This window comes from Ceratotherium simum, chromosome 35, assembly GCF_057802395.1.
Source record: "Ceratotherium simum simum isolate JZ-2026a chromosome 35, ASM5780239v1, whole genome shotgun sequence".
In the NCBI taxonomy this organism is placed as follows: Eukaryota; Metazoa; Chordata; class Mammalia; order Perissodactyla; family Rhinocerotidae; genus Ceratotherium; species Ceratotherium simum.
Genome location: NC_141934.1, coordinates 30,242,262 through 30,313,700, shown reverse-complemented (window position 1 = coordinate 30,313,700; position 71,439 = coordinate 30,242,262). Strand labels below are relative to the sequence as shown.

The window sequence follows — 71,439 nt, the reverse complement described above, 5'->3', positions numbered from 1 at the left end:
CGACATAAAAAGCCAGACTCTTGATTTGGATCTCGAGGTCGGGCCTGGGCCCCACACATGCCTGCCTTCACCTGCACAAATGTCTTTCCCTTGGGGCTGGCTTCTTATTAATAAGAGGGAAAAGTCCTAAAATGAAGGTGACAGTCCCACTATTTCACACCCGACTCAATTTCTGTACAGTGAAAATAAAAGAACAAAACTGGAGAAAGATCTACAAATTTCACAATAGACTGATTTCTACATTACATAAAAATGGTAGAAACTGTGCTGAGCCCTCTCTGCACACACACCCAGATTCACACACACACACTCACACCCAGATTCACACACACACACACAGATTCACACACACACACACACTCACACCCAGATTCACACACACACACACCCGGTTCACACACACACACTCTCACACCCAGATTCACACACACACACACCCAGATTCACACACACACCCAGATTCACACACACACACACACCCCCAGATTCACACACACACACTCTCTCACACCCAGATTCACACACACACACCTAGATTCACACACACACACAAACACACACCCAGATTCACACACACACACTCACACCCAGATACACACACACAGATTCACACACACACACTCACACCCAGATTCACACACACACACACCCGATTCACACACACACACTCTCACACCCAGATTCTCACACACACACACCCAGATTCACACACACACACACACACACCCGGATTCACACACACTCTCACACCCAGATTGACACACACACACAAACACACACCCAGATTCATACACACACTCACACCCAGATTCACACAAACACACACAAACACACACCCAGATTCACACACACACCCAGATTCACACACACACACTAACACACAGATACACACACACTCACACCCAGATTCACACACACACACACCCGATTCACACACACACACTCTCACACCCAGATTCTCACACACACACACACACCCAGATTCACACACACACACACCCAGATTCAGACACACACACACACACCCAGATTCACACATACACACAGATTCACACACACACACACACTCACACCCAGATTCACACACACACACACCCAGATTCACACACACACTCACACACAGATACACACACACACACTCACACCCAGATTCACACACACACACACACCCGATTCACACACACACACTCTCACACCCAGATTCTCACACACACACACACACCCAGATTCACACACACACACACCCAGATTCACACACACACACACACCCAGATTCTCACACACACACAAACACACACCCAGATTCACACACACACTCACACCCAGATTCACACACACACACGCACACCCAGATTCACACATACACACAGATTCACACACACACACACACTCACACCCAGATTCACACACACACACCCGATTCACACACACACACTCTCACACCCAGATTCACACACACACACACCCAGATTCACACACACACTCTCACACCCAGATTCACACACACACACACCCAGATTCACACACACACAAACACACACGCAGATTCACACACACACCCGATTCACACACACACTCACACCCAGATTCACACACACACACACACACACCCAGATTCACACACACACACACCCAGATTCACACACACACCCAGATTCACACACACACACACACTCTCACACATATACGCACACTCATGCATATACACACTCACACTCCCAAATGGAAGTACAATTAGAGCAGAAACATTTTCTATCTCATTCACAGGTAAGGAACATTTTAAACCATGAAGTACAACTTATAACAAGAATTCACAAGTTCAAATGTCTGCACACTGAGGCCTGGGCCGGGTGTAAACAAATATGCATAAATTTGTCAGAAGCAGGAATTGCGACAACCTGGAGAGCCCACCCCACCCACGTGGGGATGGGGTATCCCCAGATCTTTTCATTTCTCAAGAGAAAAACGGAAAACTAAATTTTTATGTCAAACTTTTAAAGATGTATAACTTTTTAAAAATTACTGTGGCCAAAACAGAATAGATTGCCAGTGGGAATGAAAATCAATACGATGCCTAAAGGGAAGAATTTGGCTATTTCTAGCAACGTTGACTATGTCTTCACCCTCTGAGCCACAGCCCCACTTCTAGTTACATACTGCAGAGATGCTCCAGCACAACTCGACGAAATTACATCCGCACAGGACTCTCACTCTAAAGACTGGAAACAACCCTCATGTCCATCAGAGGGGCTGTTGAATCTATGTGGAGTGTTATACAACATAATATACACTCATGCAGCTGTGAAATGAAGGCAAAACATCTTACATTGCTATGCAGGGAGTCCGGAATTTATTATTTAAAGTTCAGAAGAGTACATATAGTATGAAAACTTCTGTGGAAGGAAGGGAGAATATAAATAAATATCGCATACACTCAAATACAAGCACACACACGTGCTTACATTTTCAAAATATATAAAAATGTGCATTTTTTCCCCAAAAGAAACAGTGGAAGGATAAACCAAAAACTAATAAACTAGTTACCTAGGAGGAGGGGGAAGCAACGGAAATAAAATCTTGACCCCTCTAATGGAACTCATTGTCTGGTTTTGGCTTTAGAATCATTTTTCTCCCCTTTTTGTAAAAAAGTAAATAAAAAACAACAAGACCCCTTAAAAAAAATGAAATAAATAAACCTAACTTTGTACCATGTTAATAGTATAACCACAGAGAAGAATTATTTCAAGTGATTTTAAAACATTATATTTTGACAGCATACCATTGGTGGGAAAGAAAAAACATACACACAGAGAAATCTCAAATCACATTCAGTGGTATTGTCATAGTGGTAACATTGGTATTGTTATTCTAAACCTATGATATGTAGTAGGATAAAGCAATTAAGTAATTATATTATAGGATGACCACAGGATATCTGTCGGGCCTGCAAGCTAAAATGTGATTAAGAGAAGAGTCCCATCAAAATGACACAGGAATTAACTTGATGGGGTCCCCACTAGCCAAAGATAGCACAATTTGACCATCAAAAAAGAAAACAATGACTGCAATATGTAGAAGCATACCAGGGCCGGCCCCGTGGCTTAGTGGTTAAGTGCTCGTGCTCCGCTGCTGGCGGCCCGGGTTCGGATCCTGGGTGTGCACCGACGCACCGCTTCTCCAGCCATGCTGAGGCCGCGTCCCACATACAGCAACTAGAAGGATGTGCAACTGTGACATACAACTATCTAGTGGGGCTTTGGGGGAAAAATAAATAAATAAAATTAAAAAAAAAAAAAAAAGCATACCAAATATATAAAAATGTATGAGTACGGGGCCAGCCCCATAGCACAGTGGTTAAGTTCGGCACGCTCTGCTTCGATGGCCCAGGTTTGTGGTTCAGGTCCCAGTACAGACCTATACCACTCGTCAAGCCATGCTGTGGCAGGAACCCACATGCAAAGTAGAGGAAGATTGGTAGGGGTGTTAGCTCAGGACTCATCTTTCTCAGCAAAAATAAAAAACAAAAAAAGGCAGAGAAACTAGGGTAACAAAAACAAAAAATTACAACATCTCAAAAAAAAATAAAACCACCCAGGGACAAACCATTGATACCTGGGAGATCTGTATCATACCAGCATCTTTGTAGGGAAAGGAGAAAGAGAGGCCACAGAGCGTCTGTGGGATCTGAAAGCAGAATCCCAAATTTGTTAACGAGCTCTTCACCGGTGAGGAAAAGTGGCCCCCATGAGAATCACAGCAGCGAGTGGGCACTTGCACGTCAGAAGGTGGTTGCTGCAAGGAGTTCACGGAGGTTCTCCAGCGATTTGTGGACACAGGAAACGAACAAACTGCAGGACTGGGCATTCGTGTCCCTCAAAATCCGTACGTTGAAGCCCTAACCCCAGGGTGGCTGTTTTTGGAGCTGGGGCCTGTAGGGAGAATTAGGGTTTAATGAGGCCATAGGGCGAGGCCCTACTGGGATAGGATTGGAGGCCCTATAAGAAGAGGATGAGAGAGAGCTCTCCCCGTCCAGGAGAGCACCTGGGGAGAGGCCGTGCCAGGACAAAGGGCCACCTGCCAGAACCGAACCTCCATCTTGGACTCCTAACCGTCAGAACCGTGAGAAAATAAATGTCGGGTGCTGAAGCCACCCAGTCTGCGTTGTTCTGTTACAGCAGCCAAGCAGGCACAGCCAGAGGCCCCCTAGGACACGCCCCACACTGAGGAGAACCTTGCAGGAACAGATCCCAGAGTAGGCGGGACAGAGACAGTAGAAACAAAGGAAAACAGGGTCCAAATAAAAGTAGACAAGGGTAAGAACCAGCAACTCGCACAGTGTGGAGATAGTTCTCAAACATCACGAATGCCACAGAAAAGAAAGGCTACCCTGGTCCATCCCTCCCTCTGAAAGCTCAGGGAAACTGAGTTCCAAGAATAAGCGACAGAAACGGAGGATGGTGGGATCGCACAAAGGACAACATTCGAGAGAGAGAGAAAATAGGTGAAATAACAAACGGACAATCAAATGATGCCCAAAAGATGCATCCTCTAAAACAGATTAAAACTATAGCCTTAATATTTCAAAATGAGCTAAAAGAAATGATGAAAATAATCAAATAAATCAGGTCCACAAAGAGTAGTTTGACACCTTTTAAAACACAATGATTTTCATAAACACTGACCAAATAATCTGATTCCTATTTCTGAGGGAAAAAACGTTCAAACCATATATACAAAAATGTTCTTTGCAGTTATGTAAAAAATGTGGTTAATTGGTTATTAACAATCACTTAAAAAATACATCATCATTTTTAACACATTGTGTGACAGTTGAATGATCACCCCCCAAACCATCCCCACCTCATCCTCGCTCCCATGCAGGTGGGACCCCAGGTTTGTAAGGGGTAACAGTGTGCCCAGGCACAGAGAGAAATCATCACGGGTCCAGAGTCAGGCCCGTCCATTTCCAGGGACTCACTTTTGTCACTTCCACAACGAGGGTGACAGGGTCTGAGGAGACTCTGCCTCTGGGTTGCATCAACCCAGGCTTGAATCAGAAGTTAGTCATAAAGAGGCGGCATTCCTGATCCTGGCAGGGGTGGGGTGGCGACGCTGCTTCTGGAATCCAGACATCAGGGCAGAGGGTCTGGATGTGAGCCCCCAGGGCTCGGGGGAAGTGATGATTGACTTGCGAACCAGAGCTTTGAGTCATCAATTCATTAACAGCTCTGTGTTACGATAAACTTTACTTTCTTACACAGCCCCGTAACTGCAGGGACTCCAATAACCAACATCAGGTAACAAGACTCCTCACTCATCCTCTTCCATCTGTCCTGATAGGACTCAATAGACAAAACCACCTAAAGTTGTCTCAGAAAGGAAGAGGCAATGGTCGCTCCACCTCTTAGTACCTGGCAACCGTTCATAGAACAAAAGGTACGTACACACCCTAAGTGGTAAAATTGCTGATCAGAGAAACTCCTTAGCTCTCTTATGTTAATGTGTCTCGAGTATTCGGACCTTCGGGATCTGGGCCCTTACTGGCTTCTTTTGCAACTGAAGTTCTCAGTCTCCTGTTCTTCACAGAGGCTTTCTTCGCTGAGCTCTACCATCCTCCCAGATTCCCTCCCTATAATCCAATCCCAACATCGCCAGCTAACCTTTTCTGAGCTCCAAACTGGAGCATAACACAACATGAATCCTTGAAAAATGGGTGAGGGTGTACACCTCACTTGGATTCTCTCTGAAAACACAAAATGTGAATTTATAGAATAAGTGGCAGCAAGGGAGCTATTTAATAAAATGCGTTTAATTCAGCACATACTAGGATCCTTGCATCTCGCACTATGTCAGATGTTGGGGATAGAAAGTTCAAGATAACCTGGCAAACACACACACACAGAGAGATTTTTAAAATAATCTTGGTTTTCCATCTATTAGGATTTGATAAAGCAGTGCACATCTTCCAAAGGTAAAATTTAACAACGTGACAGTTTGAGAAGCACACAGAGGTGAAAGAAGACAGAAGTTCTAAGCACTTGGAAATAAATTTCCCTTGAAGAGCTAAACCCACTCTGAAAGCTGCACAAAGAGGAGCAGAACACAGAAACAACCAGACAAAATGAAAGAATTTGTCAGACGACGTGACAGCCCATCCATACTATGGATCACCAGGTAATTACTGAAAGTAGTGTAAAACCATCTAACACAGGAAAGTAATAAAGAGTGAAAAATGATTATGAAATAGCATAATCCATTTTTTAAGAAATCATTTGAAAAGATATATGACAAAATGTCAACAACGGTTTCCTCTAAATGGTAGGAAAATGTGGGGACTGTGTATGTTTTAACTGTTCAAATCCCAAAACTTTTAATATATAAAGTATATGATTTTTTCACTTTGGGGAAAAAAATGGTCAGACATGTCAGGGAAAAAAAATCAAAAAGCAAATGTTACCCAAAAATTGCTCATCAGTTCACTCTGCCAGGCTGGCTTCAGTGTCTGGAATGAACGGTATTCTTCCTAATAATTTGGTTTCCCATTTTCCATGCCCAGAGGATGACCAACATGCCCATCTCACCTGACCGAGAGTTCTGTCTATAAACTGGCGGTGAATTCCTATCAGTCACTTTAAACAGGCAACACAGCTCAAGTCTCGTCCCCACTACTTGGGAAGCTCCTTAATCTTTTACCCTCATCTAAGAAGCAAACTTATTTACAACAGCCAAGACATGGAATCAACCTCAGTGTTCATCAACAGATGAACAGATAAGGAAAATATAGTATCTGTACACAATGGAATATTATCCAGCCTTTAAAAAGAAGGAACTCCTGTCATTTATGACAACATAGATGAAGCTTGAGGACATCATGGTAAGTGAAACAAGCCAGCCACAGAAAGACAAACAGCATATGGCAGCAGTTATATGTGGAATCTAAAAAAGTTGAATTCACAGAAAGAGAGAGTAGAGGGGCGATTGCCAGGGGATGGGGAAGTGGGAAGAGGGGGGTCAGGGCACAAAGTTTCAGTGATGCAGGATGAAGGAGTTCTGAAGATCTAATGTGCAGCATGGTGAATACATTTAATACTATACTTGAAATTTGTTGAGAGTAGATCTTAAATGCTTTTATACACAGACAAAAATAACTGAGGTGATGGACATGCTGAATAGCTTGATTGTGGTAATCATTTTGCAATGTATATCAAAACATCACATTGTATACAATACATACCATTTTTTCTTATCAATTATAACTCAATGAAGGTGGGGGAAACATGAGTTTGGTGGTTAAAAAGAGATGGTGCCTGGCATTCATAGTGGATATTCATTCGTTTTCACTGTCGGATGAACAGAGCTTTGTCATAACCACGGTGTCACCCTCTCTTTTCTGGAATATTGCAGCATGGAGAATGGACTTGAGTGGGGCAAGGCTCAATCGTCACTGGTCCCTGGCCTCCCACTCCTGCTGCCCAATCAATCCTGAAAATGCTACTCTGAGCCAGCAGTGGCTTCCCACTGTGCTCTGAGAGCAAATGTTTGGCTTTAACACACCCTGCCTCCACTTCCCACTCTCCAGTCCCCTTCTCTCCTCAGGGTCTCTGCCACGGTCATGTGTTCCCTTTGCCTCAAACTCTTCCCGCATACCTTCAGATCACCGCCTGCCATCCACCCACCCACAGGCCTCTCAGAGACCCGCTTCCTTTCATGCTTTTAAAGCTGTCACATTTCCATCTTCGCACTTCTAGTCATCACACTCATTGCTGCATTACCTGCCCGCCTGTCTCCCAAGACGAAAGCTTCATGGGCAGAGCTATTGCTCATCATTACATCCCTGAGCACAGAGCTCAGAATTTATGGAACGAATGGTCCACATTATAAAAGGAGTAGTTATCTGGAATGGTTTATATTGTGCTTCTTAAAGGCAGGGAACTGAAAACCAACTAAATTCAAGGTTCCTCTACCACTCCCGATGGATGGCTGAACCTAAGGCATCATAGACCCAGTATCTACTAACAGCATCATCTTAATTCAGAGAATCAAAGCTGGCAAGCTTCCTGATTGTCCACACTCCTCTACTCTCTAAAGAAAATACTCCATAATAAATAGGTTAAGATAGTACAAACAGGAAACTCCAGAGGGTAACACCACTTCAAAATAAGCCAAGACTGAAGGCTGCAATAAAATTTTCCCTGCCCCTCTGCATCTCATCCACCCCATCCCATCTCATCCAGCCAACCACATCCCCCCGTCCCATCCCCCCATTCCACTCCATTCCCCCCACCCCATCCCATCCAGACCCCCTCAGCCCTCCAGCCCACCCCATCCCATCCCCCCCACCCCACGATACCCAGTCCACCTCTACCTCTAATCTCCACTTCTTTTCCTCCTCAGGGTTCCCACAGAAGATATAATAAAACACCAGGGACATGAGGGAGCAAAAGGACAAGATTCTTGCCCCCACAGCAAGACTAGTAAGGGACACAAGCACAAATGCAGCCTTCCCATTCTGACTAGGGCTGAGGGGATTCAGTGACAGTCTACAGGAGGGACCTCTGACCCAGTTTAAAAACCAATTCCTGAGGTCTAAAGGAGCTCAAGCACTTAACTAGCGGGATTCTCTTCAATGAAGAGGGAAAGGGGCACTCTGAAAAGAAACACGTGTGGAGCTGCAGCGACAGGCACCCCACCTCTGAGGGACAAAGTCATGCTTTCCAGGCCTCCTGACCAATGGGGAGGGAGCGAGGGACAGACAGATCGGATCTGCTTCCTGAATAGGACTCCAAGCGCTTAAAGGCGAGGTTTACCATGTTAGGCACACCTTTTACCTCCCCAACACGGCTTCAAGGTTGAAAGCTAAAAGCGGGGGCAGGACTGAGATCAATGTCACTGCCAGCAGTGCCTGCCTGACCTGTTATCTCATCAGCCAGCATACCCACAGCCCAACGCGGCCCAAGGGATGGTCAAAACACCAAGGAGTCGTGTCAACTCCAGTAGGTCAAACCAATCATAACCTTCAGCCCATTTGTTCAACACATAAGTTATGCGTTTTTACAAAAGAAACCAAAAATTACTAGTTTGAGTTACTTCAGGCACACACCATCAAATAGGTCCTCCCAAGTTTAACGTATTTTTGGAAATCTCTGCCCTTTCCTAGATACTTTTGAGATAGGACCAAGAACCCCTTCTGTAGGGTTTTTAGAAAACTGGCCATGGCACATCATGAAACTGCTCCTCACCCTCACCCTTGCTAATCTTGCCAGTGCTCCATCTTACTTCCGCTTTATTATGAAATATTCCAGCAAACAATAGGATGAATACCCCTATCTACCAGCTGGATCAAGAAACCAATGCTTCCTATTTCATCAACTATGCTTACTGATTTTGTTTGAATAAACCATTACTAGTTTGTAGCAACTGAACAATATGCAAGGCTTTCAGTTTAAGGCTTCCCCCATGAGACAGATTTCAAAAAATCAAGAGAAAAACTTCCCATTTGTATAAACTGGATAGAAATGTATCCCCCACAAGATAGTAATCTATGCTAACTACTCACTTATTTCCCATAGTGAATACTACAGATGATTCAGAAATGCCAGGCAAAGTAGAAGCAATATATTTGGCAGCAATTTTTCTTCCAATGAATGATTTGTAAATTCTCTCCCACCCCATATTAAACAAGTCAGTCAAGTAGCTTCCAAAAGTTAACTGTTACACTTAAGATTCAGAGTATTTACGTCATATTTGCATATTGTACATAAGGTTACAAACACATACCCCTTATGTTAAATTAGGTATCTGAATGAAAGATTTCATCCCAATTATGAGAAAGACTTTTCACATTTGACTGTTATATTCTGGTTCTAAACTGAATATAGCACAGCATATAAAGCAACTCCAACCTGTAAGTGAACCTACTGGTACCAGTTTCTTCAGTACCTTAATCGACTTCTATTCAGTTCTACACTTTGTTTCATTTCACCACATACTTAAGTGATCCTTTGCCACTTTCTTTGTAGGTAGGAAGGTAACCATTTAAGGATAATTGGACATCTAAAGAACTTTAGTAAACTGAACTATAGCAGTATCTCTACGAGCAAAATAGCTCTTATTTTTAAGATTCCTAATTGCTACAGTATAGTGTCAATGGGATCAAATTCAGGCAAGACAGACCCAATTCATTTTTAAACGTAGAAACCATACAAAAATAAATGGTTAATCTAAATAAAAGTTTTGTTCTGTTTCACAATACCAAGAAAGCATTTTAAGCTCTACTTTTCTGTTGCAGTATTATCTGGTTATTGTGTCCTTGCACTGCCCACACAAATCCTTCAAAAAAAAAAAAATCATCCAAGTTGTGATTTGTCCAATTTAAATCCTTAATCTTTGACATCTTTAAAGCTTGGCAGTACTTAAAAGCAGCAGATAAACATGGAACATATTCCTAGAATACCAACTTTACATTAAAATGTTACATTAAAACAAAAAAGCAAATAAATGCATAATTTATATTCATTTTTAACAGATGAGACTTCCTGAAGTTCCTACAATCATTTGTATGATTTCATCTGATTTTGAATATCTCTACATTAGAACATGGTTACTTTTGCCATCAACTTAAAGCAAGTCTAATTCTTAAAATATCTATTTGAAATGTCTAAAACACGTACCACGTTTATTCTGACAGGTCACAAATCCTGAACAAGCTCTTCCCCAGGAGACACTACTCAGCCAAAAGGCAGGTGGGGTAGATATTTTAGCTTAAATGCATTGACAATATTTACACCTCTTAAAAACTTACCAAATAGGATACTGTCGACCTGTCCTATCATTTATATCAAACGATTCAAATGTACAAAAAATAAAACACAGAATTTAACCTAAGAGACTTCAAGTTAAGTGGTAATAGCAAAGGCAACTTAAGTATTAACATGGCACAACTTTCCCTATTAGTGGTTTTAAAATGCTCATTAAACAAGGGATGAATTCACTTGCTTAGATATTTGAAATACAACTTTATTCTGATTCTAAACGAAAAGGAATGGGAATGACAGTAACAAGATTTCACCACTGAATATTGTGATGTGACTGTAGCAGTCTTATATTTGAAACTCAAGAAGGAAACAATTGCGTTCCAAAACAGCTAAATATGCAGGTCCAAAAAATGAAGGTATTTTTTTAACTGCCACATTCACTCCGAAGCCCATTCATCTCCTTCAGCATCCCAAAGATTAAGCACATGTTCTGCTTAGCTATATAATAAAGTGGCAAACACGCTGCACCACTGACATCACAGGACAGTTGCCTATAAAACTAGACTTCTGACGCTGGGCTCCAGCTTCATTTTCTCACAGGTCATCGTCCTCATCCGGGAGAGCAGTTGTTTGAGCAACCTAGAGAAAGAGATGAAAAAATTTTAACACTCTAGACTAAAGCCACTAGGAATGTGATATGCCAAATCCCACAGCACCCACTGAGACTGAAACATCATACCTCTAGATCATGCTCGTACTGTGCTGCCAAAGCTGGGTCCATGACAACCTCTGGTGGGGCAAGAGCAGGCATGGCGACAAACTCCAAGTTAGGGTCTCCAATGAGTTTTCTAGCAAGCCAGAGGAAGGGCTTTTCAAAGTTGTAGTTACTTTTGGCAGAAATGTCATAGTACTGTTTAAAAGAGAAGTAAAATTAATTTTAAAAACTCCATTACTCAAACAATGATCATCCTGGGGGACACTGCAAGCTAAAGATAAAATTACTTCAATCCACATATCACAGATGTTTATCAACCACTTTAATGGACCCATATATAATTTTATCTAAGGGCCCTAATCCAGTAAATGGAAGCTGTAAGAAACATACCTGAAGATTCTTCTTTCGGTGGAAGACAATAGATTTTGCCTTAACTTTCCTGTCCTTAATGTCCACTTTGTTGCCACACAACACAATGGGGATGTTTTCACATACTCGTACCAGATCTCGATGCCAGTTAGGCACATTCTTGTAAGTAACTCTCGATGTTACATCAAACATTATAATGGCACACTGGGCTGAAGGAAAAATTTACAGAAATTAGTACACACCTAGCAACTACATGGATGAGAAATGCTAAGAACTATGGACTAGCACTCAGTCCCAGACTTAACTCTAGGTCATCCAGATTTGCCTAATCAATTTCAAAGTCTCTTCCAATTCTAAAAATCTTAAATCACTGTAACACACAATACCGTTTATATGAAAGCATGAAAGACCAATTTACCTTATCAAATCTCTCTCCCTATAGTCCTTCATCACTAATTCTACCTCATCCCAAAAAAGTACCTAAAGTAGATTAATGATAAATCAACATTCCAGAAAACTCACCTCCCATATTCTGAGGGTCTAGGAATCTATGCTTTACAATGTCCTTAAACGGCTGAATACACCATAACATGCCTCTATTTAACAATACTCAAGTAGGTCACTATGTTGACCTGTAGGGATAGGCACCTCTCAAAGCTAATGAAGAAACAAACCAAGAGTATGCACAGTATAATACAGTTTAAGTAAAGAATTTTTTTGGGAAAAATCCCTGTATTTGTACACACTCAAGGAAAAGCAAATAGCATGGAAGGATTCCCAACAACTTTTCAGCGAGAGTAAGATTCCAGGTTATGAGTATTTTCTTTATTCATCTTTTCGTTTGGCACAACAGTAAGCATTTATTTTCTTTGCAATTTTTAAATCAAGCATTCGGAAAAAAAATTCTGCAAAACTCAGCACAATTAAAAAGAAAACAGCTGGTCTTTTACAACATTTGTAAGCTAGAGAACCTAGCTCTTCTGGTCCAGTATCTGGTCAAACTGTTTACTATCTTCTCAATGGAATGGACAAGAAATCATCATTGATGACCACCAAAATATACACCCAGAAGTAAGTTTTCAAATGAGGCTGAAGCTGCAGCAACTGCTTGTCTGTTGCTTACTACTGTTTTTAAATTATAAGCCTCAATATAAAATCAAGTAGTTTTTTCAAAACATTGCCTATTATGACACAGCATGCAACCAAATGGCACAAGACAACTTCCATAAAATTTTCTCCCCCTCCAATGATGGTCAGCTCCCTGGAGGCAATGTCTTTTTAATCAACCTGAATTACACAACTCCTAGTACGGTCCGGATTAAGCATGTGTTCACTGGAACAGATCTGATCATCACTGAACACCCTAGGGGACCAAACTACAATTTCTCAAAAAGTGTTCAAGTTACAGACGAGACACGCACCTTGGATGTAATAGCCATCTCTCAGTCCACCGAATTTCTCCTGGCCGGCTGTGTCCCACACGTTGAACTTGATGGGCCCTCTGTTGGTGTGGAACACGAGGGGATGGACCTCGACGCCCAAGGTGGCTGAAACACACACCCCACATCAGTCCGGGAATTCGTCCGTTTCACCCCACTTTCGCCGACGGTTTTCCCCCACGTACCTACATACTTCTTCTCGAATTCCCCCGTCAGATGGCGTTTCACGAACGTAGTTTTCCCAGTGCCACCGTCCCCAACCAATACGAGCTGTTGGACAACACGTTTTCGAAATAAACCCCAAACCCGTAACATCGCAGGACCCCGGAGTCACGCAGCCGCGAGGCTTGCCGGACGCCCACCTCCACCGGGGGGACAGAACCTCAACACCACGTCAGGTCCCCCCACACAAAGGACCCCGACCGAGCGGCCCCGCCATCGCTTCGGCGACTTCGGCGGCCGAAACGTGCGCCCGCGGCCACGCGGGGCCCGTCCCCGAGAGCCCCCGCGCCCCGCCGCGCCGGCCCACGCGGACACCTACTTTGAACTGGACCTGCGGCTCTCCCTGGGCGGCCATCGTGATGTTCCTGCGGAGAGAGAGCGGGGCCCGCGGGGGCCGGGACACATGGCCGGCCGCCCCACGTGCCGGCCCACAAAGGCGGCCCCCAGCCCGACCCCGCGCGGGCGGCGGGCGGGGCGCGGCGCCATGGCGGCCGGGCGGCGGCTCCCGCGGCCCATTCACCGGGCCGGCGGCGCCCGCGCGGACAGGAACCGGCGGGGAGGCCGCGCGGGGAGGCCCGGAGGCCGGGCCCCGAAAGCGCCTGGTCACGGCCGGCCCGCCCGGGCCCCTCCGTCCGCGCCCGGCCCGCCGCCCCGCCGCCCGCCCGCCCGGCCCGCGCTCGGGTCCGGCCCGGCCCGGCCCGCGGCCTCCACGGGGAAGAGGGCCCGCCGCCCCGGGCCCGGCCCGCCGCCTCCCGCGGCCGCCGCCGCCCTCGCCCTGGCCCTGGCCCCGGCCCCGGCCCCGGCCCGCGGCCCCGGCCCCCGCCCCGGGCCGGCCTCCCCTCCGCTACCTTCCAGAAGCGTCTCCGGGCCCGGCTGACTGAGGGCTGGAAAGATGGCGGAAGCGCAATTCAAATGCCCGGAGACGCAGCCGACGCCGGCGCGCGCCGAGGGAGGGCGGGGCAACGGCGCGGCGCCTCTCCCACGTGGCCTGGCGCGCGCGCGCACGCACGCCGCGGCTCCGCCGGCCGCACTCGTTGGCCGGGCGCGCAGGGAGAGGCTCGCGGCGCGGCGGGAGCGGGAGGCCGTGCGGGCGCGCGCACGCCCGCCTGCCCGCGGGGCCACGTGCGCCGGCCGGGAGGACGGGTTCCCGCGCGCGCATGCGCCGACGGCGACGCGGCGCGCCCTGCTGCCGCCCGGGTAACAGAAGCGGGAGGGCAGGGCCGCGGCCTGTTGGGCGGGAAACTCGCGGGGAGCGGCCACACAAAGCCCCGGTCGTGGCCGGCGGCCTCCCGCACAAGCACGGGCACGCCGGTCCCCGGGGGCGCCATGCTGGGGGTGCGGGCCCCTTCCCTGCCCCCTCCCCAGCCCTCGGCCTCAATCAGGGCCCTCCGAGGGGAAGGGAAGCAGAGACCGATGCTTTCTCCCCCCGAAAAGCCAGCCCCCTGCCTCCTACGGCGTGTAATCGGTCAGCAGCCTCCGTGAGCGTATTCTGCCGACAGGATGCTGACATGTGGTGTTCGCAACCGTGGCAGGTCGTCTCCTGTTACAGACATGGGTGCAGTCATGAGTGTCCAGGTTCCAGACTCGGGAGGGGATAGGCCGTCAGGAGTCCGGACGAGCGCCGTGCGCGCACGCTCCTGGAGACGCCCCCTCACAGGGTCAGCGTGGGTGGAGAAGGAGGACCCGCAGGCTCACGAGTACTGGTTATCGTCATCCGTTCATTCGCTTTTAGCAGAGGTGTGGGCGGAATGGAGTCCTCGCACCTCGTACCCTAAATCTGAGGCCAGTTTTTGGCGTTTATATGGACAACCACAGATTCTTTAACTGATGTCTGGGTCCCCCCTGGCCAAGCAAGCATCCATGACTGGCAGCAAGAGCAGGCAGCGAATGGCCCCATCAGAATAAAGTTCCTCAGAAAAGATTCCACCACGGGGACTGTTCCCCGAGCAAAGAACCCAAATGACCAAGGAGTTAGCCACGGAGTCCTGAGTGCACTTGCAAGCAGGTCTGTTGGGAACTCCAGTGACGCAAACTGGGCACAACACATCTGAGAATGTGCCTGCTGGGAACTCAAGTCCGAGTGCCCCAAAGGACCCTCAGGAAGACACCAAGCAGATCTCCATGCTGCTGGTGGGAGTGTAAATTGGTTCCGCCTCTTGAGAGAGAGAAACTAATAAAACATAAATGTCCATAGCTCACGACCCTGAATTGCCCTGTATTTCCATTTCTCGGGAGATGCATTAGCGTTCACCTCACACATGTGCATAAGGAGACAGGTTCACAATGCTCAGTGTGACATTATTTACAATAACAAAAAGTGGAACTTACGTAAATGTCCATCAATAGGGAAATGTATAAATATGCTGTGTTTATACGATGGATTACTGTACAGCATTTAAAAAGAATGAAGTTCAGCTATGTCAACAGAGTTAGATCTCAAAAGGATAATGTGGAGAAAAGAAGCAAGTTCAAGAAATATGTGGTAATACCTTTATATAGTCTACACTATATATAATTTATAGAGATTATATGTAGTATAAGACCACTTATGTAAGTTTTTTACAAACACACATAAAACCATATTAGTTCTTGGATGTATGTATGTAAATTTTTAAGTTGACTACAAGGATATAGACTAAATTCTGCTGACTGTTGCTTTGAGAGAGGAGAAAGGAGTGTGATGAAATTGGGAAGAGCAGTCAAAGAAGTCTTGATCTGCAGTGTCCTCTTTCTTTTTTTAAAAAGGTAATCGTTGTATAATTCTGGGTGATGAAAACACCAGTGTTTAGACCTTTTGGCATTTAAAAAAAATTTCTTCCCACAAAAAAAAGCCAAGGGCAGTATGTCAAACCAAGAGTATTAGCTTCTCTCGCACCCATCCTTCTAAAAGGAGCTCCTGGGTCGGCCCCGTGGCTTAGCGGTTGAGGGCTCGCGTTCCGCTACTGGCGGCCCGAGTTCAGATCCTGGGCGCGCACCGACGCACCGCTTCTCCAGCCATGCTGAGGCCGCGTCCCACATACAGCAACTAGAAGGATGTGCAACTATGACATACAACTATCTACTGGGGCTTCCGGGGAAAAAAAAGGAGGAGGATTGGCAATAGATGTTAGCTCAGAGCCGGTCTTCCTCAGCAAAAAGAGGAGGATTAGCATGGACGTTAGCTCAGGGCTGATCTTCTTCACAAAAAAGAAAAAAAAGGAGCTCCTGGATGGTCTGTTCTTGGCTGCTAATGTCATTAACCGGCCCAATCCCAGAACTTCTAAACATCATCATCTTATGGAGAGTGAAAAGGGGGAAAATATACTCAAGCCAGCAGAAATAATGCTTTTCCTCAATAGAACTGTCCAAGCTCGTCCATTTGTTAATGGCTTTGCAGTTTACAGAGGTACTTAACTTGTCTCGGCCACCCAACACAGATTGCAAACCCATGCTTAACCTGTAGTTTAAAAAATTACAGCCATATACACAAAGAAATATGAGAATTACAAAAAAGTTGCAAAAGTAGTACAAGGAATTTCAGCACCCTTTACTTCTAGTTTCCTCAAATGTTAACATTAATCATTCTTTTTTTTTTTTTTTTTTTTTAAGATTTTATTTATTTTTATTTTTTCCCCCCAAAGCCCCAGTGGATAGTTGTATGTCGTAGCTGCACATCCTTCTAGTTGCTGTATGCGGGACTCGGCCTCAGGATGAACGGAGAAGTGGTGCCTCGATGCGCACCCGGGATCCGAACCCGGGCCACCAGCATCGCAGCGCGCGCACTTAACCACCAAGCCACAGGGCCGGCCCTAATCATTCTTGATCCTTCTCTCCTCTCAATAAAAACATCATATATATATGATTTTAAAAATATGTCAATATATATGTGATTTTTTTCCTCTGAGATGTTTGAGTAAGAAGCAAACAGCATGCCCCTCAGTGTGTATTTCTTAAAACCAAGGACATTCTGTTACGTAACCACTGTACACTTACCAAAGTCAGGAAATGAACATTGTTGCAATTGTTATCTTATCTACAGAACTTAATTGCCAATTGTCTCACGCCTGTCCTTTATCTTCTGCAGGATCCATCTAGGATTACACATTACGTTTAGCTGTGCTGTCTCTTGACTGTCTTTCAATGTGGAATGCTGCATTCATCTCAGGCTTTCACGTCCTTGACATTTTTGCAGAGTATTTTGCGGGCCAGTTATTTGTAGACTGGCCCTCCATTTGGATTTCTCTGATATTTCCTTAGGATTAGAGTCAGGTTACGCAGCGTGGGTTGGGATACCACAGAAATGACGTATGTCCTTCTCAGTGCATCTTATCAGGAGGCACAGAGCGATCTTCTTAAAACATGTCAGACCAACCTTCTCCCCTCTTAAACCCTGCAACGGTTATCTATCTATCTCACTTGGATACATGAAATCCTCAGCCGGCCGGGTCCTATATGAGCTAGCTTGTGCCTACCTCTCCTGCCCCACCTCGGGCCTCTTTCCCAGTAACTCTTCTGTGGCCACACAAGCCTTTCTGAATCTTACCTTGGCCAAGTTTGTTCCCAAATCAGGGCCTTTGCACTTACTGGTCCCTCTGCCTAAAACGTTCTTTCTCCACATCTTTGCCTGAGTGGCTCCTTTTCACTCTTCAGGTCACAGCTGAATGTCACCTCCTCAGGAAGGCCCACTCAGACCACACCCTTTCTAACATGTTATCACCACTCCAGCCCTTCCTCATCTCAGCAACCATTTTATTTTCTCCAAAGCACTTACCACTAACTGAAAATATCTTGCTTAATTATTTACACGCTTCCTTTTTTTATCTCTCTTTCCCTCATTAGAATAAACTAAGCACCTTATTTATCATGATATTTGAGGTATCGAGCACAGTGCCTCGGCCATAATGGGAGCTCAGTAAATATTTGTTGAATTATTGAGTGAATTGCTCTTCACCTGAGCTCTTCACCTGTATTCATCTGAATACAGAAAGAATAATCAGAAACAGCAGCGATATATTCTAATAAAAATAATAATGATTTACATATACCAGCTTATTAGAATTTTAATAATGCTATTTCATATCAAAGACTAATCATTAAGCAAATAACTTAAACATTTACCAAATATAGGGCCAAGCTTTTCTATTTGTATGGTTTCCATCAACTTTGTTGACTTTGCAAACCAATAAGGAAGCTAATCTTAAAGATTTCATTATCTAATTCATTCATCAGTCCAGCTGACGCATGTCAGTAACTTACCAAATGAGATCTTTTCTTTATCCGACACTCAATGTTCCATATAGGGAGCACATCGATGCACAGAGTACATGCTACTTCTTAGCATTAGCACAGAAGTTATCGTCTTAAAAGCAAATGGAGAGACTTGTCATATATTCACACCATATAGTCACTCATCTCTTTCATCTAAAGATAAGGACAGTGCAGAGGGTGCACCTTCGTGGCCCATGAACTAAATCCAACCTTCAAAGGTGTTCTTTGTCCTGCACTGAGGTGGCTCACAAGTGCTTTATATCTGAACTAGCGTTTTAAAATGGGATGGTTTTTAAAAAGTCCACGTTTGATACTGCTCTCTCTGAAAGTTGAGCCTCCTCCTCCTCTCCTTGAGTGTGAGCTGGACTTAGTGACTCACTTCTGACAAAGGGAATATGTCAGAATGGACAGTGTGACTGCTGAGACTAAGTCACAGAGGCTCTGTGGCCTCCTCCTCGCTCCCTTGGGTCACTGTGGGGGAAGCCAGTCACCGTATGGTGGGGACAAGCACAGCCACGTGGACAGGTTCATGTGACGAGGAGCCGAGGCCCCCTGCAGAGCCCGCAGGAACTTGGAAGTGGGTCTTCCGGCCCTAGTCAAGCCTTTGATGGCTGCAGCCCCTGCCTACATCTTACCTGCAGTTTCACAACACCTTGAGTCAGAACCACCTGGTTAAGCCACTCCTGAATCTCTGGCTCACAGAAACGGTGTGAGATAATACTGTTTATTGTTGTTTCAAGCCATTAACTTTTGATGTCATTTTCTATGCAGTAATAGATAACTAATACAAAAAAGGATATATTACATAAAAATCCAAATATTTTGTTTCTTTTGAAGATCAAGATTGGGAAGCATTGGGCCTGACTTCTCGCATGGCCACGACCATCTAAAGGTAAAGGGCCACTGCCCCCCACAGATGGGGCAAACACTGCCATTCGCCTCAGGCCCCATCCCAGATGAAGGCCCAGTGCCATTTACCCCGTGTGCTCTGCACTCAGCCTGCTCTGCTCACTTACTTATCTGCTGGAGCCCTGAACTGTTCCAGTTCACAACCTCTAGTTTAGTGAGTCTAAGACACTGAGACGAAAAAACACACAGATTCATTCATTCGTTCAGCTAATATTTATTGGGCACCTACTGTATACCAGGCACTCCCTAAGGACGGGGGCAGTGAACAAAACAGGTCCCACAGGTCCTGGTCTCATGGAGCTTTCGTTCGAGAAGGAAGGAACTGGACATAGACTTGGTAAGCAAGTGAAATACACAAGATGGCGACGATTGCTAGGGTGAGAAATACAGCAGTTAGAGAAGACGTGGAATGTCAGAGGAGGGGGTGATGGTAGGGAGGTGACCAACAGGCCTTTCCCAAGATAGTGACATGTGAGCGAAGGCTGCAGAAGGGGAGAGGAGGAGCCACACAGATATTTGAGGGAAGAGCATTCCAGGGAGAGGGAATGGCAGGTGCAAAGGCCCTGGGGTGGTAGCCTGACGAGTCAGGGACAGCAAGGAGGCATGTGGCTGGAGCAGATGGGCCAGAGAGCAGGAGGGACTCACATTTGGACAGTGTTTCTGTGTAAGCTCAGGGTCTTAGGATGAGTGCAAGAGGCCTCTTGTATTAGGAACAACGGTTGCTTCTTTTCAGCAAAGGAACTTTAAAAGCTGACTGTTGGCAGTTCACGGTAGGACAGAACGCTCTCTGTGAAAGAAACTTTCATTCTGTGATCAGTGTCACTTTAGGAGGGTCTAGTCTAAGAAAAGAGGAGAGAAAATGCCATAAAAAAACGGGACATAGAGGACTTCTCAGAGGGTGAGATGGGCCTGGGACACTTTAGATCGATCCACTGATCTATCTAGATATTTATATTTACCTCCAGATACATATAGAGAGAAAGATAGAAATCTAGTATCTATATAACATGTATAGTATAGTATCTATATAGTATCTTTTTCTATATAAATATAATACCTATATCTAATATATAGATATATATGAATATATAGATATATAATTTTTAATGTATATATATGAAAAATTCCAGTATATATATTTTCCAGTATATATTTAAAAGCATGTATATTTAAATTTTCAGTATATATTTTTTCAGGGTTTCAAAAATTGTGGTACATTTTAAACCTTGCTTTGAACAAGCTGCCTCTTATAAGACACAGTAATCACCAATGCACCATAACTGTGCTATTTATAAGATAATTACGGGGTGTACTGGCTTCCTAGGGCTGCCATAACAAAATACCACAAACTGGGTACCTTAAAATAACAGAAATTTAGTCTCTCACAGTTCTAGAAGCCTGAAAGCAAGGTGTTGGCAGGGTCATGCTCTCTGAAGTCTCTGGGGGAGAATTTGTTCCAGGCTTTTCTCTTAACTTCTGGTACTGCTGGCAATCTTTGGCATTCCCTGACTTGCAGATACTTCACTCCAGTGTCTTCCTCTGACATCACATAGCCTTGTCCCTGTGTCTCTTCACGTCGTCTTCCCTCTGTGTGTGCCTGTGTCCTAATTTCCTCTTCTGATAAGAACACCAGCCACCCTAATGAACACATCTTAATATGATCATCTGCAAAAACCCTCTTTCCAAGTAAGGTCACATTCACAGGTACAGGGGTTAGGACGTCAGCATATCTTTCTGGGGGACACACTTCAACCCATAACACAGGGTTTATAAACCAGATGAATTTGTAGTATGCTTGTTAGAATGGCTCAGAACTGGGGCACAAGCTTAAGGTTGTGTGATGACTGTTTTCACCTATCAGTCCTGACAGCGTGTCTCAGAACCGCCTGGACCCACAACCTCGCTCAGATGGAGGCTGGGGAAACGGCAGGACTGCGTGTCTCCCTCCATTACTGTCTGCCTTACACAATGGTCACTACATTGGTGAATCCTAAGATATTCAAACCTGCCACTACCAGTAGACATGCGGCGTTTTTTAGCTCTTTTCCCCACTAAACAACACAGCAGTTAATATCTTTAGCATGTGTATTTGTATCCTGGCCTCTTATTGTTATGGCACTTTAGATTCCTCAAGAAGAAATGCTAAGTCAAAGGGATATATATTTTCTTTCTGTTTTCTGTAGAAGTTGGGAAAATAGTGTTGCACTGTAGTTTTACCTTGCTTTTCGTGATTATCAGGAATATGTTTATCTTTTCATCCCCATGTGCCATTTCAGCCTGTAGCTCAAAAAGTGGCTCCTCAGAAGTCACCTGATTGAAGCATTTCAAGTATTTTTTCTCTTGGATAACTACAGGGCTACAACAAAAGTCATGAGTCATGATCTGTGAAGTATTTCATCCTGTTTCCCTTCCATTCACATAAACAAATACATCAAATAATTCTCTGAAAAATAAGCCAAGGGTATGAGTAGTAGGCAGAATAATGGCTGCCAGAGATGTCCATGCTCTAGTCCCCGGAACCTGAGACTATGTTGCCTTCCATGCAAAAGAGACTTTGCAGGTGTGATTAACGGTATGAACCTTGAGATGAAGAGATTATCCAGGTCGGCCCTGTCCAATCACATGAGTCCTTCAACGTGGAGAACTGGCTGTGGTCAGAGTCAAAGATGGAAGAAGGGTCAGAGCGATGCTACATTGCTGGTTTTGAAGATGGAGGAAGGGGCCATGAACCAAAGAATGTGGGTGCCTCTAGGAGCCGTTACTCTGTGCATCACAATGACTGAGTGGCATTTCCCTGTCCCTTTTCTCTCTCTTCCTTCCCTCCTTTCGAAGAAGGCCTCCTTCAGGAGAGGACAACTTTTCAGTGCTTGTCTAAGTCCAACTCACAACGACCCCTCTCTTTGAGAACTACCTCCATCCATCACGGGGGTAGTTAACAGCTGAGTAATCAGATTCTCCTTCTTGGGAATGTGGATTTCTTTCAATCTTGATGTGTAGCTGTTACTATAGTGTTTTGAACCCATTACTGTGATCTATGTTTTGACCCCAAAGACATCTTGACTGCAAATGTATGTATATAATAGCGACAAAAATCACAAATTGTGTCTCAGTATTCACACCCTCATTCTTTCCCTGGCAGGATAAGAACGTTCTGGTAGACAGCTCAATTCAACTGCTCCCCCATTTTACGTGTTTTAGAATAATCAGTTGGGGGAGGGGGAGAAAGCAGGTTTGGGCCAATACTTATTGGAGAGAGAGGTTAACAATGATGGTGGCTGAGGGAAGGAAAAAGGGCTGAGGGAGAAGTGCTGGACCAATTCAAGTGTCACGAGAAGGCCTTTGTGGTGGGGAGGTGGCAGGGAAGTTCAGGGCGTGGTGTGGACAGAAAGAGGGTATTTGGGGAGCTATAGGGTGTAAGACATATGGAACACTAGAAAACTGTAGGAAGAAGATTTTAAGAGTGATCCTGTGGGTTATAACACAAGAATTTGGGAAACCGTAATAAAGACTGGAATAACTTGAACTGCTTTTGAGTGTGGGACTCCATTTCTCTGAGTGAGACACCACAGAGATCGGACGTTTAAATGCCATATTCATGATCCAGGGAACATTTATGACCAAATATATTTAATCAAAATTAAACTGACATCAATAAGTTTTCATTAAGAAAGTATTTTCAGAGGAAACTTTGTTAGGGTAATTATTGTCCTAATTAGTGTTCTGCACAGTGCAATGAAAAGATCCCAGTGTCTTCCTTTTTCATTTCTTTGCTATGAGCTTATTGTCACTGGGATGGAGGTGGCATGGTGTGGTTGTTTAGCCACCCAGAATCCCTTCTTTCTTTTCTAGGTATCACCCAGTTCGTTTCCCACATGGTACCCATCCTCCCTCCACCATTGCTTTCAAGTCATAGAATTTGGGCCAGGCACTTCCGGGCCGGGGGTGGTCACATGACCAGGATTGACCCATCACAGCTGCATAGCTCCTTGACCTGTGATTGGTTGGGCAGGAGGCAAATAACTCCAGTTGATCCAAGAAGAGTGAAGTTCGGGGATCTGCCGTTGCAGCTCGGAAGAGGCGCTGTCTGTCTTCTCCCTGGGCCTGAACCTGGCCAGGGGCAGAGCCTGAGGCCAGTGCCGAGGAGTCCGCCTGGCAGATGAGGTCTGAGTCCCAGTGGCCCGTCTGAGTAACTGGATCAGGCCGGCTTGTCACTAGCTGAGAGAGGAATAAGTTGCTTCCCAAGTACATTTCATTGCCAAGATTGTGTTCATTAATCTGTTCATCAACACAAAATATTTATTCATTGTAGCTTCTGGCATTGGTCTGTGTGCCCGTGACCATGTGCAGATAGGTGTGTGTGAGTTATTTTTACTTACTGCGATTCCTCCAGACCTTATTTGCACATCTAATATTTGTAAGAGTTGATGCTTTCATCAATTTTTTTTTTTTTTTGGTGAGGAAGATCAGCCCTGAGCTAACATCCATGTCAATCCTCCTCTTTTTGTTGAGGAAGACTGGCCCTGGGCTAACATCTGTGCCTATCATCCTCCACTTTATATGGTTCGCCGCCACAGCATGGCTTGACAACCGGTGCATTGGTGGGCGCCCAGGATCGGAACCAGGACGCCGACAGCAGAGGTTACCTGCTACACTAGGGGGCCGGCCCCATCATCAATTTTTAAATTAAGAGTAAATTTTGCAGTATGCATTTTTAGGCTGTTTATTTTATGTTATTGATTTTTTTCTCCCAAGAAAATTCTTTTGCTCTTTTTGCTGTTAATAACCAGATATAACCTTTCAATCCGTTTTTAAAATTTGCAACAAATTTTACAGTGTGGTTTAGATGATTTTTTTTGCATGTTAATTATTTCTAAGAATAATAAGCATAAATTGATTAAACATTCATGATTCGTATTTATTGTTTGCAATTAAGATGGCAAATGAGTACGGTGAATCACGGTCCCTGGAGGCATGGTGGGGTTGAAATGAGAACGTCACAGCCCTTCAACTTGCAGGCCTTATCATCATCACTTTACAGGTAGGGAAACTGAGGCTTAGAGAAATTAATCTCTTTGAAAGTTACACAGAGAGTAAATAGCAGAACTGGGATTCAAAGCCAGGTCTGGACATTTATTCTTTCATTCTACAAAGATGTCCTGAGTGTCTACAATGTTCCAGAAACCTTGTAGGCATCTGAGACCCAACCATGAACAAAACAGACCCAAATCCCTGTTTCCCTGGACGTTACATTTTAGAAGTGGCCTACCTCCTAGTCTGTAATCTGTGATGTTGTCTATTTTAATTCTCGTAGCAATGTTTCAGGGCTTCTTCGTTCTGAGTGAAAAAACCAAAAAGGAAATTCATTGCCTCATAAAAGTCCTGGGGTGTATTGGTTTCAATTTTACTTCCTTTATATTATCTCCATTCTCAGACAAGCTCTGTACGATTGCCCCCCGGAATCCCCCAACAACTCATTTGTGGCTTAGCCAAAATGGAGAATTTTTGTTCAACCTACATCCATCAAATATTGATTTTGATTTAGATTATGAAAAACATGTCAAAGTCATAAATTAAGAAGAGAAAAGTATGCCCGTAGTCCACCGAGGTCCGAGCGGCTATCTTTGGTCTCCTGGTCTGTCTAGTCTTTCTGCTCCCCCAGCTCCTCTGCTAAAAACCAAGAATCAAATCACTGTTCTCAAATAGATTTCTTATGGCTGCCGTCCTCACCTCAGATCATAGCTCAAGAGCCGCCTCTTCAAGGAGGTAGTAAAGAATTTAACTTGGTCCAAAAAGAAGTCTGTCCTTTGCTCTCTACTCCTGGAAGGTAATCTTTGCCTGGAGGCCTTGGGCTAGTCAGATAGTGACAATGTGATTTAGGATGGGGGTTTTGGGTTACATGGGCTCCACTCAACCTCAGACTTAGATCAACCACCAGGGCAATCAATCATGCCTATGCGATGGTGCCTCAAGAAAAACTCAGAATGCGGTGGCTCGAGTGAACTTCCCTGGTTGGCAACACTTCATGTGTATTGCCATATATCAATGCTGTGACAGAAATGCTTCCTGACTACACAGGAGAAGACAACAGAGGCCGAACATTGGTCCTCCCCCGGACTCTTCCCTTTGCTGATGTTAATCTGGATCTTTTCCCTGTGAGAAAGCCTAACTGAGAGTACAGACCTTCCTCGACGTAAGATGGGGTTATGTCCTGATAAACCCATTGTAAACTGAAAATATTGTAAGTCGAAAATGCATTTAATACTCCTAATTTACTGAGCATCATAGCTTAGCCTAGCCTACCTTAAACGTGCTCAGAACACTTGCATTAGCCTACAGTTAGGCAAAATCATCTAACACAAAGGCCATCTTACAATAGTGTTGAATATCTCATGTAATTTATTGAATATTGTACTCACAGTGAAAAACAGCATGATTGTGTGGGTGCAGAATGGTTGTAAGTGTATCGGTTGTTTACCCCCGTGATCGTGTGGCTGACTGGGAGTTGCAGCTGCCGATGCCCAGTATCATACCGCATAGCGATAGCCGGGAAAAGATCAAGATTCAAAATTCCAAGTACGATTTCTACTGAGAATGTGTATCGCTTTCGCCTCATCTTAAAGTTGAAAAATCCTAAATCAAACCACTGTAAGTCAGGGACCGTCTGTATTAGAGTTTTCAGTGAATTCTGTGAGTCTTAGCAAATTATTAAACTCAGGGAGGTTTTGGGGACCTCCAGAACTTGCGGTTGGTGTCAGAAGTGACGGTGGTCTTGGGGACTGTTCCCTCTTGTTGTCTGCCTAGACTCTTGCACCCTGGACGAGCGCCTGTCCGATGTAGCCACCCCCCTCTCAGCTCTCCTCTATGCCCATGCACCTATTTTCTTTTCTTGTTTGTTTGTCTGCTTCTGTGTTTTCTGTTTCTTCCACTAGAACTGCATCCCAAGGCCTGGGTCTCTGCATATTACCACCCTGTGCCATTTTGAGTTCTATTCCCTAACTGTAAGTTATGTTTCTTAAGCATTATGCGCATCGCTTTATCTCTTCTCCTTTATTCACACAAAAGGCTGCTGTGGCTGCTTGAAGAGAAGGCCTGTTCCGGATACGTATATCCAAAGCCGCACCCAGCTCATTTCCATAGCCTTGCTAAATTTGTCACTACATTTTTCACGACTTTTAAAATAAATAAAATGAGTGTGAATGCACAAAAACAAAGACAAATCAAGAAAGGACAAATGGCATATCCCGCTGACCTGAGACGAGGTGGCCGGAGTACCACTCGGCCCGGCCCCGCGCCCCCCGGCCGCGCCGCAAAGGCCATGACCCTGCCCTCCTCCGCCAGGCCCCGCCTCCTCGCCTCCCTGGCAGGCCCCTTCCCTCCCCGGAAGGCCCCGCCCCGCCCCAGCCGGCCCCTCCCCCCCCGCGAGGCCCCGCCCCTCCCCGGAAGGCCCCGCCCCTCGGGCCGCGGCATTCCCGCAGGAAGGCTCCCGCAGACTGCGTGGGCCGGCGCGCGGCGCGGGCCGGGCATGCGCAGAGCGCGCGGGCGCGGTTGCCGTGGCAGCGCCGGCCCGAGGGGAGGGCGGCGGCGGGCGCGGAGCCGGGCGGCCGGCGCGGCGACGGGAGGCGTGAGCGGCGGGGCGCGGCGCCCGGCCCGCGGGGATGCGGGACCGGCTGCCGGACCTCGCGGCGGTGAGCGCGGGCGGACAGCGGTTCGTGCGGGCGGGCAGGCAGTGGCGCCCGTGCAGGGCGGGAGCGGGGAGCAGGCTGTCCCCCCGGGCGGGTGCTGGCCGCCGTCCCGCGGACGCCCCGACGGCCGGAGGCAGGACTGTCACCGCCCTCGCCTCCTGGACGGGGAACTGAGCGACCAGGGCAGGGGCCGGGCCGGGCCTTGACCCCTGTCTGAGCCCGGCTCTGCGCGTCCCCAGGCTGATCCCCGAGGTCCCCGCATCCCGGCGCCCTCTGCAGTCTTTGCGCAGCGCGTACCGCGGCAGAAGTCACTGCTGCGGGGTGGTCGGTCCGCCCCGCTGCGCGTCGGCTCCCGGGGGGGGCGCTTGTCCCCTCGTGCCTGCCTCGTCCCCGCGCTCTGACGCGGGACCCTGCGGGCGGCGGCTCGGTAGAGGAGTGTGGGATAAGTGCACACGGTGCCACAGGAACGGGGGCGCCCGGCGGCGCGGGGTGCGGGGTGCTCGGTGCTCGGTGCTGGGCGCGGGGTGCTGGGTGTTCGGTGCTGGGCGGGGGGTGCTGGGTGCTCGGTGCTCGATGCTGGGCGCGGAGCCCGCGCCTGTGTTTCCGCGGGAGAACTGGGGCTGTGCGTTGACTCTTGTTCGCCGCCCAGCACACCCAGCTGGTGGAGCGCACAGGTCTCAGCGAGTGACCACAGCGGATCGCCGGTGACCGGGGTGGGAGGGAAGCAGCGCGCTTGGCATTTGTGCGTGTTTCAGATGACGACACTGTGAACGAGACGGTGACAGTCAGACTGTAGCGGATGTTAATAGACTGTGGAAGACCTGAAACATTTCAGGTCAACAGAAGTCATTATGACTTTTTTCTTGAAAAATACGGGTAGTGATTAAGCTGAATGTTGACGTGTTTGTTTCCCAGTCCACAGAGAGAGCCTCTGCCCTCTGAAGCCTGGCAGCCTCAGAACAGGGTGCTAGGCCTCCTGGCCTAAGGCATGCATTGCATGTAATGAAGTAACTTCTCTCCTTTGCTTCTAGAATGCGGCTAGTTATGTACCATGCTTAGGAGAGTAGAGAGAATCGTCTCTCAAATCATTGTCTGTGTTCTGGGGGTCAGATGAGGAACCCTGGTTCAGAAAGACAGTGAATTATTCATCCTTAGGATCATGGAAGTTACACTTTACACTCATTCTGAGAAAGTTTCTTCATAGTGATTTTTCTTTCCTTCCCTTTTTATTAATGGTTAAATGTTTGACTTCTGCAGTTCGCAGATCAACATCATGTTAAACATAGCAAATTACTGTTGCGTTATCTCACTCTACAGAATCTTTCCAAGCCACAAGTAGCAACTCAAATATTTGTTCAGTGAAGAAATGCTGAATGTATCTGAGCATAAGAGCTGTAACTGTTTTAGCAAAAGATAGCCTCATTTATGTAATATTGTTGGAGAATAGTAAAAAGATCTGTCAGTGGAATATATAAGCAGCTTTTCTTGGCTTGATTAGCAAAAAATAAGCAAGGCAGTTATTTATTACTCTTCAAGTTTGTGTATATTCCAGTTCTTACTGCAGCAATGTCAGGAAGAACGTGTAAACCTGTTTTGATCTAGAATTTTAGGGCCAGAAGTAACCTTCTCTAGTCCAGTATCATCCTGCTCTACATGAAGAGATTGAGCAGTTTTAGAGCAAATTAGTGGAAGTTTCTGCTTCTGTAGTTGTCTAATCTTGGGCAAATAATTTTTAAAACTCTCAAAACTTCAATTTTCCTGTATATAAAAAGGGGGTAATGGTATCTCTTTTGTCTACTCAGAGAGGGAGTTGTAAAATATAAAATTATCTCCTAGGTGCGACACTCGGGGAGAAGGGGGGAGAGAGAAAATGCTATGTAATTATAAGTGCTATTAATATTTATTAGTTTTTTAATGTTTTCAGAAAGTTATAAAAAGCAACGTTCTCTCTAGGATAAAATATTAAGTTAAAATTGAATTTGACATACTTAAAGTTTAATAACTTTATAGTATTTAAAAACTCTTCTGAAAGTTATCAGATATAAAAGTTAAACTTTTTTTTTACCCCAGGAAATGTATCCTTTCCAAGCAGTTCTTGGAGTAGTTTAATGTGTGTTCACAACCATGTTTCTAAATGGTTGGTGTTTTTTTCTAGGTAAAGCTTAATTGGGTAATTAAAATGCCTCATCAACAATGTGCACACTGACAAAATATTTGTGATGCCTCTAAAAAGTTTCCTTTAGTGGCTGTTGATGCTTCCTCCTGAGAAACAGATTACCACTGGTAACTACTTGGAAAGGACTTCAAAACTAGTTTGCCCAATACAATCTGTCAAATACAAATTTAGCTGCTTCTAACCAATGGTTTCTCTTTTTGAGCAACCCATTCATTTGGGCACAGAAAGTTTAAGTGACTTGCCCAAGATCTCCTAGACTCTAAATCTAGAAAGATGATGTTTGTGATTTACAACAAGTAAAAGAACTACCGGTCCAGCAGACACTTGAGTGCCAAGTCCCTATGAAGTAATGTGCTGGGTGCAGAGACACAAAAATGAATTGGGTGCATGCTGTGGATGCACACAGCCTGGGGAGGGAAGAGGGAAGAAGGCACAGTGAAATACATTTCAGGATGTAAGGAAATCAAAATGGAATAGCTATTCTACAAGATAATGGCTCAATTATATTTTGATTACCTTTTTATTTTTTAAAGTTTATGTATGCAAATGGATATATTTATTACAGTTAAGAATACAGAAACTATAGATTTCAACTGTGGCAATTGTTCGCAGGATAATCAACATAAACACAAAGTAGCTATGTGGTATTCATTAGTAGACCTATGAGAAATGAGAATTTACTATTTTTAATCCCTGGATTCAAGGTGATGAATTGCAAATATAATTTTTTAAAGGGCAGGAAAAACTGCCTAAATATTTTTTTTCTTTTTGAGGAAGATTGGCCCTGAGCTAACATCTATTGCCAATCTTCATCCTTTTTTTCCTTTTTTCTCCCCAGCGCCCCAGTAGATAGTTGTATGTCATAGTTGTACATCCTTCCAGTTGCTCTATGTGGGACACTGCCTCAGCATGGCTTGATGAGTGGTGCGTAGGTCCAGGCCCAGGATCCGAACCAGTGAACCCCAAGCCACCGAAGCGGAGCATGTGAACTTAACTGCTACACCACCAGGCAGGACCCTGCCCAGATATTTTTAAAGTTGTTTTTTGACAGCTCAGATTGCTCATTTAGTGCAGAATGTTATATAGTAAGGATTCAGATTCAGTTTATAAAATGAAACACTTTTTTCTAAATACTTCACTGACACTTAAAATACTAAGAATTTTATAATATAGTTATAATTTTATATATGCATATGTTTATAGTTTAGAATTTCATAGTTTATTCGGTCCTGCCAACTTTTAATATTGTATCATATAAACAATTCCCACAGTGGAACCTATAGTTTCTCTATTTTTAACTATAATGAATATATCCATTTGTATACATAATGTGTCCTGTTTTTAAGATAGCAAAACCTCTACATTTCCACAGATTAACACTTCTTGTTTTTAACTGCAAGTCTATTCTGAATTTAAGGAATGGAAAACCTAAGAGAGAGCCAATTCATAAAAAGCTTTCCTCTTTAGCACCCTCACTTCCCACCAGAGCTCCTTGGTCCAGTCGTAAGATACTGTTTGCTGGGCCTGACATGGCCTCCCTCTTCTGTGCCTTTGTGCCCACTGCTCCCTGGGTCTAAAACCACTGGATGTGCCTCTCTCTCTCCCCCTTTCTCTGCCTGCCTGACACCTTCTGTTGGTCTCAGCTCGGGCATCGCCACCAGGAAGTCTTCCCGCCCTCTTTCTCTCTTGTGTCCCCAGAGATGGCCATCTTCCTGTCTCTGAGCAAAGATGCAGTCCTGTTTCTTCCTGCACCCTTCCCCCAGACTCTTCACCCTTTCCAGGGCGGACTTGGTGCTGTCAGTTTTGCTCTGAAGCCTCAGTATTCAGTATTCAGAGCATCCGCTAGGTGTTGATGGAATTGGTGTGTTTCCGTTTGAAAATGCCCATGGTAAGAAAAACGCAGATGACTGTGGGATCTGTTGTCTTCACGGCTCTTTTGGTTGCAAGGGACAGAAACCCATTAGCTAAAACAGAAAAGAGAGAGTTATTAAAAGGGAGAATGGGGCCTTAGACTTCGAGGGCAGAATGTGCCGTCAGACCTCGTGAGGTCCAGGGGCCAGGGCGCAGCCAAGAGCCTCTCTGCCCTTTGTGTCTTGTCCATTTCGCACCTGCTTCGTGTCAGCCGTGTCTCTGTCTTTGTTTCTTCTCTCTGTTCTTCTGGATGTGCTTTCTCTCCTCTCCACCCCGCATCTCAATCCTATCTCTCTGCTCTTCATTCATGCCTTCAGCTGATCTTTACTGAATGGTGCTACGTGCCAGACAGTTTTAGGCAGGATGCGTGAGTTGGAAAAAACGGTGAAGTCCCTGCTCCCGTGCAACTTGCAGTGGGGAGTGGGCAAGAAGCAGCGAAGTAACGGCAGGAAAAGGGCTTTTGCGGTGAGGGCCAGGAAGGACGTGAGAGCGGGTGCCTGCGGGTGGGGGCCCCCGGGAAAGGCAGGCCGGGGGTCTCTGAGCTGAGATCTGAGTGAGAGGGAGGAGCCAGCATGGACAGCTCTGGGCCGAAGACACAGCAAGTCCGCAGGCTCTGAGGTGGGGCAAGGTGATGTGAGGGGCAGACGGATGACTGGTTTGTCAGGAGTGAGCAAAAGTGAGAGAGAAAGAAACCTTTAGCTGTGGCATTGAGAGGAAAAAAATATCAAATTGCAGAAGCATTTATGAAGTACAACACTATTTATGTGAAGTCTAAGTACCTGCAAACAGTATTTATATAATATTAACGGAGACAAATGTAGTAAAATATAAAAACATGAAACAATGTAACATTTTACCATAGAGCATGAAACTATAACTAATTATATAGAAATATGAGAAAAGCTTGTCACATAAAGCACCATAATTACAAACTGGCCAATAGTCATCTTTTACCTATATTTAATTATGAGTATTCTTTACTTTTTTTACTCAAGCGATTTAATTTTGAAAAAGAAATTCGTGTATTCTAGCAGTAAAGGCACTACAACCATTGTACATATCTCAGGATAATTTAATTTATTCGGCACCATTATTATTTGTGTGCAAGGCCCTAGTGTAGTGTATGTGAAGAACGTGGAGAAAACAGCCAGTGTTGCATCCAGCTTTGGATTCTACACTTGGTGATAATTCAGCTTCTGTTGAAATCCAAACAGTGAGCATTCCGGGGACGTTGATTCACCTCTGTTAAATAGTCTCTAAACATGGGAGCTGCTTGCTGTCTATTCCTGACAATAGTTTTCACATAGGGAGAACTGTATTTTTAATATAACGCTACTTTTAAGGAGAATTCTTTTAAAATTTAGCAGAAGCAGAATGTTGATATTTGAACATTTATCTTGCACTTTGGAAATCAAGTGTCATATTGGTGAGTGTTCCCATTGCTTTTAGTAAACGCTGTGCCACAAATCATTTTGTTATTTACGATAAGTCAACTGTCGTAGACGACAGGTATTGCACTGTCTCAGCTTGAAAGATTGAAGGGCACTTGGTGAAGGAGGGGCAGTAGTGGTTTTAGTAGTCGTCGTCTTTGTTTCTTTTTTTATGGATGGAAAAGCTAAGACTATTATTAGGTCTGTTTCCTAATATCTAATAGTTTTGAGAATTCCAGGTAAAAATAAGAAATACAAGTAAAACTTTAAAAATAAGAATAAAAAAGAAGACAGTAGAGAAAATATATTCCTAGTAATCCAGCTCTCTCCTGGTCTACAGGTGGAGAACAAATGACTTTCCAGCTAGTGAATGACTGTGAGTCAAGATCAGGCAGACACGTGGGTTTCAGAGAGCCAAGGAGCACTTGAGTTTCTTTAGTAATTGTGTATTCAGAGCCTGCCGTATGGGGTGGGGTTGGGATATGATGTGGAAAGTGCAATAGTGGAAACGACTGACTTTCCTTAGGGAGAGTGTTATGTTGGAGAACTCTCTCCTGAGCGCTGGGACAGGTGGCAGCCTCTCTCCTGGAGGGGCAGGTGAAGTCCTTAGCTTGAGTTTTTGGCTGTGTGGTACACACAACAGACATCTTTTGTGTGGGATTTGTCTCAGGGTAATCTAGTGCGGTGGGGGTGGGGGGAGGGGGTGCAAGGTGAAACAAGGCAGGCTGTGGATTGGTCGTCGTTGGACCCATGTGATGGGCACATCAAGGGCTCATTATAGTATTCCTTCTACTTTTGTATATGTTTGTAATTTTCCACAACAAAAGGTAAAACAAACACAAACTCGGCATCTGTGAACCTAGAGTTATGTTCAGAGTGGTGAGATGTGAGGCACCCTGTGAGTCACGTGGGGGCAGATGCTCTCTCATCGCTTGTGCTCTGGGCCACAAGGAAAATCGCCAGTGCTACCAAATCACGTCCACGTTCATTCTCTCCCCTCCCCTGGCTTATTTGGTTGGAGTCACAGTAAGTTAACTGCTGATATGATGGTGTTTCACCCTGTTGTTCCCGGCCCTGAGCCGTACAAGACACAGTCATTTTCTTCTGAGACCCCACAACTGGGAAGAGAAGACGACCCCAGGGAAATCATGGAATACAGACCCATTAGGATGTTTCCATACCCCCGAGTGGGGTATGAAATACGTTTTTGCAAAGGTGAGGGGTGAGGCCACCACGGGGAGCTGGAGGAGGGCCTGGTGGCCGAGCTTTGTCTGGAGTGGCAGAATTGGAGACTTTAGTGGAGCCCCGTCCTCTGCGGGGAGGCGGATGGTGCCTTTTGAGGAGCCGGGGCGTTTGGAGTCAGATGGACAGGCAGTCCCCTCTCTCCTCCGTGTGACAGCTGCCTCCTGGCAAGATGGGGACAGTAGAATTAGTGGGAACATGTATGCAGAGTGTTGTAAGTTGCCCGACAGTTGTGGGCTGGGGTCAAGGACAGCTCTTAGTGGTTTAAAGTCAGCCTAGGAATCGTTAAGGCGGTGAGTTCAGTCAAGTCAAACAGACCTGGATTCAGATCCCAGCTCTGCCGCTTCGTAGCTCCGAGACTCTGGGCACGTTGCCAGCCATTTAGCGTGTGTTCTGACGCATGAAGTGGCGATGGTGACACGTGCCTGAGACGGTGGTGTTAGAGGAGTCAGTGGGACAGCGCCCACAGAGCGCTGCCCGCAGCCCTGGGGCACCGGCACCCGGTCCCGGAGCAGCTCTGCTTTCTCTTCCAGTGCTGCGGGACCCTGGAGAAGACGGGCGGGGTGTTTGTGGCTTTGCCTTCACATTAGTTTCTGTTGCCTGTTAGCTGATTGCTGCTGTAAGTGCTGCTTTGCTGAGAACTAAGGGCATGGACTGGAAGTGATTTTAGATGCCTTTTTTGGTTTATGTGCCCCTGTGAGAATCAAGCCCCTCATGAAACACGCACAGGCAGTTATCCTTAGAGCCCCATCTCTGAAGGAGGTGGGACAAGTGTCGTCTCCCTTCCCAGACCGGGAGACAGATCCAGAGAAGTTAATGGACTGTTGGTAAGCAGGTTAGAATCCAGATCTTTGATCCCGATACAGCGTTCTTCCTTCCAGATGACACTTTTCATGCTGAATGAGTTCAAGGATAAACGGCCTGATTCATCAGCACAGTTGATTAGAGAAAGGATAGTGCCAGTGTGCTTCGGTTCTCACTGGTGCACTAGTGTCCTCAGGCTGTGGTAGCAAAGCACCACACACCGGGCGGTGTGAAACAGCAGGAGTGTGCTGAGGTCAGAAGTCCGAAATCCAGGGGCCGGCAGGGCTGCTCCCTCTGAGGCCTGCCGGGCGAGTCCTTCCCGCCTCTCTGTCCTCTAGTGGTGGCTGGCATGGCCGGCAGTCCTTGGTGTCCCTGGGCTCGTGGATGCATCATTGCAGTCTCTGCCTCTGCCCTCCCCCGTCACACAGCCATCTTCCTCGTGTGTTCTCTCTTATAAGGGCATGCGTCATGTTGGGTTAAGGGCCCACCCTGCTCCAGCATGGCCTCATCTTAACTAATTATGTCTGCACAGACTCTTCCCAAATATGGCTCACATGCGGAGGTACTGGGGGTTAGGCCTTTAACGTCTGTTTTTGGGGGACACAGTTCAACCCATAATACTTGTCCTGTTAACATAGCGCAAATAAAACGTTCTCAGTAGCAGTGCTGCAGAATTCCAGGCCTTCTTCTCAACAGCTGGTGTCATGTGAGAGCAGGGTGGTGGCACTGCTGGGAAAATCACTCAGCACGGTGCCCTGGGAGTCAGTGTGGAGAGCGTGCAATGCACATCCCTGGGGAGTGCGGTCCCTCCCTGCCTTCAGCTCCACAGGGGCCTCCAGTAATCCTGAGGGAGATTACAGGGTGCTGGTGGATGAAGGAGTCGGTGCATCCTTCTCACAGAAGCCCCTACGTAAGGAGGCTCCTCCTTCCCTAGCCTACACAAACATGATTCTTCCCCCTTCACTCTAACTGAAGGGTCTTATCTGTGCCCAGAAGAGGCCCCCCCGCCCTGAGGTGACGTTGAGAGACTTCCTTAGGGTGGGGAGAGATTATTAATTTTTAGGCCACATCACTTTGCTTTAGTGAGGGCCCTGGATGGTACAGAGGGAGCGTTGTGTATTCTTAACACATTTATTAAATTTTGCAGATTTTTGTTAGCTAAATTTTAGTAGAATTTTGTTTTCAAATTATTCCTGGCTTGTAGATCAGTAAAGCTACACTTCAGACTCTCAGAGGGTGAAGACTTCGATTTTCCTCAGGGTTATGAGAATTCCTGAATTCATTGCCCCCTCAGTGTGGCAGGGTGGGGGTTGAGCTGACTCATCCCTGTGTCCTTAGGGAGACGGTTCAGAACAGTTCCCTGCACTGTGCGTTCCTGCAGGTTTTCTGCTCTTTTTCTCTCGAATCCCACAGACCTGTCTAACGGATGCTGCATCACCCGTCTTTTTTTTTTTTTTTCCGAGGAAGATGGGCCCTGAGCTAACATCTGCCAATCCTCCTCTTTTTTTGCTGAGGAAGACTGGCCCTGGGCTAACATCCGTGCCCATCTTCCTCCACTTTATGTGGGACGCTGCCACAGCATGGCCTGACAAGCAGTGCGTTGATGCACACTCAGGATCCCGAACCGGCGAACCCCGGGCCGCCGCAGCGGAGCGTGCGCACTTAACTGCTTGCGCCACCAGGCCGGCCCCCGCATCACCCGTCTTTGATAAACATCACTTATTCAGATGTTGGTTCCCTGGGTCTGATGTCACTGTCTCCTCTCCCTAGTAGCTGCAGACAGAAGTCACATTCTTCCTAATATCCGATTTCACTGCTGGATTATTCTGCCTGCCTAGGAGGGTGGTTCTTCAAGTCGGTTGCTGGACCAGCAGCACCTGGAACTTGTTAGCATGTAGCAACATTCTAGAATGTTCAAGAATGCGTAGAATGCCCCACCCCAGACCTGGTGAGTCAGAGACCCAGCCCTCCAGATGATTCTGATGAAACTCAAGGTTGAGAACCATTGCCTGGAATATCTCCTAATTTATTCTTTGATGTTATTTTAAACTGAAGTACCTGATTTCTAAACTGTACTGTCATTCTGGCTCTTCCCAGTGATCATCGTAGTTGCTCTCTTCCTCAGTTTTACTCACTAAGATCTTCTTTACCAAGGCTTTCCTTATTAAAGCGTTTATTGATGATTAGTGTGGCCATGACCAGGAGTTATTCACTTAGGAAAAATGACGAACGCCGGCTCATACATGTGAAAGTTCCTTGAAAATTATTACGCACTCTAGAAAAGTTAATTCGTGGTGTCAGTATCTCTAATCTTTGTAGAAAATATGCAATACAAGCAGTTTCACTTCTCGAAGATAAAACCAGCTGGTGTTATATTGACTGACTGGGTGAAAATGAATGCTTCTATAGTGCTCGGTTCTGAGAAATCCAGCGTTGTTTCTGAAGAAGTGGCTCACCCTCCCCAGGCCCTCCCGCTTCCCCGCCCTGCTGTAACTGTCGACTGTCACGTTGACAATGTTGCAAATTGAATGTCACCCTCTCTGGGTGCCCTGCTGACTTGTGACAGTTGGTGCTCTAGTGACCTGAGATCTTGTAGGTTCCTGAATTGCTTTTTTCATTCAAGTCATTGTTTATGCCTACGTGAAAATTTTTTAAATCTGAATTTTACATTTTATATTTTCCATTTTAGTGTAGGAAAAACGATGATGGGGACACAACTGTTGTTGTTGAAAAGGACCATTTTATGGATGATTTCTTCCATCAGGTAAGATGGAACCCAGTTGGACTTTTTTCTTTAAACACAGTTATATTAATGGATTTGTCATATTTGAAATAATATTAAAACTAATATTTTAGAAAGTTGCTTTTTGAATTAAGTTCTTTAGAATTTTTAGTGCTATTAAATATTCATTAATATTGAGCCATCCTTCCCGATAGACTTGGGGGGGCTGGGTGAGAATGGTGGAACGTGGATATGGAGGAGACACGTGCACTCGGGTTGGGTGGCACGTGGCAGGGCGGTTCTGCCTGCTCAGGCGCTCAGACTGCTCTCAGTGACTTTCGCCTGGGTATGTAGATGCACTTCCTCCCAGGTGCCGGTCACTCTGGGACCTCCTGCCCCCTCTGGTAGATTTTGTAAACGTTCTGCCCCCACGACCAGTGGTGTTCTCCAGCTGAGGGCGGCGTGGTCCTCGGGAGGGTGGAGGTCCTGGTGGCTGTGGTGCCCCAGCAGATGGGTCTGCTGAGTCAGGTGTGCACAGCACACGCACGCCCACGCTTCTCGTGCTTCACCTCCACGGCCCAGGACTGAGTCCCCAGGTATCGGTCACATATCTCAAAGGGCTCATGTTGTAGATTTTCTCAAATCTCTGATTGAAGTTTTCCGCATTTCAGACTCTCAGGCTCTAGGTCCCGAGGGGCTCTTCTCTGGGCAGTCTTAGACACAAGCAGATGGGTAATGGGGGAAGCTCTGCTTTGCCGGCCTGCCGGTCAGTTGGGCCTTCCTCTGGGGTCTCAGCACAGGGGCCGCCGCCTCTGGGCCTGTGCCCCTTGGCTCTGACCCTGTACCTTGTCCATTCCCTCAGGCTGCCCCACAAGGCCTCCCCTCTCTCTCTTAGCTCCCAAAGAGAGTTTTAGGCTTACCCCATGTTTAAATTCTTAAACCTAAGTAATATTTGATCAAATTTTGCATAATTTTAAATTTTTGAAATTGTTACAGAACAAATATTTTGACTTTGTTAACCTGAAGAAAAGAAACATGTGTCCAGGGTAATTTTTTAATGGTGCAAACCTCATGTGCAGGATTTTATTTTGATTGTGCTGAATCTAGGCTAGTAGTTTCAGCTGGCCCTTAAATCCATTGACAGTCTAAACAGGTCCATCAATGCATGGATTTGGAAATATGTAATATGTTAATGAAATATATTACAAGTTACAGTTTTCCAAATTCAGCCAGAATTTATTGAATACCTAGTCAGTGGGTTTCAAGTATTTATGTTAGATCCTAGTTTTATGTATTGGAAAAGACATGAAATTAAATTGTAAGATACAGGAACTTGCTTTCAGGTACAAAGGAGTTAGGATACTAGATTTCCTGATTTCACTTTGGAAATGAGACTCTTTTTGTTGTCTTTAGCTTACTTACCCACTTTGTAAAATCCTTATTTTTCTGATTTTATCTCCTTTACCTGGATGTTTAATTCTTCCATATCAGTTCTTTGTAAAAATATATTTCTTATTTTAAAGAATTTCCTAGCGTTAAATGTTGTTGTTATACTTGATAGAGGAATTACGTAGAACACATCACTGAATGTCTGAAGCTGTGGTCTTTGTTAACCTGGTACTAATCCATTTCAGCTGTGGGTCCCTTGGAGATGCATGCAAAAACAGGTGACTCGTGCTGGGACGGTTTGAGAGCAATTGATTCTCAAGTTTGGGTTTTCCTTAGTTATAGTTAATGTCTGTGAAATGACTTTTTAGACAAATAGAGAAGCAAATGATGATTGTTAACACAAACTCAGTTTTAGAAAATGACATTCAGACCTTAAATACCACGAAGAACATCGCAGAAGATAGGAATTTTGCAGGTGACCAGTGTCTGGTCAAGACTAAGAGACTGCTCTAACGGTGGCCGGGGCTCTCCTCTTGGTGAGGATGATGTGTAAGGGACAGAGAGACCCTGTATCGTGTCATTCACAGGCCTAAATGGGAGTGGCACCACTGTGACCACGGCACTTCCCTCCTGGTACCGAGTGGGGGCCTAACAGTTTCCTTTGCTTTTGGGGCCACACTGGGGCTTCTGCTACAGAGATATTGGTGGTATACATTGTTGAATCTGCAAGAGTTAAAACAATATCTTTTCTAGTTTGTGACAGATGTGTATTGCTGAAGTTACTTCAGCAACGGTACTTTAAAGATGGCTAATTGAAATGTAGATCTGTGCACTGAAACCAAAATGTCCAGACTTGAGTTCAAGCCTTCATAATAAAATAGCAAAAATTTTAAAAGAATCAGTTTTTCTTTTATGTGTTGTTTTTACACGATTAATAAAATTAAATTATAAGTGTGTGAAGTGTGTGAAGTTGTATAGAAACTGTATGTAAATGGAAATAGCAGCCAGGCCTCAGGAAAGAGCTGTTCACTGCTCTGTGCAAGCAGAGTTCTGCATTAGCCTCTCCTCTGATGCTGCGGTTTTCAAAATGTGGTCTGGGGCTTGGACCCGGGGTCCCTCGGGTCCCTGAGACCCGTTCAAGGAGTTCATGTGGTCAAAACTGTTTTCATAACAGTTCCAAGATGTGGCTTGCCTTTTTCCTCTCTTTCTCTCATAATGTCCAATGGTGGATTTCCAGAGGCTACATGAAGTGTGTGATATGGCAACAGACCACACACGGAAGCAGGTGTCAGAATCAAGCTGCCTTCCATTAAGGTAGAAATTAGATTTGCAGAAAGATGTAAATCACAGCTCTTATTTTCACTGATTTTTTGGAAAATATTGTTTTTTCCATAAAAATGTGTTATTTATGTTAACATGTGTATTAGTTTCCTACTGCTGCTGTAACAAATTACTACAAAGCTCATGATGTAACATATCACGCCTTTCTCATCTTATGGTCCCAGAGCTCAGCAGTTTGAAAGGGCCGTGCAGGCTCCTGTCACGGTGAGGGCAGGGCTGGCTCCTTCTGGAGGCTCCAGGGAGAACCGTGTCCCCACCTTTTCCAGCTGCTAGAGGTGCCTTCAGTCTTGGCTCACAGCCCCTTCCTCTACCTTGAAGCACATCACTTCAGCCTCTGCTTCTGTTATCATATCTCCTTTTTCTAAATTTGGTCCTCTTGCCTCTGTTTTATAAGGACTCTTGTGGTTACATTGGAGCAACCCAGATAATCCAGGGTAATCTCCTATCTCAAGATTCTTAATCAAATCTGTAAAGTCTCCTTTGCCACGTAAGGTAACATTCACAGGATTAGAATGTGAACATCTACCACAACGTGTAGTGAATTTGTAATTACTGTTTTAAAGTGAATTAATAAATATTTAAGCAATTTCTCCAACACAGTAATTATAGCTAGCTATACCCCACGTGAACCAAAGTTCTTTGGGGTTGTCAATAACTTTCAAGAATCAAAGAGATCCTGAGACCCAGAAATTTGAGAGCTGCTGCTCTAGGACATGGGGTTCTTGACTCGTAACGTTTTTATCTATTTCTTGACTAGGGCATACGTTCACGTTTTTCAGAAATCAAAGTGATACGAAAGCTGTGCAGACACTGAGAAGCCTTGCTCCCACTGCTGTTTTCATCTGCCCTCTTCTCTCACCTCTCCCACTCGATGGTGACTTCTCTTTTTAGTTTCTTGTTAGACATTCCGGTGTTTCTTGCAAGATCAGATGAGATCGGCTGTGTTCAGGACAGAATGGCTGTAGACTCCAGCGTTTCTTTTTTTTTTTTTTGTGAGGAAGATCAGCCCTGAGCTAACATCCACGCTAATCCTCCTTTTTTTGCTGAGGAAGACTGGCTCTGAGCTAACATCTGTTGCCAATTCTCCTCCTTTTTTTTTTTCCCCCCAAAGCCCCAGTAGATAGTTGTAGGTCATAGCTGCACATCCTTCTAGTTGCTGTATGTGGGACGCGGCCTCAGCATGGCCGGAGAAGTGGTGCATTGGTGTGCGCCTGGGATCCGAACCCGGGCCGCCAGTAGTGGAGCGCGCGCACTTAACCGCTAAGCCACGGGGCAGGCCCCAGCGTCTACATTAAGTAGACGTTAATGTCTGTGCTTATTTTGACCTCTTTCTCACATCGTTGTTAACATGCTCTATACATTGTTCTCTGTGTGTGTGTGTGTGTTTTTTTTTGATTATTTGCTTTTACCCTAATATATCTGAGATCTTTTTGTGTCTTTTGTTATAGTTCCGTAACGTTCCGTCGTGTGGTCGTTCTGTTGTTTTCACCACATGTGAGAAGTAGAACAAGTCCCCTGTGACGGGCTGTGGGGTTTCCCTAACCTTGAAATAGAGAAGTTGTGCTAGTTTCCCAGGGCTGCTGTAACAAGTTACCACAAACTTAGTGGCTTAAATTAGCACAGATTTATTCTCTCAGAGTTTTGGAGGCCGAAGTCCAAATTGGTTTCTCTGGGATGAAGCCAGGGTGTCGGAGGGTCACACCCCCAGAGGCTCTAGGGGAGAGTCCTTGTCCCTGCCGGGTCCAGTCCTAGAGCTGCCCTCCTGGGCTCGGGGCTCTGTCCTCCATCTTCAAAGCCAGCTGTGTGGCATCTTGCATCAGTGGTCATGTTGCCCTCCTCTGTAGCCACATCTCCATCTGCTTCTCTCTGTAAGTACACTTGTGATTATGTTGAGGGCCCACCTGGAGTATCAGGATAATCCCGCATCTCAAGAGGCTTTGTTGAGTCACATCTGCAGTTTCCTTTCACCATAAAGGAACATTCATAGCTTCCAGGGATAGGAACCTGGCCATCGTTGGGGGACATTATTCAGCCTCCCACAGAGGTTGTTTTTTTTTTTTTGGTGAGGAAGATCAGCCCTGAGCTAACATCCATGGCAATCCTCCTCTTTTTACTGAGGAAGACCGGTGCGAAGCTAACATCTATTGCCAATCCTCCTCCTTTTCTTCCCTTTTTCTCCCCAAAGCCCCCGTAGATAGTTGCATGTCATAGTTGCACATCCTGCTAGTTGCTGTTTGTGGGACGCGGCCTCAGCATGGTCGCACAAGCGGTGCGTTGGTGCGCACCCGGGATCCAAACCCAGGACGCCAGTAGTGGAGCACGCGCACTTAACTGCTAAGCCACGGGGCCAGCCCCCACAGAGGTTTTTGAAGATGATGTTATGAATCTATCTGGACAAATCTTCCTAATGAGTAAATTACATTTTGAAACAAGTATTGAATAGTTTAGACCATTACAGGTAAAAAATGGTGACTCGGAAGGCTTGGCCTTATCAACTGAAAACACCTCCCCCTACGAGAATGTTATTGTCAACGTGTTCTTCAGGGTGAGTTTTTGTGACTGCATGGAGTGCTGGTGTCAGTAGCATGTGCTTCTCGTGGGGATTGTCTGTGGTAATACTTGGGTCTCAATTGTAAATAAATAAATAATAGGTTTTGCTGGTGAGTGTTGACTGAAATTGCCTTAGTCAGAGAACTATATATCTTAATGTGTTACATTTCTCTTTATTGTTTAAATTGAATGATTCTCAGTGTGAGAACAGGAAAAGGTTTTTGTTTCTTTATGTGGTGATTATTCAGTTATTTCCCTCTTTTATCCTTCCCTGTTTAGGTGATGAAAAGTGATAGCAAGTTTGAGTTTACCACACTGGTGATGACTTTTTATGTTTCTCCTAGGTTGAGGAGATCAGAAACAGTATAGCTAAAATAGCTCAGTATGTTGAAGACGTAAAGAAAAACCACAGCATCATTCTCTCTGCACCAAACCCAGAAGGAAGTAAGTGTGTCTGTCTGTCTGTGTGTGTGCCTCTCTCCTGCTGTCTGTAACTCAGGCCTCAGCCCTGGCTGCACAGGAGATCGCGCTGGGAGCTTGTGCAAAACACTGGAAGCTGGCGTGCCGCACCCCGGGGTTCCGGTGCATTTGGTCATGGGAGCCACGGCGTCCGTGTGGTTCTTTACAGCTCCAGTGTGATGCTGGTGCTCAGCCAGCGTGGGGACCACTGACGATCAGGTCCAAAAGAACGCCGAAGAGTGGCTTTGCAGAGCTTTGGGGCCATATCAGCGACTGGACCTTAGATCATGTTGTGTCCACAGTTCAACAGGAATGGTGGAATTTTGTGTTTAGATGAAAGTGAAGAAGAGATTGATTTGGAAAACAATACTTGTTTGAGCAGCTTTAAAGATGAACAGACTGAGAGGCGATTTTCAATCTTAAGCAAAAGCGTTTGTGTGGAACGTGCTCTTCTCGATGTCTGTCGAGGGCAACGTGTAAGCAAGTGATTGTAAATAACCCAAGTGTCAGGGCCTTGGTAGTTATAAGGAATGCTTCCCTGATCTGGAGTGGTAAGTTCTGAAAACTTTAAAGGTGAGATGGGTCTGGGTAAGCCAGAGATTGCAAATTGGAATCCAGACATCATTTTGGAGGAGAATTGATATCTTTACAATATTGAGGTTTTTAATCTATGAAAATGTTCTTTCCCTTTTCTACTTTAGATTTTCTTTGGTTTCTCTCAGTCATGTTCCGTAGGTTCAGTGTAGAGGTCTCACATATCTTTCATTATATTTATTACTAGGTAATTGATGTTTCTGCTGCTAATGTAAATAGTGTCTGCTGTAGATTTTTTCTGTTTGTTTATACGTCTAGAAATACAATGGATTTTTGTGTGTTGACTTTGTATCCCACTATCTTGCCTAGTTACTTATTCTAGTAATTTCTCCATAGATTCTTTTGGATTGTCTCTGCACCCAGTTATGTCGTCTTGAGTAATGACGGTTTTCCCTTTGTTCTTATGCTTTCTATTTGTAGTTGACTTATTTCGCTGACCTCCAGTACAGTGTTGAATAGAAGTGGTGATGGGCACGCTCTTATTCTCCATCTCGGAGGAAAGTGAAAGCAACTTTTTGTTAGAGGATTATTTGATATAGCCTTATATTGAAAAAATAATAACTTGGTATTAAATTGAAAAAAAACACATTTTTAATTTTAAGATTTTTGCATGTCTTGTAAAATCATGGTTTGAGCCTTTGTAGATGCCCTACCTTAGGATTTACAAGAGTGTGTCCCAAGATGTGTCCTGGGCACGGATCTCGTCAGTTGTCCTGTGAAACAAGAGCTGTGTGGCGTAGCCACATGCACTTAGGAGCCTCTTTACACCATGTGGCCCTCTTGGAAAGTCACAGTGTGCTTAGGGTAACGAAGGCTCTGAGAAGGCCTGCAGTAAAGAAGCCTGTTCAACTCCGCTTAGTGTAGCACCTCACAAATTCACTTGCCCACAGAACTTTCTATGTAACACTTGCTAACACGGTGCTTCATTCTTGGGGAAATTAAATTTGAGTAAATATTAATTTAAAAAATTTCTTTTAAGTAATTTACCTCCAGAAAACTTTTGCTGCCCAGTAACAGCAGATACAACTGTTGTTTGAATAAGTTGAGAACTCTCAGTGCTTCCCAGTAGCGCTTTGGGCTCTCAGTGAAACCATCGCATTCTGTCTTCTGTTTGTTTCACCACAGTGTGAACCAAAATGTAGGAAGCAGTATCCACCTGCTTACTTAGTTGGTCTTTAAAAAGAAAAACACAGTTACTCCTGCCCCGCGATCCTGGGCCCAGGGTGCTGCCTGTGGGTGGGCTGCTGTCCCCTCCCAGCCCTTCGCGCTGGCCGGTGGGGGTGGAGGGAGAAGGATGGGCAGGGTCGGCTCTCCGGCCCCCTGTGCCCTCCCCACCCAGGCTCCTGGCTGGGCGTGCAGAGAGGTTCCAGAGGACAGGGAGGTCCCTGGGACTGCTGCTGTCCCAGAAGCCCCCGCCAGCCTCAGGGCCCGAGGTGGGCCCCCGGCCCCCCGCCCCTGTGCCCCCAGGTGGTGCCAGTCTGCAGCCTGGCCCTGGCTGGGTTTGCATCTGGCAGCTCACCAGAGGGTGGGGCTGGCCGGCCGGCCTATTGGTCATTTCACTGGCCTTCAGTAACAAGCTCTGGAGGAAGGTTTGCTGAGAAGCTAACGAAGCCTCTTTTCCTTGCACTTTGCTTTATTCCCTTTCTACTTTCGTATCTTTTTTTTAAGAGGGCCCTTGTAAAATGTGTAAGTTTCAGGCCCTCCAAAATGTAGATCCACCCCTGCAGGAGCCTGAAAGGTCCGTGACTCAACTTGTTGGATCCCAGTGACAGCATATGGCTGGCATTTACCATCGTGGAGCAGGGGGGTTTTATTCATGAATAACAGGGTTTGTAGTTCCTCTTAATCCGGAGTCATAGCCCTGCTTCTCGTCCCACTTTTTGGATATGGTTCATCCTAAATAGTTCCACCTGTTGCTAACTTATATCTGCCCTTCTTTTCCGTTCCGTTGTCCTGCTCCTTGGTCCGCTTCGCCCTCCCGTCTGTCTGAGCTGGAGCCGTTGCGTCCTCACTGCTCCCTCTCTAACTCCTCTTCCTCCTGTGTGTTTTGCGCTCTCCTCCTGGAGGGGGCCGTCATCAGCGTTCCACACTCTCTCGAGAACCCCTTGCTCGCCGTTGATTACCTTAGTAATTGGTTCCCTTACTGTCTGTAGTGTAGGAAGCCTCTTCTAGGGGAGCTGTGGCCTTGGACAAATTACTTAACGTTCCGTGTCTCAGTTTCCACATCTGTCAAATGAGTTAAACTATTAACTACCTTGTAGTGTTGTTATGAGTGTTAAACGAGTCGGCGCTGTGAAAGTGTCCAGGACGGTCGTGACACCAAATACACAGTAAATGTTGACTGTTGTCGGCGTTGTGTCTTATTCTCGTCTGCTGTGTCCACCTGGTCCCTCCTTGTGTCTTGGAGTGAGAAGTGTGTGTCTCCTTCTTAAGCATGAGCTCTGGCTGTGTCTCCAGTGGGTTTTCTGCCACTTGCTCTCCTCATCTTGGCGTCTGCCCCTGAAAGCGTTTCCCTGTCCTTACAGCAGCGTCTCTCCCGCAGCCCGGCCTCACCCCTCCAGCAGCTGGTTCCTCCTTTGACAGCGTGCTCTTCCGGGCTCCCTCCCGCCATCGTCCCACTGCCGTTTCTACCCACGCTCAGCCCTCATCCGTCTTCCTCCCTTCTTAGCATCTGACCCTACTGACCAGCCCCTGCTCCCCCCTCCCCTTCATCCCCTCCTCCTCCTCCTCACCTTTGTCCTCTTCATCTTTTAAAGGTAGCCTGTTTTATGTTATCAAAGTTAATACATGCTTAATTTTATTTATTTATTTATTTTTCCCCAGAGCCCCAGTAGATAGTTGTATGTCATAGCTGCACATCCTTCTAGTTGCTGTATGTGAGACGCGGCCTCAGCATGGCGGGAGAAGCGGTTTGTCGGTGCGCGCCTGGGATCCGAACCCGGACCGCCAGTAGCGGAGCGCGAGCACTTAACCGCTAAGCCACGGGGCCTGTGCTGAGGCCCATGCTTTCATTCGGTCTGTCTGAGAGCTGAGAATATCGAGACTTAGAAAGGTTGAGCAGCTGGTCCAGAGTCTCACGAGCCCTGATTTTTCAGTACTTTTGAGACCGTCTTGATTCTGGAGCCAGCTCTTTCATCCACTCTGCTCTTCTGAGATAGTGCCAGTAAAGCACTGAACTGGTCCCGCGTGCACACTGAGGTTCAGATTTTCACGACTAGAAGCTATTCCGCACGGCCGTCATTGTGTGCTTGTCACCTTAGCCCTTTGGCCAGAATTCCTAGGAATGTACGTGCTAAATCAGAGGACTCGTACTGTGAAACTTTCTTTTCAGATGTTTAGTTTGAGAGTTTTCAAAGCTATGGAAAGGTTGCAATTATGGTACAGTAAAAACTCCTGTTTCCTTCACCTAGATTCACCAGTTGTTAACATTTTGCCACATTTGATTTTTCTCTCTTTGTATATATGTTTATATGCACACACACACACACTTTATAGAGATATGCACGTTACCGGTATTTTTGCTGAATCACTGTAGAGTGCATGGTAGCCTCATGACCATGCACCCCAACTGCTCCAGTATTAACCTCCTAAGAAGGATATTCTCCTACATACTGACCGTACAATTATCTAATTCAGAACATTTAGCATTGATAAAATACTGTTGTCTGCTCCACATCCACACTCTCATTATAGGAATTGTGCCAATGCTGTCCTGTTTAGCTCTCTGTTTTCCCCTCTTTCTGGGGTCCACTCCAGACACGTATGCAGATAAAGCCTGGAAACATTTGCCATTAGGATTGTAATACCTCTGTGTGAGTTGACCCTTTTATCGTGGCGAGTGTCCCTCTTATCTCAGTGGTGCCCGTGCCTTCGTGTCCCCCTGGCCTGATAGTAACGAAGCTGTGCCAGTGTTCTTTGACTACTGGTGTGTGTGCATGGTGTGTACCTTCCGTCATTTTCTTTTAATCTTCCTATGTCCTTATATTTTACGTGTTTCTCCTATCTCTTGCAAATAAAATATAGTTTGGTTTTGTCTTTTTATCCAGTTTGATCATTTTTTTTGTCTTTAATTAGGGCTTTTAATCTATTTACTGGAATTATTTGTATATTAGGACTAATAGTCAGGACTAACAGTCATTATCTTCCTTGCTTTTTGTTTTCCTTGCTTGTTCTTGTTAATTCTGTCTTTTTCATGCTTTGGATTGGTTTTCAAGAGTTTGATCCCCTGCCCCATTAGCTGGGGTGTGTGTACTAGCTACTGTTGTTTCAGTGGCTGTCCTGTAGATTACAGTGTGTGTTCTTGACTTGTGCAAGTCGAACATAAACCCGTGTTTTTACTGCTTGCAAGTGATAGGAGGACCTTGGGCAGCCTTCACCCCGTCCTTTCTCGCGTGCTGTTATTGTCATGTGTGGAACAGGTGGAAATGATATAGGCTTGCATTTTATGTTGTCTTACAGTTAATGTACATGGGATCCACCCACATGCTCACCTGTACCAATGCTTCTCATTTTTCCTTGTCTCCAAACTTCTATCTGAGATCATTTTTTTTCTTTCTAAAAAATACTGTGTATTACTTCTTTTAGCTGGAGTATGCTATTGTCTGAAATTATCCTTATTTATCTTCCTCCTTGAAGGATATTTTCACTGAGTACAGGAGTCTAGTTTGAAAGTTGTTTTCTTTTACCATCTTGAAGATATCCTTCTGGAGTCCTTTTTTTGTTTGTTTTTTAAGTCAGCTGTCTAATGGTAGCTTTTAAGATGCTTGACTTTTGGTCTCTGGGTTTGGCAATTTTACTTTGTTGTTTCCAGATGTGGTTTTCTTTTTATTTATCCTGCTTTTTATAAGGCTTCTTGAATCTTTGGGTTGATATTTTCACTGGCAGTTTTGGAAAAATCTTGGCCGTTTTTCCTTCATAAATCATCTTTGCTCCATTTTCCGTCATTTCCTTTTTGAGACTTGATTGTCTGTGCTTTAGACCCGTTTGCTGTATCCTTGATTGTCCTCTGCTCTCTATTTTTCATCATTTTGTCTCACTGTCTTCTATTTGAAGCCTTCTTTTTGGTCTCAGACCTCTCCTCAGCTGTTATCTTTCCAGTCAGGGGATCTCTCTTCACCTATTGTCTTATTTTTGATTAGCATATTTTTCAGTCCTAGAGTTTCTTTTTTGTTCCTTTTTATACTGTCCTATTTCCTGACAAAATTCTTAGTCTTGTATTTCACGCCATGGAACATCATTATTTGAACGTCTGTGTCTGATAACTCCACCAGCTCGTGCCCTGTGGATCTGTTTTTGTCGGCTGTTGTTTTTCTTGGGTTTGATTCCTGTTCTGTGTTCTCTTTTTTGCCTGATTATTTTCGATTGAGTACTGGGCTTTGTACATGAAAACTTGTGGCAATAATTTGAGTCCTGGGATAGTATTTTCTTTCTTAAGAGGTGATTTTTAAAAATTTCTGACAGCTGGCTGGGGCGCCAGCAGTGGGCGATCTTGTTTCAGAGAGTGAGATGGCTCAGAGCGAGTCTTCGCGACGGTGGGGGGGTGGGGGCAGGCTTCTCCCGGGACCCCGACTGCTGGGCCCTGGCCTTCAGCCTCAGCACAGGTTTTCTGGCTGCTTGGCTGCACTCGGTGAAGGCAACTCCCGTCGCTGGGCTCTCCTCCCGGGATTTCCTTCTCCTGGATCCTCTTTCCTGCCTTTTTAGCTTTATGGTGCCTTTAAGCAGATTTAAAAAAGTATGTTGTACAGCTTTTCTGACTGTTCTCAGCAGGAGGGCTGATCTGAATTACCCAGTCCACTGGAAGGGGAGGTTCCCAGTCTCCCACTCTTGTCTCCGTGATTTGAAGTACCACCGTCATCAAGTGTAACTTTATGACCTGCTCAGTAGCTTAAAGGGTCAAATGTGGTAACGCTCTTCTGTTTCTCTAGTTAACGCCTGAGACCCTGTGCCTGTGTTAGCGGGGAGTCCAGTGTCTCCGTCTGAAGGGTCCCCCATCCTGTTGTACAGCAGCCGGGGGGCTGTCTTATCCTGAGAGCAGCGTCCTCCTTTGGATGCCGGCTGAAGAGCGGGACCCAGTCCACTGGCAGGCTCAGTCCTCAGTCCTGGTTGCTCTCAGCTGCGCCCTGGTTCCGCCTGTCCCTGGAGCCTGGGGCACGTGTCCTCACTCAGCTGTGGTTAGGTGCTGGCTGGGCCAGGTCCCTGCACACATCCTCCTGCTCCAGGTGCATTTTCAGCTGGGTCCCTGCGCCCGGCTCTCCTTCCCCAGACCTGCTGGCTGGTCCCCAGGGGTGTTAGCATCGGCCTCCCACAGTGCAGGAACCACACTCCCGCCGGGAAGCTGTGCTGAGTAGACGGTGGATAGCAGAAAAGAAATCAAACACACGGGAGACTTTTTTTTCCAGAATATGATTAAATTTCTGCTTTCCTTTATCAGGGCTAGGTGTTAGCAATGGATTCGGTGAATATTTCATCAGTTAATGGGTATAAACCACTATTCTCCAGCTTAGGTGGGCCCCAGAAACACCCGGAGGGCTTAAGTCAGATTGCTGCCCCACCCAGCAAAGTTTCCTGCTGAGTGGGCCGAGGCGGGGCCCAAGAATCTTCATTTCTACCCGACGTTGAAGCTGCCTGTCCAGGACCCACACTTGGAGAACCACGGGCACGATCAGGAGTTTTCCTTAAGAAAGAAACAGACATGAATATTTATGAAAAACATTGTTCCATTTAAGTTTATTAGAAATTATTGATGTTGGATACTATAGCTCAGATGACTTTTTTTTTCATTTCAAAGAAATAAAAGAAGAGCTTGAAGATTTGAACAAAGAAATCAAGAAAACTGCTAATAAAATTCGAGCCAAGTTAAAGTGTGAGTTTAGTTTTGGTGATGTTTAATCATTGATGGTGGGAATATGGGTAATTATTTTCTTTGTGATTTTTTATTCTTTTACATTTTCAAAAGTTACAATTGTGAGCACTTTAAATTATTTGTATGTACTTGGAATAGTCAGCCTTTGTTTAGGTTATTTATCATTCTAAAATTCTTCGATGACCAGCTCTGAGGAGTGCATGTGAGGAGCTAAAGCTGGTGGTGGTTATTCCTTCACTTTAGGAGGGGAGCTCCAGTTCACCTTCAGATTAGGCACAAGCGGGGTTAGGCACTTGCTTGTGTATTGGCAGTCTCTTACAGTGGTATGTTTTTATGACATTCCTGGCTAAATTGCAGTTATTTGAGAAGCTGAGTAGCCTTTAGAATGCATTTCAGGTTCTTCCTGAGTTGTTCTTTGAGTCAGCAGGTCTTGTGAACACTCAGTGCGGTTCAGCTTGGTTTATGGGGCTCCATGTTCGACACCAGCCGCGGTGGTTTTTAGAGGTTTATAGCTTTCCTACGGCCCTTAACAGAGGCTGTGTTTTCTTGATGTGGTAGAAAGACACATTGTACTTAATTTTTACAACACAGCATTCAAATCAAGAAAATCTCTGCAGATCAAAAAGAACTTTTGTTATGGAAAGTTTCAGGCGTGTATAGAAGCAGCGCGATTACTGCCATGAGCCGGGTCCACACTGTTGGCTCTGCAGTCTCAGGCCCCCACCCCACCTGGGTGATTGTGAAGCCAGTCCCAGACATGGGTGACTTCATCATGTATGTTTCAGTATGTATTTGTAAAACATAAGGATTTCCCCCCCAAAATACAACCACAATACTATTACTGTATCTAAGTCAAATTAATTATCATTATTTATTATGAAATATCCAGTAAGAATTTATACTTACTCAATGATCTTTTAATTTTTTTCTTTTTTTTTTTTTTACCGTTTGTTTGAATTGGATTCCAAATAAAGCCCATACACTGTGATTGGTTGATGTGTCAGTTATGATCTTTTAAAAGCAGTTTCTCCTTCCTCTTTCCCCCGGCACTGTTTTTCTTTTGGTTGGAGAAACCAGGACATTTGTCCATCAGAATTCTTTTGCCGTGCTCAGGATTTCCCTCACTGCACCCCTGCCGTGTCATTCAACGGGTGCCGCTGTCTTCCGCGTTTCCTGGAGATCCATAGTTAAGTCCTTGAAACTTGGGCACATTCAGGTGGTTTTTTTTCTTTTAAAGAATGTTAAGATATAACATCTTGTTTTATTTTGTGATATTATCAACAGTTGATGATTATTACCAGCATCCATTCATTTATTAGGGGTTGAACAGATAAGAAAGAATAGCACTCTGAGGTTTGGCTTGAAAAACTTTCAGTTTTAGTGTAAAAGATAGCTCTTTCCTGTTGTTTCTAGCTATTGAACAAAGTTTTGATCAGGATGAGAGTGGAAACCGAACTTCAGTGGATCTTCGCATACGAAGAACCCAGGTTTGATCATCAGCCTCCTCTAGATTGAAGTGATGTCCAAGAATGGGTCTCTTCACTTTCTTCTTTCCAATGCAAAATAATTTCATCTTTACTATCACGTTAATCCTCACAACATTTCTGCATAGAAAGGACATAGTATTCATACACTACCTCTCTTTATTACGACGAAAAGAGTCTGTTCAGCCCATCCACAGAATTCTATTCTGAAGAGCAAAGAATTATCAGAGTCATTTTAGTGTTTGTGTAAGGTCCTTGCTGTCAGAGGTTTATGGTGCAGCCAAGTGGCATTCAGACCACTTCACTTCAGTCTCCTTGACAAATGGTGATTAACGTGTAGGCTCTGGGGTCAGCCTGCTTGGGTGCCAACCCTGATCCAGTCAGCCTGTAGCCTGGCTGATTGACCTCTCTGAAACATGGTTTCACCTCTGTAAGATGGGGGATATTAATAGTACAGTAGGGTTATTGTGAAAATCAAGTAAGATACTGCCTGTGAAGTTCTGAGCACAGACTCTGTTATAGAATAAGTTGCTGTTTCTCTTAGTTTCCATTTGAAGGAGTAGCATAATAGTTTGAATCTCTGTGATGTAATGTTTTTATATCTCAGTAGAAGTGACCGTGATATATTAATCTAATTTTTTCCATGTTAATAGCATTCAGTACTATCTCGAAAGTTTGTAGAAGTTATGACAGAATATAATGAAGCACAGACTCTATTTCGGGAGCGAAGCAAAGGGCGTATACAGCGTCAGCTGGAAATAAGTGAGTAAATGAAAATGCTATTTTTGTTAAAAACGTACTTTTCTTCCTTAAGAAAGATTTGCCTTAAAAACTGATGCAAATATGCTTGATTTTGAAAAATGAGTGTGAATTGTATTGAACAGTTCAGGAACCGTGTTCCTTTTCTAATACAATTTTGAATTATTCCACTCGTTCATCATTTATACATCCAACTGCTTAGCTTAGATTCAAGTCTGTGTTGATGTGTTTATTTGCCTGCCACTCATCACTGTGTCCTCAGAATTGCTATAGGACTATTCTGGCTCTAACATAGACTTTTTAAATCTTTAAATAGCCTGTGAGTGGGATATGCTCACTGATCTGTGCTTAAGTTGAAGATATAACTTGTCTTGAAGGATGTTTACATATGTAGAGATCATGCTTGTGTAACTGTAATGTTGTCTGTGTGGTGGTGTCCCCGTGTGGGGGAGCTGTGTGCCGAGGACAGCCAGCTCCGTCTGTCCACCTTCTCTTCAAGTGCAGTCCTACTAGTCCTCGCCTTTTGTGACCATTCTGACCGTACTCTTTCAAGTCAGCTTTCCTAGATTTGGAGTATTTACTGAATTTGTGTTTTTAATAATTGAGGTTATGGAAATGCTTTTTGATTTGTATTTAGCTATTTAAGTCATTCATCAGATAGCACATTTGTATGTCTAAGCCTCACGTACCTATTTGGAAAACTTAGCACGATCAATTTTAGAACATTTTCATCACTCCGGAAAGAAACTCTGTATCCCCATTTCCCCTCCCCTGAGCCCTCGGCAACCACCAACCTACTTGTGTATCTGTATAAATCAGTCCTTTTTGGACGTTTCATATAAACAGAGTCATACAATATGTGGTCTTTTGTGACTGGCCTCTTTCACATCACACGGTTTTTCAAGGTTCAACCGTTTGTAGCAGGTGGGCATTTCATCCGTTTCTATGGCTGAATCGTGTTCCATTAATGGGTGGACCACAGTATGTTCAGCCATTCATCGGGTGATGGGCATTTGAGTTGTTTCCACTTTTTGGCGATTATGAATAATGCTGCTACGAACATTCACATTAAATAATATTTTAACTATTATGATGTTTACTCATTTAATTTTATCTTTTGTGGCACACATTTTGAAAAATAGTAATTATCAATGAGATTTTTCCAAAAACCTGTGAGCAGGTGTCATAGAGAGCATTAATACATTTAACTCAAGGAAAAATATTAACAACCAAAACTTAGAAAATATTAATGCATTTGATTCTAATTATGAGTCTTTATTTATGTCCATTTAGTATATGCTGAATTCCGCTTACCCCCTTTTTCCATAAACCAAAGTTAAACTTTTAGGAAAACTGATGTGCCAAAAAATTACTTATCGATATCCTTTTTATAGTTGTTTCTCATTCATACTAAAATTAGATTTTAGTATTCATTTCGGTGATAAGGTTTTTCACAAGTGTTTTCTAGTTCTTCCCTCTTCTCAGTCTTTTGTTAGTTTCTCTTGTTAACACGTGCCTAAAAAAATATGTTTGAAAGGTTAGAAAAACATTGTTGAAAAATGTTAACAACTCAATTAGATTTTAGTTGCTAATTTATGGTTGAAAAAGTCATTTTTAAATATTACCACATTCTGAATGGTGTTTTTAATTGTTAATGTTTTAGCTGGAAAAACCACCACTGACGATGAGCTGGAGGAGATGCTGGAAAGTGGGAATCCTTCCATCTTCACCTCAGACGTGAGTGCGCACGCGGCTTTGTGGCCGCAGATGTTTTTATTTAGATATATATGTTTTTCTTTAACTTCTAAAGCAATCATCAATTCGTTTGATTTTTCTTTTGTTTTTGTTTTTCAAAGATTATATCAGATTCACAAATTACTAGACAAGCTCTCAATGAAATTGAGTCGCGTCACAAGGATATTATGAAGCTGGAGACCAGTATCCGAGAGCTGCACGAAATGTTTATGGATATGGCTATGTTTGTTGAGACTCAGGTAATGCTCTAAAATAGAGAGCAGTCATTCCCTAAATCACATAAGTAAAATCTTATATTTGATTCCAGTTTACCTAGGAAAGCCATTATTTTGAGTCCAATCCTAAAATTCAAAAGTTGATTGCAGTGTTGTTCCAATGTAAGACTGAAATGCTGGAAACAGCTTAAACTTTCAACAGTAAGGGACTGGTGTAGTTAATTAAACTGTGGGGTGTCCATAGGACAGCCACTTGGAGGGTTTTTAGTGACATATACAAATGTGCTGGAATTTTAAGTTTAGATAAGAGGGAGATACAAAACCTTATATGTGTACACATACACACACACACACATGTAAATGTATACATGTAACACACACATGCACGTGTTTATGTATGGCATGAGCTTGGCTATATGAAACAGTATTCACAGAAGGAAAGAAGTATACCAAACAGTATATTAATAGTGGGACTATGGGAATTTTAATTTTCTTCTCTGAAATATATGAATTTTCAAGTTTTCTACAAGAAGCATATGTTAGAGTAATAACTAGGAGAAATGTTTAAAAGACTGAGCCCCACGGGGTACAGATAGAGGCTTGTACTTATTCCCTGGTGATGTCAGTTTGTCCAGTGACACAGGTGGGGCGTGAAGGGGGTGTGGAGAGAGCCCTCTGAGAGGACTGAAGGAGTTAATACAGTTTTTAGAACAATATAAAATGTAGCCTACAGTACAAGCCGGTGCGTATCTCTCAGGTGTGTAGATATGTTTGCATCTCCTCTGTGACTGAATAAGGTCGTTCGTGACTTTCCAGATACTGTGCGAGGTCTGGACCGGGTCATTCACTGATTCAGTGACCGTGAGAATTCAGCTGGCCGCCATGTGGGGTGGGAGCTTTCGTACCTAACCATCTTTGGCAAATTGCTTCCTCGCTGCTATGGAGACTGGTTTCAGGATCTGTTTGGCAGGAATAGTCCTCTAAGAAGGTTCAAATCTGACTGCTGATTTTCTGTGATTGCCTGGATTATGTAGAAATTCCATCCATGTACAAGGTTCATTCTCCACATGCGTCACTCACCCTTTGAAGAACACCATTTATTTTGAGGAGGTTTATCATAAAAATGTGTGTGGGAAGCTGAGGTAGATGCATTTGCTAGGAGAAACCAACAACCACATGGCGGGGTGGATGGGACAATCTCACTCCTTTCTGATTTGGGTGGACCCATTGCCTTTTATGATGCAAGAAATGAAGAGTTGGGAGTCTGGTTACTATCAGTTTCTTATTTTCAGTTTCTTATTTCCACATACTCCAGTTAGACAATAAGAACAGTACGTTATTTTTGTAATTAAAGATTTTAGAGTACCGTGGACTTTAATTATAATTGTTCTATACCAAATGTATTGCATTAGGTTCCATTAGAAAAATTGCTGTATTCTTAGCTTTGTCTCGTTGTTTCCTTTAGAAGTCTATTAGTATTGCATTATGTTGACATATCTAATTCAAAATATACGTACAGTCACAACTTTCTAGTAAGTGTAAATTGTGAATGAGTAAGTTAATTGTGCGTCATTCTTCACTGCTTTGCTATTCACTGGTGAAGAGTATGTCTGCTGGTGGACAGAGAGCCAGGTAATGTGTCTTCTCCCCTAACGTTTCCTGGATTCATCGCACTGTATATTTTTGCTCATTAATTTAGTCAACTTAGTGTCAGACATAAGCTATTCTTAGTTTACTGATATTTTAAAGAAATCGCAACAATTTTCTACCCATTCTTTGTACATTGTATGTACGTGCATAATAGTACAATATGAGCTGAGCCTACAGCTGGCTGCCTCCTTCACTGTGCTCGTCTTTCCATAGTGTTCGCATGTTAAAGCACATCTCAGAATCTACTTGTTGTGCCTTTAATTGTCAGCATTGTTGCCCATCCCTTTAATTCTTTTTAAAATATAATTTGAATTTTGATTACTTTGTATTGGCACATTTACAATGGTCTCATCTTTTTGTAAACGTGAAAAAAAATTTGGTATCCATTACATGCACATTACGTTCACCTAAAAACTATTGACATTATATGGCCGTCTTAAGATACATAATTGGGGCAATTGAAGATGTCTTCTAAGTTTGAAACTTTTTGTTTAAGGGTGAAATGATCAACAACATAGAAAAAAATGTTACGAATGCCGCAGACTATGTAGAAAATGCTAAAGAAGAAACGAAAAAAGCTATTAAATACCACAGCAAAGCGAGAAGGGTGAGTGTGGTTTTTAAGAATTAAAGTGTGTTTTTCTCTCTATTTGGTTTTGAGCTGTCGTACATTGATGTAAGCTGACTTAAAAGCTATTCCAGGGAATAAAAATTTCTTCAATTAATGTTTCATTTTAAAACTTAATAATTCTTTTTGCTAAAATGTTCTGAAGTTTATTAGATAAATTATGTTGACTCTGAACTGTTTTGTGTTCTAAGTAATTAAAACCCTTCACAACCAAAAGTCAGGCCATTTCCCTTTTCTAGGTTGGATGGGTTTAAACTCGGGAGTTCTCTGTTTCTTGGGTCGTTATTTGGAGGGTGATATAAAACTACTGGAATTGGAAATTCTCCTAAAAATCATTGGTTACACATTTTATGCAATGAACACTTTATTCTTTATTGAGATTATTTGCTAATTCTTTGGTTTGGAGGAAAGAAGAGAATTATTTGAGACTCTGGCCCTAAGATGTCAGATAGCACCCACATTTAAGCTTTGTAAATGGGTTTTAATATCTTTATCTGAATCTTCAAGTATGTTGTGTATGAGTGAAGGCTTTTCTAAGAAAACAGTGAAACTACAAAATTCAGTTCTGATTCGGGGCCTGGAAACTACCCGTGTATCTCACTGTGTGCCCTTGTCCACGTACTTGGTCTCCTCCTCCGCAGTGTGGAGAAGGTTGACTCAAAGCACCAAACCATTGCTTTCAGTGTGTGTCCCCTCCCACCTCCCGAAGGTGGCGTTTGGGTTACAGTGCCATGCTTAGAGGCCAACTGCTCAGGGAGGGTTGGGGGAGGTGTCCAGTGCGATACCTGCAAAGACCTTGTAAAGGGAGAGTTTCCAGGTGTTCAGAACAAGTGGAGTCGGATTGTGTGTGCAGATTCAGCCGAGATAGTTGTGCGTGGACATTCTCAGAGAGGACGCACATCCAGGCTTTCCTGTCAGCCTGCAGAGCATCTCGCTCTGCTTTTTTGGCATATTAATGTGTGTTAATTATCTTTGAAATGTAGGACGTGGCTTCTCACATTATTCTGTTTCACTTTTTAGAATATTGACCCTTAGAGTAAAGTGAGGTGGCCAGATATGTATGTGTGAAATGCTTAGCCGAGGTCTGGGCACGAAGTAGACTGTCACTTAAAAAAATCTCTAACAAAGGGCAGTTCCCTTCCTTTTCTCCATAACCTAGATGGCATGTCAGTCCAGTGAAAATCGAGTGAAAAGTTCATTGTTTTACAAAGATGAGAGGTGGGGGAGTGACAGGTGTCATTGCTACCCTACCAAGGGAGCCTGGTGTAGGGTGACTGGGGTCTCTACATTACCTGGTCAAACGTGGATGTCTGTTTCAAAAATGATCAGCATCTTTCCATGTAAAGGCCTGACATCTGACACCGTGCAGCTTAACTTCTTGCTGTGCTCTGCCTCGTCTGTTCAGATGTTGGCTGTCTCCTCCTCATGTCCTGTCTATTCCCAGGGCAGCGTGTGTGGCCCCTGGAGGCTGATGTTAGTGGGTGATTTCCTTTATATGGTGTGGGGGAGCAGTGAGGGGTTCAACTGCCAACAACAAACCAATGAGAAAGAAGACGGTGGGCTTGTTAAGGAGAGGACTGATGTCTTAGTTCACTGATCTGGTGGATGTGGGAAAGATCAGGGGTATGTCTCAGTCCCTCCGAAAATTATCCAAATAATGTGGTCGTGCAGTGCTCTCACTGATGAAACAATATTCTCAGAGTTCTATAACAGAACTAACAGTTTTATTCTCCAAATAGTCAGACCTTATTAAATTAAAAATCACTCTTTTTGGAAACTAAAAATTGACAAACAACATTAATCAGCTGTCCTCTAACTTAGATTTTAAACCAATTCCAATGGACCGTTTTATTTTAAATGACTGGTGACCTCTAACGTGGTGATATGAAATTAACCATGATGTAATCGGCTTGCTTTTCCTTGACAGAAAAAGTGGATAATTGTTGCTCTGTGTGTGGTTCTGGTTGCTGTAATTGCTCTAATTATTGGTTTATCAGTTGGCAAATGAGGATGCGGATGCCGTCAGTGTGCCTGCCCCCCTGCCAGTGTGACAGTAAGTAACTAACTCTCCCACTTAGCTAACAGTAGTGCCTGCCCAATTTTAATACACTTACAAGTAGTAGATGCCTGCCAGGGAGCAGCGGGGCAGGAATGTTGTCTCGGGGTGCGTGTGCCCGACCTGCCGAGTTCTGGTCTCCAGCCGTGATATTTACTGAGAATACACGTGGGCTGGATGGTAGTTCCTTTTTATTATTTATGTATTTAGTGAGGAAGATTAGCCCTGAGCTAACATCCATGCCAGTCCTCCTCTTTTTGCTGAGGAAGACTGGCCCTGGGCTAACATCCATGCCCATCTTCCTCTACTTTATATGGGACGCCGCCTCAGCATGGCTTGACATGCGGTGCGTCGGTGCGCGCCGGGATCTGAACCCGGGCCGCCAGCTGTGGAGCGCGTGCGCATTTAACCACTATGCTGTGGGGCCGGTCCCGGTAGTTCCTTTTTAAACTGAGGCCTCCTCCTTGCATGGCTTTTTTAAAGCTTCTGGCTTTACTGACATGACTTGGATGTGACAGTGTGGCAGGCACAGCTCCTCGGTCTTTTGTTTTCGATCCACGAAGACTATTCCACTCCTTAGAGTGGGCCCTTCATTAAATCTAATAACCATAGCAGTGAAGGTGAATTCTCAGTTAGAAAACAACATTGAATATTTTTTAAAAATTTATCTCTTAAATTTTAATTTTTAAAATAATTGCAGCCACTGGAAGTTGCTTTGTGGGGTGTATTTATTCATCGTTTTACTGTGGATTAGAGGGAGTGGGGCTCCAGCTGTGAAAAACGTTCAGTCGAGTTAAAATCTTTCATCTAACTTGTTTCTGTTTGGCAGCATCTAGTTTGTTTGAAAATACTTTCCTATTAAAATGAAGACTGTATTTAGTTAGCATGCCTGTTAATCCTTAATTAAAGGATTCTGAATATGGAAGATACTCATAGTTATTTATTTAAAGTATATTTTTGTTCACTGTGTGTCACCTTTCTCCAAACTTCCATAGATTTTGTGTTTTTCCTCTGGTTTTCTTAGGCATTTGGAGTCATCCTTCTTGCATTAACCCTTAAGTTAAAATGCTGTCTGATGTATTAAATTTGGACATACCAGTCATTTCTCTTAAAAAGTTTGTTTGGGGCCGGCCCGGTGGCGCAAGCGGTTAAGTGCGCGCGCTCCGCTGCGGTGGCCCTGGGTTCGCCGGTTCACATCCCGGCTGCCCACTGACGTACTGCTTGTCAGGCTGTGCTGTGGCGGCGTCCCATATAAAGTGGAGAAAGGTGGGCATGGATGTTAGCCCAGGGCCGTCTTCCTCAGCAAAAAAAGAGGAGGATTGGCAGATGTTAGCTTAGGGCCCATCTTCCTCACAAAGAAAAAAAGAAAAAAAGTTTGTTTGACATAATCATTGTGGTTAGAATTGTGAAGTGCCCCTGGTGTCTACACTGTGGCAGGTGGTCCCTGATGAATTCCTTCTTTTATGATGAAAGTGGCTGCTGGCTTGACAGATTCTGGGCACCTTATTTAAAAAATAAGACGTCACAGTGGAAAGGAATCACTTCTGTGTCCCGTGTCTTGACTGCTCTCGGTCTCCACAAGTTCCTTCTCCCTGGGAGCGTCTGGTCACTCAGCCCACATGGCTGACGGACGAGGAGCTGTCGCAGTTAGCGTTCTGACGTTCGTGCAGGCTGCACAGCTGCACTGGAAATTGTTTCGGGTGTGAGCTCTGGCACGTTGAGCTTGTTAACGTCCCATCTTCGGAGGCAGAAAGAACTCTTAGCCCTCTGTTTTTATTAGGCAGAAGGTTATGTATCTTTCCTATTAGCTCTGCTGAAAAAGTGGTGTATGTGATTTTTCTTCACTAATGTAATGGTATTTTAAAAATATTTTTATAATTCTTTCTAAAATATGTATTTTCTTAATTTTTCCTAGTGGCCATAATATGGTTAATTGAATGTGGTTACACTAAAGATAACATTAATTTTCAGATCTGACCCTGTGACGTGAGCTGCTCTCATGGGTGCCCTTTGGGAGTGCCTCAGAGTAAGAGCCGGCTCCTCTCAGTGGTTCTCAGGGGAGAGTGAGCCTGGTTCTGGGCCGTACCCTAGTGCCGTTAAATACAGACGAACACAAAACAATCCTCATTAATAAAAAACACATCAAAGTGCACACCAACGATTATTTTTTTATTCAAACGCAGCAGTTGATGTCTTTAATTATACTTTTAAAAAATTAATTTATTCTCTCAGCACATAGTTCAGCCAAGCCTTCCTCTGGGCTGGCATGGACCGCAGGCACCTTGAGGAGGTAATCCTTGTGCCCGTAATCCTGCGGCGAGGGGGTGATGCTCTTTCCTACTGAGGAGACAGGCGGAGAGAACCCCATGCCCTGGTGTCTGTGCAGGAGGCGATAGAGCCATCCTCAGCTCAAACACCACCCACTCCCCAGGGTGTGCTCTGTCCCTGAAGGAGAAGTCCAGGCATTGGCTCGAGCTGTTATTGGGATCTAGATGAGAATGGTTGTTGACTGTGTGGCATTGAGGGCGCAGGGATTCACAAGAGCACAGCTGGGAGCCACATGTGGAAGAGAGCACACGCAGGGAGTGCCCGCCCTCGTGCTCGCAAAGGCACAGCAGCAGTGAGAGTCAGAGCAGGACTGGAGTGGCCCGGTCCCTACGGTGGTTCCAGTAGCGGGGGTCAGCGGGCCGCACGGGGCAGGCGACACGGGAGCCAGGTTCTGGAGCTGCAGGGTGGACAGCGGTGGGCAGGAGGGCATTATAGGCCAAAGGAAAGAGATGTCTCTAGAACGGCGAAGTTCCTAGGAAAGCAAGTGGAGGGGGCGCTGGCATGGTTGGGACTCAAGCCCTCACGTCCCGGGAGGTGTACGTCCTATTACCAAGCACCGTCAGCGGGAGGAGAGGCCTGTCCTGACGGCTCGAGGAGTTCACTCGGAAGTTCCCCGCGGGCCTGGCTCCGCTGGTCTCATAACTCGTGCGGTAATTACCCGAGTGCTTGGCCCTCGAGGTTGGCTTAGAGCTGTGCAGTCTCAGCAGATGGGCTGCCGTAGAGGCACGTGTGGCGTACGTGTGGTAACTGGGATGGAAAACGATGAATCGCTGCTTTCGACAAGAGAGCTTGAAGTCATGCGGCCGTGTGCCTTTCGTCTTGCTGACCTCCTGCCCTCCTTCCTCACACGCGTTTCCGGGAAGAGTCTAGGTTTCTTCAGGTGGTTTAGCTTTCAGCTGTGCAAGGGAGCTTATTAATGTAGACAACAACAAAAACCAGTTAATGCTTCTGGGCCACGTACACAGGAAGACGGAGGTAACGGCTCGCTGATTTCTTACACAGGAGCATCATGCCTCAGTGTAAAAAAATGTATAAATAAGATCTTTTCAGCAAATGAGAAATAGATTCATTTAAAGTTTTACAAAGGTGTACCATGCATCTGAGAAATAGCAGTTTGGAATTTTATTATGATCAGTAGAGAGTGTTCGTTGAGAACCCACACGGTGCAAGGCAGACATGGCCTTTTCCCTCCAAGAGCAAATAGTTGTTTTAACGACACATATTTTAACGTATTAAACGCACTTAATTTAATATACACATGTCTATAACGCGTGCTTGGCCTGTGGGACTTTCCTTCCCCAGCCTCCCTCTTCTGTGACCTGTAGGGGTTCTTTCTTGATAATGGGCTTGTGTTTTAAACTATCTCAAATTTCAGGAGAATTTTGTCAGAAAATGACATTAGTGATTTCTTTCCTTTGATATCTTGCAAATTAATTAATGTTTTTCTTTATCTTGCAGAAAATGATGTTCATTATTATTTGTGTAATTATTTTGCTTGTGATCCTTGGAATTATCCTAGCAACAACATTGTCATAGCAACCATTTCCCAAGAGACATTCGTCCTTGGAGTCAGACCACATCTGCAGCAGATCAGCGTCCTCCCATTTCATGAATGAATCCCAGACATTGTGACATGTGGCGTTGGGTGCTGACTTTTCACTAGTGAATTCAAGGAGGAAACACAACAGAACATATTGTTCAGTGAAAAAACCGTAAGCAGAATGGATGTGATGAGTTTACCCAACATCCTTGGACCCTAAATAACACACCACAAAAATTTAACAATGTGAAACTTGTTTCAATGGCCTTAAAAAAAGGAATTATTGAAAATTTCAATTTTTTTTATATTTCAGTGTTAAGGATATATGTGAAGTTTAATTAGGAATATTTTATGTTATAAAGCTATTAGATTTCAGGTCTAATACTTTCTTCTCTCCCCTCCTCCCAGCCAACATATGCTAATTCAGAGACGTTTTATACAATGTTTAATTCCTATTTGTTTATTGTTTGCAATAGTAATTTTTATTATCACAGCTGTTTTGTAAGATATCTATAATTTTAAATGTGTATAAATTGTTTAATATATTAACTTCTTAATTTACTCCGTTTTTATATATTACATACTGCTTTTTAAAAGAAATAGGGAGCTTCGTGAGATTGGAACCATCTTTGCGCAGTTGTTTATAAGATTTGCCATTGGCATAGACAACATTGGCTGCAAAACACCGCAAAGAGCCTTTCAAGTGCCTTCTGTTCATGTTGATTTATCAGGTTTAAATGCGCCTGATTCTGCCCAGAAAGTCCCGATTCTTGTTCTCGGCTCCATTTCTACCTGTTGCGTTACCCGAGATGATAAATTAGTTACTGCATGGCAAAGGCAGTGGCCTCTTCTTTGTTCCTTAAAATAAGATTTGTGTTTCCCTGTTTATATTAATAAAGTCCGAATTTAAAATGGTGGTGAAACCAAGATTTAGTACTTTCTAAACTCAAGGAAATTATTTCTAGACATTAAGTAATTCTTTTAAATTTAAACTGTCATACAGTTAACTTAAATGTTCTTGTTAAGTACCTGCTATTCTGCTGAACTTTAAAATTCCCAAAGTTTATAGGAATCTATGCTAATTAAACATTTTTATTGCTCATTAATGTTTTTTAGTATAATAATATGCTTTATTTTTAGACTTTTAAAATGTGTGAAATCTTACTAGTACATGGACATCTATTAAGATAGCAACGAGTCGGAATTTTAAATGAATATGTGAAGGCTACCCAAAATATGTCAACTCTTGTTACTTCTGTGTGTGATTCTATAAGCATGTGACTGTATTGTAACATTGTTTGCTTTGAAAACTAATATAGGTGTGCTTGCTTCCAAACAATAAGTGTGAATTGTATCGAACAGTTTAGAAACTCTGTTCCTTATTTAACACAATTATGAGTTATTCTACTCATTCATCACTTCTGCATCCAGCTGCTTAGCTTAGATTCAAGTCTCTATTGTTGCGTTTATTTACCTGCTGATCATCACTGTGTCCTCAGAATTGCTACGGGAGTATTCTGGCTCTAACCTAGATTTTAACATATCACTGGGATATGCTCACTGATCTGTGCTTAAGTTGAAGATATAACTTGTCTTGAAGGATGTTTACATATGTAGAGATCATGCTTGTGTAACTGTAATGTTGTCTGTGTGGTGGTGTCCCCGTGTGGGGGAGCTGTGTGCCGAGGACAGCCAGCTCCGTCTGTCCACCTTCTCTTCAAGTGCAGTCCTACTAGTCCTCGCCTTTTGTGACCATTCTGACCGTACTTCTTCAAGTCAGCCTTCCTAGATTTGGAGTATTTACTGAATTTGTGTTTTTAATAATTGAAGTTACGGAAAGGCCTTTTTGATTTGTATTTAGATTTTAAGTCATTCATCTGATAGCACATTTATGTGTCTAAGCCTCATGTACCTGTTTGAAACCAGATTTTTTAAAATATATATTTACAGGTTCATTTGTGACTTTTTATCATTTCTTCAAATATTTTATGTTTACATTAAAAAAATTCCCAGAGAACCAAAAAATTTTGCTTTCTGCCTTGTCATTTCTTAAAAGATTTTTGGGGAGATATTTTATTGCATATCCATTAATAAATTGTTCCACTAAGAAAATTACTCTTACTCGTGGCCATTATTATATGTAGTAATATAGGGCAAGTTAATAATTTTAGGTGTTTTTGATAAATGTTTTTATTATTTATTATTATTGTTATTACAAGCTTCTGTGGTTCATGTCTCAAATGTCAGCAGCACGTTAAGGGCCCACCTGAATTCTTGTTTTCACAACAAATGCTAAGTCAAGGAATTGGGGCTGTGTCTCAAAGTCACTGGCTTCGTATACTTATGTCAATTTGACAGATTCTCATTAACATTTATTAATGAGGGGAGTCCTCCCCCGCCATGTTCTGAATTATTTATTCTCTGTACTTTTCTTAATCCTCTTTCAGAGTTTTTTTTAAGTGAAATTTCCTTAATCCATAACCCTTAGTGAATTCTAACCATGTTGGAAAGTGATGTTCAAAAACCAGAATTTAAAAAGAAAGAAAAAGAAGATAGTCCTGGAAAAAATTAGTTCATGGAGATAGATTCCCATACATTAATTTTAATTCTCTATTTCTTCCACAGTGAATTTCCTTCCAAATTGCAATCTTGATATACACATTCAGTAATTTAGTTCCTTTGTTTATACTTTTTAGAGAAAACAAAGCTTTATCACCTAAATGGATTTTATTGGTTCGAAACCTTGGGAGCTTCCTGGGTGACATCTGAAACTGGCCCTGTCCCCGGGGGGCAGGGAGAGACCCAAGAAAGAGGCAGCCCACTCAGGATGGGAAGGTGGCAGGTTTAGCCAGCAGGGGAACTCACATCCGAGCTTGTCTTGTGTGGCCCCACGACAAGGAGATCTCCGCCCTGCCCACCAGAGTCTTGAAGTTTACAGAGAGGCCTCAACAGGATTCAGTCACTACACCATCCAGATGGCCTCAACACCACCCCTCTCAAGGCTGAGTCCTTGAGCACAGCGCCCACCATGGGAACAGTGGGCAGAGTGAACATTTTAGGGACGGGAGGGTGAGGAGCCTCGGATTGCCTGGACCAACTCGCGAGTCAACCGGAAGTCACGTCCTCTACATTATCTCCTCCAAATTTTTATTAATTTCAATAAATCTAAACTCACGTTCCATGAGTTTGAAAACGGGTTAAGCTGGGATGACATTCAAACTAAACAGTCTCCATAAGAACCAGGGAGGAGGGGCTGGACTTGGAGCGGCTGGGTGTGGGGCTCCCCACTGCTGAGTAGTCAGTGAAGAGCCCAGGGTCAGGGTGGGCCCTGGGCAGCCCCACGGACCGGGCACAGGCCGCCCGCAGTCCATCTTCTGCACCCTGACCCTGTGCCCCGCTGAATATAAACGGGTGGGCAGCGCCCGCTCAGGTCAGGACCGGACACCTGTGAGGGCGTCAAGGCCTGTCCCCCTCAGTGACTCTGTTAGTCCACACGACACAACGCTCTCCTCTGCTAATGGGAAGGGGAGCCCCGTGAAGGACAGACTAGAGCGCCGCACCTGCTCCATGAATAGATGGAGATGCCTGGTCTCTTGGTGGCCGAGCAAAGCCTGATGGGGCCTCTGGCTGGTTCTGTAGGAGCACAGGGCCGACGTGGGAGGTACTAGATGTCACAGTGTTTTATCCCGAACTGGTGTTCATAGTTAGAGTTAGTCCCAGCGTGTGCGGCGTGGAAGGGACAGAATATGGCACAGCATTTAGACGCAGCAAAAGCCCTCCGAAGACGCGTCCAGTCTCCTAGTCACCATCGGGAAGAGCTGCGAAGATGGACCCGTGTTTTCACGGTGACGAGGAGGACACGGGCGGGGCACTTAGCACGGTGCGGGCTGCCCTGTTTGGTTGGGTTTTCTTGGAGGCAACACTCGGTGGTCATCTTCTGACAGTACCCAGTGCACGAGAGAGTGAATTCCTAGACCACAGACGATGGCGGAGGCCTTGGCTTCATGAAAGGGGGGTGTTCCAGGAAAGGCAGCAGAGGCGTGGAGAGGTCAGGGTCAGGAGGTCAGGCCTGCGCGGTGGGACCTCGGTCCCCTCTATGGAAAGAGGGTGGAGATGGGCATCCCGGAGAGCCTTCCAGAGTACAGACCGTGTTCACGCTCATTTTACATAAGCTGTGTCCCCAGCCGAGCGCACCGTGGGGAACCCTCCTGGGCAAAACCCTCCACAGAGCAAAGCCCAGCCCGGGGATGACTTCCTCTGCATTCCTGTGACCTGTGCTTCAGGCGTGTCACTGAGCTCCCCGTGTCCTCGGGCGGGTGGTCCTGCGCTAGTCCAGGCTGCGTTGTGAAAGGTTAGACGCGGGATGATCCAGAATGACGGGTTGCGGTGTTCTGCAGGCTCTGGGGCAGAGATGGGTGATGGAGAGCAGCCCGGAACAGCAGCTGCAGAGCAGGGAGCGGGGCGGGCGGGGCCCAGGTGAGGAGAGGGGCGTGGGCGAGGGTGTCCCGACGCAGTGAGACAGGGGGCAGAGGGCAAGGTCAGGTCCTCAGAGTCGAGTGCAGGGACTGAGCCGACAGCAAAGACGGCCCCCGATGCTCAGAGTGCGGGTGACAGAGGCGTGCTCTCGAGACCTGGTGGGACCGTGACAGCCCGCAGCAAAAATACGAGTGGATGAAGGGTGGAAGAGGGGGCTAGAGGAGGGCGTGGAGGGTGGCAGGGTGGGCACGGTGCTCCACCTGCTCCCCAGGTGCTGCTCTCTCAGGGCTCAAAGCCCCCAAAAGGCCTTGTCTGCAACTGGGGTGGCCTTGGGTCAAGGAGGGCTGGGTCGCGTGGACCCCCATGTCTTTCTGTGCTTCCACCAGGAATTAGGGCGTCGGAGTACGAAGCCCCACTGCATGTGCCAGGGGCCTGGGGTGAGAGGAGCGTATGGCCTGCCGTGCCTTTGTCTTTTTGTTTAAGTGCTTTTTGAGGCATAATTTAATTTGAATTCATCCATTGTAACTGCGTAATTCTATGATTTTTAGTAAATTTATAGACTGTGTAACCATCACAACCCTCCGGTTTCAGAACGTTTCCATCACCCGCAAAAGTTCTCTCATGTCCACTTGCTGTTGATCCCTTCTCCCACCCTGGCCCAGGAACCACTGACAATGCCTTCTGTTTAGAAATTTGTCTTTTCTGGACATTTCATACAGTCGCGTGTCCCTTACTGATGGAGGCACGTTCTGAGAAATGTGTTGTTAAGTGATTTCATCATTGTGCAAACGTCACAGAGTGTACTTACACAAACCTGCATGCTATAGCCTCCTACACACCTGGGCTACGTGGTGCTAATCGTACAGGACCACCGCCACATCTGCGGTCTGTCATCAACCAAAACGTGGTTACGCAGTGCCTGACTGTACATGGAATCATATAATGTGTCATCTTTTACGTCTGACTTCTTTCACTTAACATAGTGTTATTGAGGCCCATGCATTTCGTAGCATGGATCAGTAGTTTGTTCCTTTTTATTGCTTTGTATTGTATTCCAGACTTCATTTATCCACTCACCAGTTCACGGCGTTTGAATGGATTCCAGCTTTAGATATTAGGAATAAAGCTGCTCTGAGCATTGGTGTACCTGTATTTCTGTGGACACGTTTTCATTTCTCTCGGGTAGATTCCCAGGAGTAGAATTACTGGCTCATCTGTAATCTTATGTATAACTTTATAAGAGACTGCCAAAGTGTTTTCCAAACGCTGTGCCATTTTACCTTCCCCCAAGCAACATATAAGGGTTCCAGACCCTCTGCATCCTCACCTGCCATCCATGTGTCTGCTCTGTTTGTTATCGCTCTGCGTGGGGGTCCCTGGTGCTGGCTCACTGTGGATTTAGTTTGTGTCTCCCTGCTGCTGAGTGAGGATGGACATCTTCTCATGTGCTTATTAGCCATTCATGTACCTTTTTTGTGTGTGTGTGAGGAAGATCAGCCCTGACCTAACATCCATGCTAATCTTCCTCTTTTTGCTGAGGAAGACCAGCTCTGAGCTAACATCTATTGCCAATCCTCCTCTTCCCCCCACCCAAAGCCCCAATAGGTAGTTGTATGTCATAGTTGCACATCCTTCTAGTTGCTGTATGTGGGACGCGGCCTCAGCATGGCGGGAGAAGTGGTGCATCGGTGCGCGCCCGGGATCCAAACCCAGACAGCCAGTAGCGGAGCGCGCGCACTTAACCGCTAAGCCACGGGGCCGGCCCCCTCATGTACCTTTGTTAGAGAAATACCACTCAAATCTTTTGCACATTTTAAAATTGGGCTGTCTTCTTATTTTTGAATTGTACGAGTTCTTTGTATAATCTGGATGAACTTATTGTTTTACACAGTCTTGTGTCTTGTAAAGAAGTTAAGAGAAGAGAAGGATATATTTACAGTGCCTTTTTTATCAACACACATATTTACCATTTCTGGTGCCCTTCATGTCCTCCTGCAGATTGGAATCCTGTCTGGACTCATTTTCTTTCAGTTCAAAGTACTTCCTTTACTATTTCTTATAAGAAGGTCTGTGAGCAGCAAATTCTCTCGGTCTTTCTTTTGCTGAGAATGTCTCAATTTCACCTTCAGTTCTGAAGGATGGTTTTGCTGGACGTCGAACTCTTGGTTTACAGTTCTTTCTTTCTTTCAGCCCTTGAATATGTCATTCCCCCTGCTCCCTGTCCTCCATTGTTTCATTCACTATTTTCATTCTGCTGTTAATGGTATTGATGCTCCCTGTGTGAGATGAGTCATTTTCCTCTTGCTGCTTTCAAGATTTTCTCTTTGTCTTTCCAGAATTTGACTATAATGTTGAAGCCGGGTACCTGAGGGTTGCTGTAAATATTCTGTAAGAACTTGGTTACCCTTCAACCTTGTTCCCAACACGGAAAGATGATAAAAAGTTAATTCACCTGTCATTATAAGCTTGTTAATTTGCTGTTTTCTTGTTTAACCTGAGGGGTGACTCAAGGGCCACAAGGATTTATGAGCTTGTTTTGTAGAAGAAAAGGAATGCTGTCAAGGAATGTACAATTACCAGACAACCAGCCCCCAGCTGCCACTGACGCCCAGAAGGCTGGTTGCCCAAGGGCTTATCTGGAGTGAAAGAAACACGGACTTCCCTTTTGTTTCTCTGAAATTACTCCTCCCAAGCCTCTTAGACCTATAAAGACCCTCTGCTTTCTTTTTTCATTAAGGCAGATTTGAGAGAACTTATCCTCCTGCCTTCTTCTTTTGGCCAATTCAAATAAACCTTTCTCTGCCTCCAAGCATGGGTGTCTCAGTGATCAGCTTACTGCATATCAGGCATGAATTTGAGATTAAGAGGTTTGGTATTAATGTGTCTGGGTGTGGATCTCTGTATATTTTGTTTTTCATCAAATTTGGTAAGTTTTTGGCCATTATTTCCTCAAACATTTTTTCTGGCCCTTTTGCTTCTCTCCCTCTGGGACTCCCCTTATATGTACGTTGGGACTCTTACTGCTGTCCTACATCTGTCTCTGAGGTTCTTCATTGTTCTTCAATATTTTTTCTTTCTATTCTTCATATTGGATGATTTCTATTGATCTAACTTCAGGTTCACTAGTTCTTTCCTCTACCATCTGGAATCTCCTGTGGAGCCTTTCTAGTAAATTTTTTCATCTCAATTGTTGTACTTTTCATAATATTTTCATTTGGATCTTTTTAAAAAAATATATAATTTCGTCTAGGTGAGAATCTCTATTTGTAGATTCATTATTGTTACATAGTGTGGTTTCCTTTAGTTCTGTGATCATGTTTATAGTATGCTTTGAAGTCTGTCTGCCCCACTGAAAATCTGAGGACACTGAGGGTTTCTATTGCTGATTATGCATCCCACTTTAATGTTTCCTTGCATATCTCATAATTTTTTATTTAAAACTAGACATTTTAGGTAACATATTATCCGTGCATTATCTAACTGTTATGACTGTGGTATATAACCCTGCATCCTGAGCCCCCACCCAGAGGTTGTTGCTGCTGTATTTTGGTTTGTCCATTTCTCTGCTGGATCCTTCACTTAGTCAACGCCTCGGCTAAATTGCCGTGGGGCGCAGCTACTGAACTCCCTGGTTAGTTTCTCTCCTTCCCTCCTGTTTCTATTTTAAGCCTACGTGCCTGAGGTCGTCCCTCTGTCTGCAGAGGTCAGTGGTCAGCCAGCAATTTGACAGG

General features: G+C 44.7%; 2 protein-coding genes across 5 annotated transcripts; one reads left to right on the top strand and one right to left on the bottom strand.

Annotated features, from left to right (window-relative positions):
- Positions 1-10,995: 10,995 nt before the first annotated feature.
- On the bottom strand, positions 10,996-14,452 carry RAN (RAN, member RAS oncogene family). Its single transcript, XM_087423471.1, has 7 exons — positions 14,348-14,452; positions 13,819-13,864; positions 13,463-13,547; positions 13,260-13,385; positions 11,860-12,047; positions 11,494-11,664; positions 10,996-11,393 (listed from the first exon to the last, which is right to left on the bottom strand). Exons 2-7 carry the CDS (start codon positions 13,852-13,854, stop codon positions 11,349-11,351), a joined length of 651 nt encoding a protein of 216 aa, XP_087279597.1. The 5' UTR covers positions 13,855-13,864; positions 14,348-14,452; the 3' UTR covers positions 10,996-11,348.
- Positions 14,453-27,253: 12,801 nt separating this feature from the next.
- Positions 27,254-65,291, top strand: STX2 (syntaxin 2). 4 transcript variants are annotated; one of them, XM_087423467.1, is made up of 11 exons: positions 27,254-27,340; positions 37,590-37,664; positions 43,247-43,346; positions 50,743-50,817; positions 52,231-52,304; positions 52,955-53,063; positions 54,724-54,797; positions 54,917-55,054; positions 57,177-57,287; positions 59,306-59,361; positions 63,151-65,291. In XM_087423467.1, exons 1-10 carry the CDS (start codon positions 27,311-27,313, stop codon positions 59,357-59,359), a joined length of 840 nt encoding a protein of 279 aa, XP_087279593.1. In that variant the 5' UTR covers positions 27,254-27,310; the 3' UTR covers positions 59,360-59,361; positions 63,151-65,291. The 4 variants fall into 4 exon arrangements, with proteins under 4 accessions (XP_087279593.1, XP_087279592.1, XP_087279594.1 ...); XM_087423466.1 differs by having other exon boundaries at positions 27,259-27,340; positions 59,236-59,361; XM_087423468.1 differs by lacking the exon at positions 27,254-27,340 and adding an exon at positions 36,573-36,848 and having other exon boundaries at positions 59,236-59,361.
- Positions 65,292-71,439: the final 6,148 nt, after the last annotated feature.

What these genes read in the sequence shown, in the direction of transcription:
- RAN (XM_087423471.1), bottom strand. Translation starts at nt 13,854, where the DNA reads ATGGCCGCCCAGGGAGAGCCGCAGGTCCAGTTCAAA. An exon ending in AGCCGCAGGTCCAGTTCAAA is followed by an intron (nt 13,548 to 13,818) that starts GTAGGTGTCCGC and finishes GTTGTCCAACAG; the next exon opens with CTCGTATTGGTTGGGGACGG. An exon ending in ACCGAAAGAAGAATCTTCAG is followed by an intron (nt 11,665 to 11,859) that starts GTATGTTTCTTA and finishes TCTTTTAAACAG; the next exon opens with TACTATGACATTTCTGCCAA.
- STX2 (XM_087423466.1), top strand. Translation starts at nt 27,311, where the DNA reads ATGCGGGACCGGCTGCCGGACCTCGCGGCG. An exon ending in TTCGCATACGAAGAACCCAG is followed by an intron (nt 52,305 to 52,954) that starts GTTTGATCATCA and finishes CCATGTTAATAG; the next exon opens with CATTCAGTACTATCTCGAAA. An exon ending in CTATGTTTGTTGAGACTCAG is followed by an intron (nt 55,055 to 57,176) that starts GTAATGCTCTAA and finishes TTTTTGTTTAAG; the next exon opens with GGTGAAATGATCAACAACAT.